At 40.6% G+C, this 66,708-nt stretch overlaps 3 protein-coding genes across 4 annotated transcripts; 1 reads left to right on the top strand and 2 right to left on the bottom strand.

Moving 5' to 3' along the window:
- Positions 1-6,470: 6,470 nt before the first annotated feature.
- rpap3 (RNA polymerase II associated protein 3) lies at positions 6,471-12,180 on the bottom strand. Of its 2 annotated transcripts, none has more exons than XM_038738754.1 (17): positions 12,023-12,180; positions 11,663-11,823; positions 11,401-11,571; positions 11,200-11,310; positions 10,991-11,118; positions 10,709-10,830; positions 10,557-10,627; positions 10,332-10,466; positions 9,979-10,106; positions 9,761-9,882; positions 9,332-9,402; positions 8,875-8,967; positions 7,740-7,939; positions 7,414-7,597; positions 7,034-7,131; positions 6,840-6,940; positions 6,471-6,720 (listed from the first exon to the last, which is right to left on the bottom strand). In XM_038738754.1, the coding sequence occupies exons 2-17, from the start codon at positions 11,813-11,815 to the stop codon at positions 6,635-6,637; spliced, it is 1,974 nt and encodes a 657-aa protein (XP_038594682.1). In that variant the 5' UTR covers positions 11,816-11,823; positions 12,023-12,180; the 3' UTR covers positions 6,471-6,634. The 2 variants fall into 2 exon arrangements, with proteins under 2 accessions (XP_038594682.1, XP_038594681.1); XM_038738753.1 differs by having other exon boundaries at positions 11,985-12,163.
- A 647-nt stretch (positions 12,181-12,827) lies between these two features.
- atp23 (ATP23 metallopeptidase and ATP synthase assembly factor homolog) lies at positions 12,828-16,750 on the top strand. Its single transcript, XM_038738755.1, has 6 exons — positions 12,828-13,248; positions 13,486-13,531; positions 14,012-14,093; positions 14,189-14,326; positions 15,909-15,992; positions 16,085-16,750. The coding sequence occupies exons 1-6, from the start codon at positions 13,101-13,103 to the stop codon at positions 16,286-16,288; spliced, it is 702 nt and encodes a 233-aa protein (XP_038594683.1). The 5' UTR covers positions 12,828-13,100; the 3' UTR covers positions 16,289-16,750.
- Positions 16,751-42,401: 25,651 nt separating this feature from the next.
- On the bottom strand, positions 42,402-64,564 carry lrig3 (leucine-rich repeats and immunoglobulin-like domains 3). Its single transcript, XM_038738630.1, has 19 exons — positions 64,094-64,564; positions 59,761-59,832; positions 59,562-59,636; positions 51,979-52,113; positions 51,739-51,882; positions 51,028-51,171; positions 50,771-50,914; positions 49,526-49,669; positions 47,189-47,269; positions 47,000-47,071; positions 46,420-46,491; positions 45,813-45,976; positions 45,116-45,451; positions 44,729-45,010; positions 44,082-44,558; positions 43,749-43,898; positions 43,515-43,655; positions 43,129-43,386; positions 42,402-43,041 (listed from the first exon to the last, which is right to left on the bottom strand). Exons 1-19 carry the CDS (start codon positions 64,288-64,290, stop codon positions 42,797-42,799), a joined length of 3,333 nt encoding a protein of 1,110 aa, XP_038594558.1. The 5' UTR covers positions 64,291-64,564; the 3' UTR covers positions 42,402-42,796.
- Between the last annotated feature and the right edge of the window lie 2,144 nt (positions 64,565-66,708).

Here is a 66,708-nt window from a genome sequence, read left to right as displayed (position 1 = left end):
AGTTAGAGGACACACCCATCATTCATATATCGTTGATATCAGTCCACTGACAAAACACTTTGTGAGAAGTACTTCACTGTGGTATGAACTCCTTTTTGCTTTGATAAAAAGAGGTACACATTTCATTCCAGGATTTAATTTACACATGCACCAGTGGCGCTTCTATTGATGGAGATATGATCTAGGTGAAGGGGTGCAGACAGCAATTGAAATGTTAATCAAATACCTTTGTTTGTTTTGTTTTTAGTTTTTTTGGTGGAAAGCTCAAGCCTTCTGTAATTGCTGAGATTACTAGTATGTATATACTATATATTGTTAAAGCACTTTGTAACTTGTTTTTGAAAAGTGCTCAAATAAAGATTATTATTATTATTATATCTAAAAGGGCAGGCGTTCATTCAATGCACAATGGACAGTCAACGGACCAACTTAGGCCTCACCTCCTGAGTGAAATTTTTGTTATTTTACTGACTAGAAACAAAATCTTTGATAGCTTCCTCATTGTGTCCCCGAAAGCAACCAAAGAAATTTAATTTATAAAACCATTACATAGGCCTATTCTTTGTCCTTCTGTCAATCAAACATCTATTTTCTTTTCCTCATATCTGACTGGTTTAATGTTTTTATAATAACATGAGACAATTTGGAAGGGATCGCTCATGGTGATGAACCTACAAAGATTTATCATTAAAAGCTTCACCTCTCTCTGCTTTATGGAGCTTTATAGTGAGTTTTGGCTCATTGTTCAGCTGTCCAGCTCACAACTTTATTGTTTTGTTTCACTCTCACGGCTGTTCTAAGAGAAAAAGTTCTATAAACCCACTATACACCTGCCCAGCACCAAACGGCAGACAGACACAGTTAGCCACTGGCTGGTCAACACATTTAGGAGCTAAAGAGTCAGATATTTCCCTCAGGAGTTTGTAGAAACCAAACATGGAACTAAAAGAGAGTGAAGAACTCACGTGAAGTTTTACACTAAAATGGTGAGAAGCGCAGCTTTGACTTACACACAGTAGAGGGATTAATAAAAGGTAAACACATTAACAGAACCACAAAGAAAACACCAAAACATATCAGATCTTGCAGAAAGCTGCAGTTGTATTCTATCAAGATGCTGTGATAAATTGAGTTTAAAATATTTACATTTGCAACCACAGGTAGATATAAAAGAAAAAAGAAGATAGAGCCACATTATCTGACCTGGGTCAACTCTGCAGGTACAAAAGAAACCACCACAAGCTGGAGAAGACAAAACCACACAACACGTCCTGTACGCACACCCACTGCAGAGAATAAACCCAGCTGATAACCAACATATTGCACTCCTTTGCCAGGAACATTGGGTCATTTGTTGTCTGTGTTTTGTGTGAGCGGTTGATCAGTGGGCACGGCCGCGTTATAAGAGTGCGGGTAGTTATTGGAGTGCGGGTAGGTTCAGACTGTCTGCAGCACCATGGTTTGTCACTCAGCCTGTCTGCTGCTGCTGCTGCTCACCTGCCTGGCAGGTAAGAGGCTGCCCCGCTGGGTCATCATCCGCTTGTCAATCAACATTTTAGCAGATTTATCAGTTAAATGTTGATTAATTACATAGACATTCTTTTTTATACTGATATGTTTTCAAGGATTTGATGTGATTTGTTTTGTTTTGCAGTGCTGTAAGAATGTGTGTTGTTACTTTATTCTCGTTTTTCATATCAAAGGTTTTTCTGCCAGTGAAACTGAGCAAGGTGAAACCATGGGGGAAATCTCATGTAAGCTCCTTATTCTGATTCTTACCAGAAGTTACTATCTTCAATTGTTTAAAAACATATGTAATAATCTTCATTTATAGGCTTTGACTTCCTCATGAGTTGGAATATTTTTTAATTGGAAATTCATTCACTCATTCATTGGAAGTCTTGTCTGTTCTGCCCCCCGCAGATGGGCCAGCCTCAGTGGCGATCACTGGGGCAGACATAGTGACAGTGGGAATCCTGTATGGTTTTGAGTGCTCGGCCTACTGCTACCCGGCTTGCCAGTACACCTGGAGCAGGGGTAATGTTACATCTCAGGGGCCTGAGCTGAGCTTGCAGCTCCTGCAGTGGGTGCCAACACAGACCCTGACCTGCACAGTGGTCAACCCTGCATCAAATCAGTCAGTCACAGTCCAAAAGACGCTGCAAGTGACGGGTATGAATGACCAAAGTGAAGTCAAATTCACGAGTTCCTTTAGCTGCACTCCCTTCAACCAAATCTATTCCCAAACTTTTCAGCTGGGCCATCAAACATACAGATCACAGGCCCACCCAGTCTGACCAGCGGTGCTGCTTCCATCTTTACCTGCTCAGCTGACTGCTACCCCTCCTGCAGCTACTCATGGACTGTTGTCCTGGAAGGAGAGGTGTTCGATACTGCGCAAGGAAACACAATTTCTGTCACTCCACCTGCTAGTACGGTCGCCTCGGAAACTCTCATCTGTCAAGCTGAGGACACCGTCTCACATCTCTACATTTCTACGACTCTTTTGGTGTATGTGGCAAGTACGTGAAAGAACCTAACCTCTAAGAATTAACAATCAGTATGTTTAACAAAAAGCAACAAAAATCGCATGTTTGAGAGAAATGTGTGTGCTTAGCCTACTGTTATGGTTTTGAATGATGGAAGTCGGGGAAATGCATTGTTTGATTGAAAGTCTTTTTCTGTGAGTGGTTTACTTGCATATTACACTGTGATATGTTCCAGTTTATAATACTTGATAGCTATAGATTACATTTGGATTGCTCACCTAAGATTAAAGTTGATTTATATAACATTTGAAGAACATTTGAAGAAAATACCAATACCAATAAATACCAATAATATAAGTCAAAAATAAACTAAATTAATAATACAGTCAAACTGTGTGCTAGCATTAATATGTGCTCTCTTAAAAAGAAGTGTTTTAAAAGATATTTTTTGATTACATTCATACTCTGGTGTAACTTTGTGAAATGACAATGATGCATTCAAACTACTTTTTCTCCAACTCCTTCCCTAGCCGTAGCTGATATTAGCATTGCTGGTGAAAGCACAGTGACTATGGGACGGCTGTCCACATTCACATGCTTGGTCGCATGCATCCCGACCTGCAGCATTACATGGCAGTACATGGGGAAGACTTTCCAGGGTGACCAAGTCAATATACCCATCTTGCATCAGGGGAATACAACATACATTGAAAATAAGCTGCATGTGACTTTTAGTAACTACCCTACTTCTAAAATTGAGCCTCTGACCTGTGTGGCCACCAACACTGAATCTCTGGCTACCATTACCGCCACTATGAACCTCACTGTCATTGGTGAGTCTGTGATATTGCTCCCACCTGATTTTTAAATAAAAAAAGATGGTATGAAAAAACAAATCACATTATGTCTTTCATGTTCATGCTCTCTGTTTTGAACGTTCTCTCTGCACAGACCCCATGTCAGTCCACCCCACCTCCCAGGCCCTACCAGTGGCAGGGATGTCTTTCTCTCTGCAGTGTGATGGCCCTCAGAACCCAGCCTCCATTACATGGCTAAAGAACAACAGCCCAATGCCAGCAAATGAAAGAGTGCATTTCTCCCCTGAAAACATCTCGATGACCTTCAATCCTCTCCTGGAGGAAGATGATGGTTTATACCAATGTGTGGTGGGAGAGGGGGGGCCCCCATCCAGTCTGTTGGCTACAATATGCAAGTAAACTGTAAGTATACTGGGGCCATCACAGTCACCTCATTAGTGAGGCAGGATAAGTGGGCACAAAAAAGAGAGGAAAGAGATTAAGAATTATTTTCTGCTTCCTCATAAACTAACATGGAAGCCATGCCTAAGGCTTGGTGTATGCTTAGAATAAAAGAAAATGAACACAAAATGTCACACTATCAGGCACATGAGCTATAATGACTCATGCATTTTATTTTAGTTAATGCAGTTATGCAAGCTAATTTTAGTTAAATGTTTATGCTAGTTGTATTTTTAAGTCTGTGGAAACTCAATTGTGTGGTTTTCTGAAGCCGATCAAGTATTTCCCTAACATTAATCCTTGTAAGAGCCACACAGGTTAAGCCTTTCATACATCCATATCTTAAGGCAATTAGACTTTTCTTTTCTTTTCTAAAAGCGATGATATTTTATTATGTTGCTAATTTGGCACTTGCATCTAGTGGCATCACCATCCATCCATCTTCTACTACGTATCTGGGTTTGGGTCACTGTTGTGGACATGTAGCTGCAGCTCTGATGATGCAATCATGAAGTCGACCACTGATCTTTGACCACAAAACCCATACAGTGGCAACTACTAACATAACAACATACAATTAAATTAAATGGATCACACAATACACTAAAATATCTGAAAGTAATTATAAAACTTTTCCCCAGGTGCAAAGGTCCATTCATCGGCATTTCATCTGAATCATATTGTAGATTTATGTGCAATCCACATGAGTAATGTTTTTTGTTTAAACTTCTATACATGTTGAATACAGATAACTTCTTACTGGCAAAATATTCTTCTGTGTTAAATTAAACAAATCAAATTGTTAAATCAATTACATTTTTATGGAACTCTGATCTGTGAGGCTCAGAACACGTCTGTGCTGCTCCGGGTGGCAAGTAGGAGAAAGACCCTACCTCTGAGCAAGAATTTACAGTCAACAGAGTTGTGACGTGGGATGATTCTTTTGGACTCCCCTGATTCCAGAAGTAAAATCTCCATTCATTTTTTCACATACACAGTGTTATGCGACACATAGTTGGAGCACTTACAGCATGAATATGATGATAGATCTCATGTGAATAAATCCTCACTACATAAGATTAAGAACTCAAGAAAACACAGTGATGGTGCCTGGTAATCACTATCAGCGGTTGAACTAAGAAATTATTCATCTTCAAATGACTGAACTGCATATTTGTCCCTGTTTAAGTTAGTTTAGAACAAAGACCGTGATTTGGCTTGTACTGGATTTGTGGCTCTTCTCTTGCAGACGGACCAAACGATGTGATCATTGCAGGACCAGAATCTCTTGAAATTGGGGTCACAGCGAGCTTCACGTGCTCAGCCGAGTGCTCTCCTTCCTGTAGCTTCTCATGGACATTGTATGGGAAGACAGTGACGGGTAGTGTGATTGACATCACTGTGAACCGCCACGTTTTAAAAGAGTCCATCAGCTGCCAGGCTGAGAACACACTCACTGGGAAGACGGTGATGGTCAATGACACGCTCAGTGTCTCAGGTAGGCTTTTGTTGAGAGGTTTGAGTGCATTAAGATGTAGTTCGCAGCTGATATCTTTTCTAACTGTAATTTATGTGCTTTTCATTGCAGATCCTCACTGGTGTGGATGTTGAAACACTGGACGAACTGTACTCAGCGCAATCTACATTCTCCAGATCTGCAACAGTGTGCAGTTGTACAGTGTGGCACAAAGTTATAGATTGGTAATCCTTTTATTAATGACACTTTTGAATGGCTATATTTGCTCAAGCATTGCTTACTCTTGACTATGAAGGACCTAAACAGGGCGTTTCCCTACCCTTTGCACAATGCATGTTGGGCCAGGTTCCAACCTCTTTGTGACCCTGAACAAGATTAGAAAAGTATAGAGAAAGGACCTATGGAGTGTGTGCTTGAGTAATACATTGTTGGGTTTTAATTACATAAGGCTAATCTAATTTTCTTTCATAATGTATTCCCATTTGTCTTGCCAAACAATATGCACTATTAATATACTTAAGAAACAATGAACAACTGTACTTTTGCTGATTACACAATGCTTATTCATCACCCAAGTGACACATCTGAGATTAAGTAATCCTGAGTTATAAACGACTCTACTTCTGTAGTTATTGACTCAACAACAGTCCACACACACACATAACAAAATACACCTTTATTTGTAGTTCAGTTTTCTAAAAACACTTGAGACTCAAACTTAGTCCCTTATCGTTCACACACACATTCTCCACAGTCAAACCGGAGCTGGTTTATCCAAAAATGTCAGATCATTTTTGGTAGATTAAAGAATGGAACATTCAAACAGGGAGAGTACAGTAGTAATTTCACACTTCCTGTTAATATAACACCCCTTCTGGTTGGCGTATAATCCCCTATACTATGTCCTCATCTGCCTCCATTTTGCAACACACCAACATGTTTATAAAATGAATTTCAACCAAGAGGTCAAGTGGTCATTGGTGTAAAGTTTCCATAAAGCTGCATAAAGTTTGAATTCAACAACCCTCAAAATAAAAATTACTTGTAAATTTATGGAAGCAGTTGAGCAGAAAATAATTAAACATTACACTGTAAAGCTGCTGATTAGCTGTTGCAGACTCTGTTTTTATCAGCTGTAACACTAAAATGCATGAAGCTCAGAATTAAAATGTACAGTTTGTAAATTTCCAACTTCCAACTTTAAATAAACAGTGTTATCAATATAGAAAGATGATGACATCAGCGTTTTGACAGGAGAAGGGCCACTACACAGCAGTCCACTTTAATGAAAGTTTATTCAGAATTAGAATAGAACTACATTGTTTAGTTGGCTTGATGTAAAACGATGAGGTGCTCTGTGTTGTAATTTAAAGTCTACAGAAGTTGCAGATTTGTCTGAAATCCCAGCATCACACACCGTACTTCTTCTGTAAGGCTGCGACAGATGATCCCTCCAGATCAGCTTGGTGAAGGAAGTCAAACACTTCTTTAAGCACTGGGGGGGGGGGGGGGAGAAAAGCAGTACAGCCATCATCAATATGACAGAATGTGCGGGTGAAATGCATTGAGCGAAAAGTATGTGTCATCTGCAATGGCACATCAAAGAGAGTCAACCTTTCTTTTCCGGAGACGACAGGAACATGACAGCCATGTCGAAGCGCCTTACACTTGCTAGACTCCTGAGGATCTCCAGTGTGATGGCCGGTGCTTCATTCCTGCACAAGACTGATGTTACTGCACAGTACAAAGCTACACATGCAACTTGGCAATGCTGATTTTTATTCCTCTGAGCATCTCTTGAAACTCACTTGATATAGAAACCATGCAGCGTCCTCAGGATCTGATTGAGAATGTCAGGTTCAAGGGAGTTGAGGAAAATGTTTCTGTACGCTTCGGGCTTGATTTGCTGCAAGACGAGAACACAAACAAGGCCAAGAAATTCCGTTAAAACAAAACACTGCGAGGTAATCTTCATATTTTGGTTGTTTTCAGCACCCCTTTTGTCCAATTCATCATACATTTTGAAAACTTCTCTGAGAAATTGAGATTTCAGATTTAAGCCGTATTTGCTGGTATTTCAAAATGAGATTCAAATGAGATCTGTTGACCTCAGACCAGGTTGATATAAATTATATAAAAAATGACAGTGTAAACAGCCAGGTTTGATATTTTCAAACACACAGCTCACCCTCAGATATCTGTAAATCACTTCAGGCTGGTTTCCGATCTTTCGGAGGTCGGCCTCCAGCTGGAAGCTGTTGGTGGGTGGAGGAGGCGGGTCTGTTACTGTCGGGGAGGGGGTGCTTGACGGTTCAGGAGGATGAGCGATTTCCCCCTGCGCAGGTTGTTTGGTCTCTCTGCTAGCTGGAACTCTGGGAAACAGAACATCTGTTTACTAAGTGGGAATCGTTCCACAACATAATGCACCATTCAGTGCTTTACAGACGTGGCGAAAATCCCCCAGAATCTAAAGAATAACCAGTATTGTGAAGAAGAAGAGGTAGTGCAACTAACTGGTCAGATGAGTGTGAAGGGACTTCTGCCATCTCCTCGATCTTGATCATCTTGGCGCTGGGTGATGTCGACAGTGGAGACGATTCATCCTCAGCCTCCCTCATCACCTCCTGGATGAAGGACTTGGACCCACCTGACTCCACCTCAAGCACCGTCACCTTTCCACTCACTTCCTCAATATCAATCCTCCTTAGAGGTTTCTGAAGAGCATTAATGTTCAGCGTCAGTCAACATGATGGCCTGGTTATTCAATAACTATTTCAAAACACAATAAGCCTGTGTTTGTCAATCTATATAGATTAAATTCTAAGTTACTACAAAAAACAAAGTTAGAAAATCCAGATGTTCAGGTTACATTGATGTCTATTCTATAATAGCTAACTATAAGCATGTTGTAGACATGGGGAGTGAACTACAGAACTAAATTAAACAAGAACTTTATCTGCCTTTCACAAGTACAAATTGTTTAATCTACAATGTGTTTCAAGTATTCAATTAATCATGTAGCCTACATAATGCTATATAACAAATTCCTAGAGCTTAAAGTAATGTCTTCAAGTTGCTTATTTTCTCTGACTGCCAAGTTCAAATTAAATTTACCATATAAGATGAAGAAAAGCTAGCACATCTTTAAATTTGTGTTCAACAAATCTTTTTTGGTAACACTTTCTATGAAAGTCATCGCTATTATTCCATTTTATATCACTAACTGTAAATGGTGACTAAAGTGTATTCATAACAAGGCAGAGTCGGTGGTTACGGAACATGGTCGGTTGATATAAACTGGTATTACTATTAGTTATAAAACATTAAATCAAAAGGTCATAATACGTTATGAACTGTGCTATAGCGCCTAATGCATAATTGTAAGTGATTATAACAACTGTTATAATGTCTTACGGACGCATTATATCATGTTATAAATATATGCATAAGTCATTATAGCGATGACCTTCATAGAAACAACAGAACAAATGAATGATTGTCAATACTGTTATAGATTAACTTTCTGTCAATCGACAGAAATTATTTTCTATCACAATTTCCTGATTCACTTTAAACAGTCTCCGTTCATGAGCTTTTCGAATTTGGAATAACGCACATTCTCCTGCTTTAACATTAACTCTAAACTCACCGTTGACCGCAGATGTGTTGGTTTGTCAAACGGCTGGACTGTTCTCCTCTGTGTGCTGTCTGCTGTTTGAAGGAGGCTGCTGGAACCCATGTCCTAACACAACACAATGACATTAAGAACAGAGAAGTGAAGTCAGCAGAAGATCAAACCTAATAAAATCTGACGTGTCCGTTAGTAATCTGTACTTCAGACTGAAATTTAAACATTTATGCTTATGTCGTTTCTCATAGACAGAGGGACTTAAAGCACATTAGAGGATAAAACTCGCCATAATGATGTTACAAACAACCAACACCAAAAAAAAAAGAGATTTAAATTGTGTTTCTGTAATGCAGAAGTGTATTTTAGCAGTAACCTAATTAAAACGGCTCTTTATATTTTATAGCACTGTTTCTTTATCATTTACTGATTCACTGGATCTAACACTGTTCACTAATAACTGGATCTGGAAACATACAATCTGGAGTTTCTGGAGCTCATTCAGGGCCTGCTTGTTCCCTGGTTCCAGTTTCAACACCTCCTGAAAATCTGTAACACACAAACACACACAGTCAATAACTGATAACAATAATCCTTGCTGATATTATTTCAGTGCACTTTTTGTCAGTTTCATTTTAAGACAACTCATGCTGAAGCTGATGTAAAAAATAAACAGAACAGAACATAACGTGGCCCTACACTGTGAACTGGCTGAAAACACCAAAAGACCAATGTTGAAACAAAAGAAAAGATGAAAATGAAATTAACTATACTGTGGCAACACAGATTTCTAGAAGAATACAGCTAGATAAGTGACTTTTTGGTCTCCATGTGTTAAAAAAACCCCAGACAAAATATAATTGTTGTTGTTGCTGCCTTTAGAGAACAGCGTTGTTCTATACAGCACCTTGTTTAGCCTCCTTCAGTTTTCCTAGGGCCACTCTGGCGGTGGCACGACGGGCGAAGGCCTTGGAGTACGTCCTGTCCAGAAAAATGGCTTTGCTGCAGTCCTCCTCTGCCTCCTTATATCTGCAGCGAACGCGGGAAAGTGTTATCGTTTTTGTCTTCTCTTATTTTTACTCTTAACTAGAAAAATGTGCCGGACAAATTAATGTTTGGGTTTACTTCTCCAGCTTGAGGTAGGCCATGGCTCTGTTGGCGGGCAGTAGGACGTTCATGCTGTCTGCCTCGATGCCACTGCTGTAGCACTCAACAGCCGCTTCATACTTCCCCTCTTTGAAATAAGCATTCCCCTGAAAGGCACATGAGTGAGTAAGTTTGCAAAATTACCACACACTATGTGAGTCTGTGAACATAATGAGGCTTAATGCCAAATGATTAATTCTTACAAAGAACGTTAAAATTGACTCCTCGTACGGACATTTGGGCGCTTCTTTAATTTACCAGCCTCTGACATGTGAGCTGATGAGTCCAGCTGGGACACTGCAGCACAAGTGGCAAACCACAGCAAAGCTTACTCTGTCTTTTTGAATAACCGCCTCCTGTCGCCTCTGCTGCTCCACCTGTCGCCTCTGCTGCTCAGGGTCCGCTGTGGGAGCCTCCTGTGGCTGTGCGGCTTCGCTCGTGACGGCCTGTGCCTGATGGCCGAGGGTCTGAAACCAGCCGGGGGAAAGGGACTAAGTAAAAGAGAACAAGACTTGAGAAGTGAGGCTTACCCCCGAAAAGGATCCTTTCACACTCACCTCTTTGATTCGTTTCACTTCATTCTGTGCTTCCACGTTCCCGGGGTCAAGCTTCAGAACCATCTCATAATCTATCCAGAAATAGATTTGTGTTGTTATCTCAGAGCACTCAAGGTTAAACAGATGATCTAATCCTTTTAACAGTTTGTCACCTTCTAGCGCAGATTCATATTTCTTCAGCACAAACCGTGCTGCTCCTCTTCGGGCGTACGCTTTGAAGTAGTTGCTGTCCAGAGCGATAGCCAAGTTGCAGTCGGACTCTGCCACAGCATACCTGCAAAGGACAAAGTCTCAGTGATTTGCAGGGGAACAAAACTTTAAAAAATTTTTTTTATCAAGAGTAAGACTGCATGCGCACGCATCTTAATGTTGGTACATGTACTGAAAAGGATTCTATAGCGCAATTCATCAGCCATATAATCTGTGCTGTTTACTTTTTGAGTCTGAAGAAGGAGGTGGCTCGGTTTGTGGGAAGCACAGGGCTGTATGGATCTGCACCCATCCCTCTGGTGTAACACTCAATGGCTTCATCGTACTTCCCAGCTTTGAAAAACGTGTTTCCCTGAAAAATAAAAGCGCAAACAGCTTTAGGAAAGCCTTCTTCTTTTTTTGTTTATGTTGCAGTATGTCTCAGAGTATTGACCTTATCTTTCTCAGCCAGTGCTTTCTCCTTATCAACTGCAGCTTCCTCGGAGTCGGACTCATTTGACTCTGCAGGACTTTCCTCCTTATCCATCTCTGCCAGAGCCTTATCCTGCGACCACAGAAGAATAAATCTTTTGTAATCTAACGTTACTCCACGATTTCAAAGATCATGTTAAGTATATTTTATAAGAAAGCACACCACGTCAAACTTGTCCCATGATCGATAGTCGTAGCCTTTAATCTTTGAGGCTTGCTTGGGCTCCTCTCCCCTTGCGTCACCGTTGCCTGCTGGCTCCTTCTTTGTCTTTTTCTTCTTCTTTTCCCTCATCTTTGTTTTGTAGTCTTTGTTGCGCACAGGCGGGAGCTTCTTCTACAACAGAGAGACAACAAGCTGCTGACACCTTAAGATCATCCAGAGCACTACCCTCTCCTGAGATGGGTGTCTACACACAGGGACACACCTGGGCCTCCTGAAGTCCTCCCGTCCTCAGCTCCTCGTCCTTCTTCTTTATGTCAGTCTCCCAGCTCTCCAGGTCCCTCATGAGGCTGTGCAGATCCTCCGCATTTTGCCGCATCTGAAGCTGTAACTCGATGGCTTTGTTTCCCCCCGACATGTGATTCCCTGTGAAACAGACATTTGTTTGGGACAAATTCTTAACATTCGTTGCTGTAGCTGTTTTCTTGAAGTCCGAGTTGCAGCCAAGAGGAAAACACGAGAATCACCCTGTCACGCTTTTGAGGCTAGCTAGCAGAAATACCAAACAATTTAAGAAAGAACGTAACTGTAAGTGACTCTGTAGCTACTTGAACCTTGCGAGTACCTGGCACTTCTTTCTCCGGCTGGTAATTACAGTTAAAGTGTAGCTGCAGTTAATTTGGCTAAAAACTGCAAACTAATTGTGCCGTTATTGGACTTTCTGTTTACGTTCGGAGCCATGACAGCCGCGTGGAGTACCAGCAGCCTTTGCGCTGCTGAGCCTGCGCAGGACGTAACCAAAGATCGTCTATGTCACAAGCGATAACGATAACTTACTCCAAAAACTTTCACTCAATTAGCAGTTTGCCCACAAACAACCGATCTAAAAGGTAAACAGGTTCCGATTTTATTCTTTCCTCTCCCCCTAAATTTATTGCTAAAACAGGAATAAAGTGTACATGGGACATAGAGAAGTATGCAGAGCAGTATACAATTTTATAAGACGCATAACAATAGCTTTGCCAGGGGTGATCTATATTAGGTAAAGATGTTAAAAGAGACCCATATGTTGACAGTTTTACGGCCTTTTGTTGTTGGATTTAAAGAAATGAAATTGATTGGACATTAGCATTTATGTGGCTTTGTAATGTCATGTGCTAACTTACAGCCAACGGGTTTTGGAATGAAGTAGGCTAATGTTAGCCCTCCCCCTTAAAAGAAGCAAACAAACAAAACAAAATATATACAAATGTGCACATGAAAGATGGCCACTGGGCCCATTTGTCTTGTCGTGTTACACATTTTTATCAAGAGAGCTGTCTATCTATCAAACTATCATCACTAGCTTGATGGGTCAGATTTGGTCTCGGTCCACAGGTCGAGGTTTGAGTTGACGACCTGCCTGCACGTTCTAAATAGACGATCTATGCCGTATACTACTCTCTAGCAAAACTGCATTGAATGTGCGCATTTTACATCGTTTTTATATTATTTTCCAGAGACTAATATTTCTTTAAGTTTTTGTATAAGAGCGATGTAAATCAAATTAGAAATACAGCTTCCCGTTTATTACCTTTGACCTATAGCTACCACGTGATCTACAAAACAGTGATGACCTCTCTTGCTTCTAACTAGCGGTAACGTTAGCTGACCGGGGGGGAACTTATGCTAACATTTCCAGATTGTAGACAACATTTAATGCAATGGATCAAACTAAACAAGAGGAGGAATATGGATACAATTTGTTCCCGGAGAGGAACACGGGGAAGTACAAGAAGGGATCAATCGGGGAGAGCCTGTTCACTTTCAACCACAAGTGTCAGGTCATGTTACAGTTCGCAATGGAAACTAGTGAGTATTCTAGCTAGCTACTCCTGTAAAGGGATTGTCATCTCAGCAGTGAAGACAGATACTTTGTCTTACTAAGATGTTTCTATTTGTGATGTAAATACCTGCGCAATGTGAACGTATTAATCTCGTAGTCAGAGTAGCAGCATTTAGCGTTAGCTAGTGTAGCTAGCAGTGGTTTCTGTCAGTGTAACATGCTAACTATACTAACAAGCTCTGACTGGTCTCTGCTTCTCTCAGGTCCGTATGCCAAACTCCTCCTCAGTGCCATGAAAAGTTCAGGATGGTGAGTGTTTATCACTGATCTTCTAACGTTACTGTTACGTTATCTCTTAGGTCCCTGCAAACAACCTGGGACTGAACTTCCTAGACAGTATTTGCTGCCACTGATATTACTACACAGTAATAAGAGGTTCCAGTATACCCATATAAACAGGCATCAAGATAAATTAATCATTAATTAATCGAATGTATTTCTAGAAGCACAGCTTTGATATTGCTTTTTGAAATGTGCATGTTAATCTTAATATCAAATTAAATGCAATGTGTCCTTTTATCGTTTGTGTTTAGAGTATCCACTACATACGTGCAACAATATTAAATTTCCTGGTTAATATTCCAGTTGCCCAAATATTTATTGGCCGTTCCTCTATGTGTGATCTGCTTCGGTGGCATTTTGTGACAACAATTTCACAGTAATTTAAATGGGAACAGACAAAAAGAAGTGGCACCAAGATGACCCCTTTACTTTCTCCTCTCAACGCAGCAAAGTGTTTAAAGAGCGACATTTCTCCTGTGAAGACTGCGACGGGACGGTCAGCGGTGGCTTTGATGCAGCTTCCTCTCAAGTAAGAAGGAGATCTCTCTCTAAAGATAAAGCAGGTTTCTGAGGGCTTGAAAGAATTTTGACTGCTCCACCTGAATGAGATTTGTTTGTCTGCAGATCGTCTTGTGTCAGAACAACATCCACCAGCAGTCCCATATGACACGAGTGGTCACACATGAGCTCATTCATTCCTTTGACCACTGCCGGGCCCACGTGGACTGGTTCAACAACTTCAGACATCTGGCTTGTTCTGAGGTGAGCCCCAATGTGCTCAGTACTGGTTGCATTTATGTGCAATGGTAACTTTGATTATTGTGTGATTTTAGTTTCATCTTGGACATTGTGTTTCTGTTGTCTATCATTACATGTAGAATAGTAAGTTAGAGCTAATACACGAGAAGCGAATGAATTTCTCATGTGGGCAAAAAGTGTACTGTTAGCGCTCTTTGACATGAAAATGCTCCCAAAGTCCGTGAAAAAAAACTCAGTTTCACATTTCCACGCTACAGTAAGCAACTTACAGTTTTAGTCGTCCTGGTACATTTCTCAGATTAGACTTAAAATTCTCTAAACTACCACATCCACACCTCCACATCATGTAGTCATTTGTGCACGTTATAAAAGGAATTTCTCATTCTTTTGAGCAAATTGCAAATGCTTTGACACATTTTGCAAGTTATTATGTACAGTTGTCTGCTGTTTCTTATCAATTGCTTATGTCATGTTGATCAGTGTATTATGTTTGTTCTCTGTTGAATAATCTTACCCTCCAAAATATCTAGGCATAAGTTTATTGCATTACAGTAAGTCATTACATACTAAATGGTTGAACACGTCATAATCTGTCAAGCATATTTTCTATACATATTTATTGGACTTTTTTTTGTAAATGTGTCCTGAATTGAACACTGTGATGTGGATGAGAATTTGTGGCTAGACAGACAGGAACGTCAGCCTAAGGATGTTTCCCGTGGTTACATTTCTAATTTTGTTGTGCTATAATACAGTCTTAGTATTACAATGATAAGCGCTGTAAACACATTACAGTACAAACAGTAAAAGCATAACTGTGAATCCTGTCCAGTCTCTTGCAATGTATAACTTTGTACTGTTGAAATTGATTTATGCCATACTGAAAGTTATGGGCTTTTGCAGGTAGTCCACTGTGTGTTGCTGTTTGTATGATCTGTTATGAGAAATGCACCTACTGTTTTATATTATATGGTAGTAAGGCAGGGATTTGTAACTAGATTCCTATTAGGCAGCATTGACTGTTGTGATTTCCAAATATTTTTCTTTCTTCTTTAAAATCTTTAAAAGGAAAAACCCCAATTGGCATCAGCTAAATAAATGTAAAATGTAAGGACTGGCGACCACTGCCTTATCTGTGGCTCTCACCCCCAAGCTCATTGGTTCTTAAGGAAGTTAATCTTTTAAAGCAGATCACAAATACTTTCTTTAAAACAGTTTCCTAAAACAGCTGTGCACTGTAGTTTTTACCAAATGTTACCTAAACAGGAGTAAATGCTGCATGTTGTTTTTTTTGGGAGGGGGACTATTTTAAGCCGCAGATTGATACACATTTGGTGCTCTAGTGAGTATTTACAGCATCACCAGTCTCATAAATGGTTTGTTAGTTTTTGATTGAGACGTGAGAAAGGGCAGAACTGCTCGGTTCCACATCGCATTTTCTTCTTCAACTACATTGTTTTGTTTGAGCTAAAAAAAACACATTTTAAAACCTTTTTTTATTAGTCAAATATCCTCATCCTGCTGACCTAAAAGTTTGGTTTCTTGATTATCCAAAGACTGTTTGGTTTTTTTGTCATTATATCAGATCCGGGCAGCTAACCTCAGTGGAGACTGCGCCTTTAGCAATGAAGCCGCCAGATTCAACTTCGGCTTGAAGCAGCATCATCAGGTACCTGCACTGGGATAAATGCAATTTTTACTGGCAGGCTTCAGGTTTGTGTCTCTAATCTAACACTTAGATAAATGTTTTTCCTTGGACAGGAGTGTGTCAGAGGCCGTGCCCTTCGCTCCATCCTGGCTGTGCGGAACATTAGCCGAAAGGAGGCGGAGAAAATAGTGGATGAAGTCTTCGACACGTGTTTCAACGACCACGCGCCATTTGGACGAATCCCCCACAGCAAGAAGGATGCCGGGTTTGCTTACAGAGATTATGAGAACAGAGATCGATATTATGCAAACCTTTAGTGTCGTCACAGTCTCATTTAACTCCGTGTGAATGGCGGTGACGCTGACAAGGGCTTGGCAGCGTCTGGGCCGTGGTCAGCATAAGAGCCTCAGCAGAATGACAGCGTGTCCAAAAGGATCATATCCCTTCAGAAGGGATTTTCAGAGAATGATTTGTCCTTGGAACAGGAAAGCAAGGAAGGAGCTACAGTTCATTTCATTTTCTACCTTTTGGACACTAATTCTGTATAGAGGGGTTGTAAGGAGTGGTTCGGGAAGTGAAGTACTAGATGAGGCCCCTGTGATGTATTGGCCATTTGTTTTTAGGTTATCTACGGGTGCTTTTAAGGAAATGCAGGGTTTCCTTTGACTGTCCTTTGTTGCCATATTGACCTCCACTAATTTCTTGTAAATAGAGTTGATTGTGCTTGAATTAAACAGAATCAACTTGTGTTTGAATAAACGTTTGATTCCTCTGAAAAAGTGAGTTATTAATTATTTGTGAGGACAAGAGGAGTTGTTACGTTCGACCTTGGCACAAGATGTTTGCGATTCTAACTTGCCAATGAAGCGGAAGTATGCGTACTGCTGATTATAACTCATTTGTGTCTAATCCCGAGAGAGGATTCTTCAAATATGTGAGACAAGTAATATGAGGAAAGTGAGAAAAGTTCCTCCACAAAAACATGGTCAACTTTGTTCACATCTGCGCCGCCACTGTAAAATGTCACCGCTGACATCTTTATTGGACATTAGCATTTAAAGAATCTCGTATCCCTCCACAGAGATTAATGAGGGAAAAAGTTATAAGGGAATTAGCCTCATAATCCCCCCTCTTCCTCCCTCTCCTCTTCTGCCTATCTCAAAGACAACATTCTCTGCATCGTAATCACAATGTCACTTGGTGTTTCTACTGTTGGAGTGTAATATGCCACTCATCTCAACATTCTCCTCTTAGAAAACGCTAAAAAACACTAGATGAGCGAGTGGGCTTGAACAACAAGGCGAGTGGGTGGGATGGGACGAGCAAAGAAGATTAGGTTAATTTTAGAAGCTTAACAGAGAAAATGATGACAACCGCTTCAAGGCAGTGGGATTAATGTGAGACAAACACAAGGAAACAAAAGAAGGGATATTTGGATTTGTGCAATGTCATACACCCAAATAGACTAAATAAAGAAATCATGCAAAACAATAGAATTACTGCTAGAATTGTACACATATCAAATGCCAGCTACTAAACACATTTGATACAATTAGACATACAGAACAAGGTTGTGAGTTTGTATTTATGCTCACTGAGTTCAGGACTGTAGCCTGGATTTTAGAAAACCGATGTCAGAAGCAAGTCATCGCAACAAATCCACACCCACGGTTAAGTCTCATATAAATATATTCAGTCAATAAACACTGAAATACAGAGCTGATAAAACAACCACCATGTTATTGATTTTACCTAAAGTATCATAACTCACTCCAGGTTGCCAAAGAGCTAACATTGCTAAGTTGCAAAAAACTACAGAGGAAACTCAAGAATAGGCCCTGACAGTTTAATTAGCTTTTTTCTTCTTCTTAACAATAATATAAAAAGGTACATTTGGGAGAAATTATCAACTTTTATAAAGTTGTTACAGCAAACTTGTTAGCAAGCAGTTGCTTATTTAAACAACCAGCAGTTCTCTGTTTTGTTCTCTACCAACTCTTGAGAAAAATGTTTTTTTGTTGTTGCTGAAATTAGCAGTAATTATTTAGCCTCAAACCTTCATCCATGACTGCAGTACCCTCTTTGTCCTTTAGGTGGCAGTTTTGGCCACTAATCCTCAACATCAGAACAAGTCCAATCCAAACTTGAAAAGAAAGTGCTGTTACTGTTTTATTGATACATATAATTGAATCCATTTCATTGAGTCCTGTTCCAGGTGAATGTTGGGCCTTTTATGAGGAGAGATAGGGTGTAGTAATCAAGTTGCCACTGCGAAGAGTGACGACTTTCATTATTCCATCTATTTAAGCAGGTTGCACCCACTGTGATCTAATTAGGATGCTCCAGCAACATTGAAATCCCTCACTAATCTGCCGTAGGACAACACATTAACCCAGAGAGCACTAATGAACTCATCTCATTAATTACAATAATGCCAGATTTAGTTGCAGCGTGGGGAGGCGATGAAGTGCGAGGACACCCACTTGCCTTTCTGAAGTTTTAAGGCGTTTGCTCTTCCTGGGGTGGAAGTGATAATGACAGACTGCTGAATTATTTAGCTATGAATTTTAAAAGTACAGAGAAACTGGTATTGCTTATTTTATCAAGAAGACTATGTATGTTTCTGCGCAATATATCTTTTCAGAAGAATGTGTGACATATGCACATTTGCTTCTCAAGGTCTTCTTTGACTTTGAAATCAACATGACTGAAAGAAAGAAGCAGAGGAGAGACCTGTCCCATCTCCAGCACTCTGGGGAAACACTTGAACAAAGAAAATATATTGAGTCCAGTCGCCTGTTCTTTAGCCTGAGGAGAACAATCATATTCAGCTGATTGAGGACAAGAGTGCATTTCTAAAGATCGCCTCCGTGAATTTGTTTTATCAGCTGACATCATATCTGAGCACAGATCCATGAGGATAAATATCCAGAACAAGGAGAAGAAAATTAAATTTAAAATATAGTTGTAATAACTTTGGATGTAGAGTGAGCTACTACCATAAGTGCTAGCAGAATTAGCAGTTTAGCCTTGCAGAAGCAGTAGGAGTTGAAGAGGCTATTAGAACTATCATTAGTTGTAGTACTACTTGACTAGTATTATTATAAATATTTTAATTAAAGGAATAGTTTGACATGTTGGGAAATACCACTCTCGTGTCTGTATGGTAAATTTAAAGCTACAGCCAGCAGCCAGTTAGCTTAGTAGACTGGAAAACAGCTAGCCTGACTGTCCAAAGGCAACAAAATCCCTCTCTATTCGTACCTCTAAAGTTCACTAACTTGAAATACTCTGCCACATAACCATAAAAGGCTGTTGTTTCAGTTTTTGCAACAATGATCTAACACCAGAGTGAGGTGCTGGACTTTGACTTTGTTACCTTTGAACCAGAGCCAGGTTAGCTGCTTCCCTTTTTCAGTCTTTATGCTAAGCTAAGCTAATTAGCTGCTGATAGTAGTTTCATATTTATCTTTCGTACATGAGAGTGGTATCGATTTTCTCATCTAACATTAGGTCAGAAAACAAAAAAGCATATGTTCCATATCCATATTCCCAAAATGTCAAACTATACTTTAATTTGTCATTACTATAAGTGCTAGACGTAGCGGTTGCCCTACCCAGTATAGTAATAATGCAAACAATGGCAGAAGAATTGATAGCAGCATTTTATATTAATATGTACATTATTAATTTGGAGTAGTAGCAGTGAGGTGTTCCTATTAGTAAAACCTTATTTACGTCAAAATATCAAATTACCAACAGTGAGTGTAGAAATATTAAACAATACCCCATTTACGTATATGATAAAGCATGAATTTTCCTATTCATGATTTACTATTTAAATCCATAGATGACCAGTGAATCTATTACTGCTGACAGCACCTACTCAACACACGTGGTACTTTGGGATGTAATATAATTCATCCCAAAGTCAACAGGCAACACTGACAGTGGAAAAAGTGAAAATCATTATAATTCACAGCACAAATCCTCTGGAGGCGAACTGTCTAACCTGACAATTAACTTCCTCAGCAGGGAAGCACTGTTTGAGACAGCAGTGGGGGTGCGCGTGTATATCAATTAATTATGTGTGCATATGTGTGCAAGTTGAGGATTAATTAAGGATGTGTTTAAAGTTGGCAGAGATCATCATTGCATTACTATAATCTTATGCAATTTGAGCACAACTTTTTGGCACGTCTCTCTCAAAGCAAGGACATCTATAACCTAAATTAATGGTTGGTTGACCCAAATCACACACACACACACACAAATCTCACTTCCCACTGGATAATCCACAGACCTCATTGTTAACACTTGTCCTTCAAACTATTTTTTTTACCAAAGAAGTAGTTCCTATGAAAATTGTTAACAGCATGTTCCGTGGATTGTCTTGAAAAACAGGAACACTGCTTCTCGACAGATATGCGGTTGAATGCTTTTGAATGAAAGGTCACCTCCATTGTGCTGAGGTTGAGGCAGTGACCTCACAGGTGGATTTTTCAAACCCTGGACAATTAAAACTATCGGCATTACTTGACACATTTAGAGCTAAGTGAGCTAAGTCATAATAATGATTATAATAATGCATTAATATATAATACTTACATTTGCTCCGACAGCCTGTATGACAGCATTTATGATATTACCAGTGCCACATGGTCATGGAGGAGATTTCTCCTTTGCTTATATAGAGGCAGGAGAAACCCTGCAGCACAAATGTGATGGGATAATTAGCAGATCATAACATTTTACCATGGCAGAGTATAGCGAGAAAATCTAAATGCAGTTAGTGTACAGGTTTCTAAGGTCTACCGCTAACCCTTTAAAGGGAGGAACAAAAATACTCTATATGAATTTCTGATAAAGTCTGGCCTATTTCAAGATTATTGTTTACAACATTGTGGTGATCTGTAGAAAAAATAAAAATCACGAGATTTCATGTTTTGTTTTTTTGGTGGTGAGGTGGTTAAGTGGCCTTTTCCCATGTTGTCTCAACAACAACAATCAGTTGAGGGATTTGTGGCACACTGAATGACATTTATTAGGAATAAAAGGACTGGAGATTATATCAGGAAATCCCCCTGAAACACACACACATATGCACATAGAAGATTATCTTGATACTACAAAACATCCTGTATTAGAGTTAAGTACAGGTTTTGCTGGACAGTCAAACAGCATTAACACAGAAGTATAAATAAAAACTCTGAAACACATGTAGAGCAATCAGGTACCATGAAAGTGAATATTCTGTACTAAAATTATGTCATTAGATTACCTAGCACAGCCATTATATTTGTTGTCAAATGTTTTCCTGCTCCTCTCCATTATTTTTGAAAATGTATACAACATGTCATTTTCCAGCACAGATGAGAGCGGTTCAAGTAAATTAGCATTGGCAGACGGTTAACATTCACTGCAGAAATGTAGATGACTTCCACAGCAGTAATTAACACATGCTGACATTTGAATCTTCATTTTGCTAATGATATGCATGGTATTAATTAGGCCTAAGTCATTAACATAACAACCAATGGACAATGTCCTGTGGTAAGAGCAGGGCTGGTTTTCTTTTTATTAACTCTCCTTAAAGCCAAGGGCTCATTAATAAATCCTCACAGCCAGCTCTGCTAACCTTGACAAGTATTGTGAGTCATAGTAATTTAGTAAACTCTGTAGACTGAATTGAAATCTCAGGAATGTGTCAAGAAAGTACGGACACAACTGAAAAAGAAAAGGGAATTGTAACATATTGAAACAAATAAAAGGAAACAAATGAATAAGATAAAAAATGATAAAATAAAAAAAGAGGTGCCGCAAACATTTGGAAATGACAAAACTCAACAGAATAGAGACCAACCAGAATAAAATGAAAATGGAGAGAAGAACACAACACAGAATTAATGGGTTTGGGTAATTATTAATCCAGTATTGACATATGTTTAGGGGTGAATTTGTTGCTGACGAACCTTGGCTTCTCTCAGTCTAGTAGAAAACCGCTGGTTATTAGCAGTTAGCGCTGGCACACACAGTACAAGATGAAAATGTTGTTCTCCTAGTATACTGAAGATAAAGGAACTTACATATTTTCCCAGGTTGACAGATTCAACTTGCTTAAACAACACAACAGTATAACGTTTATATGGCAAATGCACTATTGTCTTTTTAAGTCCAATATGCTATCTTTTTAGCTTGTTCTGGTGTCCATTAACTGCTGATTGAAACATTTGCCTCTAGCTGCTAAATGTTTGACTTCTGATAACCAGCTAGTCGCTAACTTTCTCTGTTTCTGTTTGGTGCTAGAGTGAGTCAAAACAACAAAAGCTATTTAAGTTACAATTCTGATTAGAAGTTGACTAAACAATGATTGTGGTTAATGGCGATTTTCTGATGCTGGGGGAAAATGAAAAATTCATGTTATTGATACTCCAAGAGGTCAGAGAAGTGGTCTAGGGACAGGGCTAGAGTCCAGCAGCACTGTGAAGACTACTAAGACCGAAATCTCACCTGCCTTTGTCATTCAAAACTCCAAGGACATCGGAGGATCACTTCGTTCTCCTATTTGCCCCATTTGTGTGATATGGCCGGCCTTCTCAGAGCCGAGCCGGTGGCCGGTGGGACCTCCAATTCATTGAAGGGAGGAGCAGGAGATTGCCTGAAGGATCGACTCCCCTCTCTGGTGAGCCAATTTAGTTCGACCTCTCATATCGTCTCCTGCGTTGCGAGCCCAGATAACTGTCCTCCAATCTGGCGGCTTTGTCACGGTTGAGCTCTGGCAGCGGCGCAGCAGCTGAACCTGAACATCCACAACTGGAGGGATTACTATGTCTTCACTGAGGACCTGAGTGAGAGGAGGATTGATGCCTTTTTTTTGCTGATATTTGCCTGTCTCTGAAATAGTAGATAAGAACTGAGACAGCAGGAGTGGGATGGGGAGAAGAGATAGGCCTACTGTCCTGTAACTGGAAGGTCAATGGTTTGATCCCTTGAACTTCCAGGATGTCCTTGAGCAACATGGATGTGAAGAGTTGGCTACAATTTCACTTAGATTTTATTTTCTTTGGTCAAAGTCAATGTGGTAATATTTACTTAGGTATATTTTTGTTTTTTCAGGTTATCAAGCAGACCAGGGGTTATAAACAAAGGTCACATGACTCAAAAGCACTTGGTTAATCGGACAGGTTGGAGATTTTACCATATTTGATCTTTGTTCTATGCAAGTGTTAGGGTCCTGAGAAAAGCAAGAACATTAACAAACTAATGTCACTGTGTTGCCATTGATCATCAAAGCAGCTTGTTTAATCTATACGAGAACACATCTTGAACCCTTGCAGCATTCTGTCTAATTATAATTTCCCTGGGTTAACCTGCGCCTGCTGCACCTCAGCATGGGGTTCATTATTCAGAAGGGTGAGGATTGTTCTGACCCCGGTATCTTCACCGCACATCACACTCATTAGTCACCGTCGGGTAAGGCAAAATCAGCCCACTATCTAGCTTTTAACATCGCACACGGCTCTATTGATCAGCTACTGGCCCAGGCGCTGAGTGCCTGAGCCAGCGGGCAATTAAATAGTAAACACAAACAGAACATAACTTGAACACACAATCTGATTATCTCACATCCTCAAGTAGGACAAACACATTGATCTTCAAGTAAACTTCGGGGACTTGAATAAGGAGAGGAATCAAAGTCAAGTGAGTTGTTTGCGTAGACGACAAAAGCAGCCTAGCTTAATAGATATTTTGTTATTAGAGTTACAACACGTGATACATCAGACAGAAATACTGGTCTTTAATTGAATATTCAACATCAACCACTCATGTCTTGATACAAAGACATTTCACTGCAACAGCACAATAGGAATCTGTAAAACCTGCAATCATTTTCTATCTATAATTTAGTTGAAGGATTTTTTGTGAATTCAAATTAATTATTATAATGTAAAACTATGCAAATGCCAAAATCAATAGATACTGGTTATCCTAGCATTGTTTTGTTAAGTACAGTTACAGTTGTCTGCAGAGTCCTGCATGCTTATATTGTGGTTACATGGTAAAAAAGAAAAAACCAACAACTTGTACAGTTTCATAATATCCAGACACATTTCTTAAAAAGAGAGTAAATTTTTTTCAAATAAATGTGGTGCCTAAAGAAGGCAGGACCCTTTAAACAAAGTTGATGATGAACTATATAACACAGTGTTCCTTTAAGTCAGTTTCCCCATCCAACTTTCACCAAAGTTGAAGGTTACAAATAGCGACAGGTTGCAAAAGCCTCTACATTGCAAAATGTTAGGCCTGTCCATGAGAGCTACTGCGTTTACCTGCCTTGCTCAATGGCAGCACAGCTATGGCTGATGAGAAAGGGGAGGACAATTTGATTTCCCCCGTAAACGATACAGTCGTCTAAAACTTCCAGACTTTCATCAATTACAGTGATGCATCAAAGTATTTTTTTATTCAGTCTAATGAGTTAATTGAAGACAATTTAATTAAATTAAATATGACAACCTTAGAAAATGCTTCGTGGCATGCCAAAAAATATAGACTGTGGCAAAATGCACTTTGGCATGTTAGAGCAGTGTCTGTCACAGCAGATTGTTTATATGTAAAGTGGCCTGGTTTAAAAATCCCTGCACGGGTGCTTTACATGTAAGAAGCTTCTATTCTCTGAATCCAAACTGGAAGTGTACATGGAACCACTAGAGGTCACTCTGATGCTGCTTCCTGTTCCACACAAGAAGCCTTCTGGGTAAAACTTCACTTTACACAGGCCTTAATCTAATTTATCAACCTGTAAATTAACCTTTGGAACTGACAACAGTATCACAATTCAAATACAAATTAAATCCCGTATTTACATATTTGTGCATGTGTAACTGAGTGAATCCACACCCATTATGGCGGAGATGTGACAGTACAGTAGAATGAACAATGTGTTTTCTTTTTAAATCCTCCATGAAGTTGAACAAACTGCAAACATTTAAGACTGGACCTGAAGTCGAAACAAAACACAACATTTGTCTCTAAAAAGTAATTATTTTAATGTGAGTTTAAGTGACTCATCTCACAGTTCGTTAGTTAAGAAAACACTCTGATTGGTTTTGCCCCACAGGCCATGGTGACCTTCTTCACGTTGTCTCCACCAGCAATAAATCTTAGTCTGCGTGATTCAAGACTTTGTTGCTAATAAACGTGTGCACAGACCATAGAGCTGAGTTTGAGGCACAGCTCACTTTTATCTGTAGCCCGGTCTCCCAATCCCCCTGATCCTGTCACTCCACCCCCACCCTCAGAAAGGCAGGAAAAAACCCCCCACACATCTCCAGAAACCACTTCTGATGGAAAACTCAGCTGTTTGCAAGTTTGCTCGCTGAGAGAGCATGGAAACGGCTTGTAAGGCATGCTCTGACAGTACTGTAGGCCTCCTGGCAGACTAACACAAGGGCACAGAGCTGTGGTTTCACATGGTTCAACATGCTGCATGAGTCACTGACCAGAAACATACAGCATGGTGAGGCTCAGTGACTTACATTGTGGTGGGCGAGGGCCAAAGATAATAAGCCAGGGGCTGCATAATAACATATGAGAATCATGCCCAGCAAAAGACAAAATGCATGCAAAATGCAATACCACGAAAAGCACTGTTAAATGTTATATGGGATGTAAACCCAGATATTGAAAGTTAAAGTGACAGTTCATGAAAGTTTTTCCATTTGGTGCTCTAAATAAGTCACACAGGAAGCAATGCGTTCTAAATTTTCTGGTCTGCTTGAAAAAAAAATAACTCAGAGGCACTTTTATTTTGCCGTAGTAGCCAGTTACAGGTCATGTGAAGCCCATTGAATCAAAAAGATATTTTCTCTTATAACGTCTTTACAAACACTCCCAAAAATGCTCTATGTTTTATTACAATTTGAGCCATTAGTTCCAATAAACAAAAAAAAGTTGCTATTCTCAATATCTTTTCTATTGCTATTCTAACAATGGATGAAATTATTGCATAATGTAAAAGGGGTCATTTATAGTGGCAAACCCACAGAGAATTAATGCTCGACTAAGTTCCCCCAGAGACGTTTTATAGAGGAGCCACAACACTCAATCACATCCTCAATAAAACTCTCTAATAGACAAAGATGGCGGTTATCCCGCAAGAAAGTCAATCGTCTGCTTTTAACAGCCAAAGCAGGAAAAATATTTCAGCCAATCATGTGGTTCCACGGATGTAAGGGCCTGTTTTACTTCGACTGTGCAGTAGTAGTGATGCATGCGCATTAGAAGTATAACCAGTAGGGAAAAACGCTTTTTATTTAATTTTATTAGATTTTACTGCTGATTCTATTCATGTAGTTTTTATGTCCCAGTGACCAGTGAAAGTGCAGTTCTGGCTCTCTCCCCATTCATTCAGATAGGAGCCTGCTCTTGTTAGTCTGAAATAGCTGCCCGGAGGCGTTACCAAGATGGCGGCCAAGTGGCATGACTTGCCTATAAGGTCTTTGGTTCCCCTCAGCTCTATGGAGAGTGTGACATTGACTTTATAAAGTGATGTCAGTGTTTTGTTAACAGGTTGTCATGCTGCCCCCAAGTGGCCAAAAAACAAACAAACAAATAATGCTGGTTTCAAAAAGTTTTGAAGAGCTGTATCAGTAAACAAAATGTATGCCATTCATGTGTTCGGGGAGGAGCAGGAAGTCAGTAGGCCCAGCCGCTCTCTAATGCTCTAACTCTAATGCTCATGCTTTAGACTGAAAAACTTTTTTGGGTTGTTAGTCTGGTGAGCAACTTTCATGAGCTAAAAGAGCTGGAAGGATGCAAGCCAGATGCTGATCTGGCCTTCTAACAGTTTGACTAGTGAGTAATAACTTAATTTGTGATCATAAGTAATGTAATCATAACACATGAACATGTACAGCTGTCTTTTATTTATGCCATGGGTGCCAAAATGCAAAAAAGCCCAAATATTACACAAGATTGCTTTAAGGATCCTAAGAGACATCACAGTACTGCCCCCACTGTTTGATTGACAGGTCATTTCTGGGAAGTGTAGTGCAGAAACGCAACAGCTTACAGTTGTTGAAAACCATTTCGTTGTGCTCAAGTCTGAGAATGCAGAACTTCTCCCCTAAAGCCCCCAGCCTCCTTTGTCATCAAAACTAACAAAATTAGATTTTTGTGTTTTTATTTGTGGACTGTGGTGTTTTCATATGATGTCAGGGCCCATTTTTCAAATTCACTGTAGTGAAGAGAATTATTACAATGTCCTCATGTGAGGGTGTTTTCTCATTTCATAAAAACAATGAGAACTGGTGGCTGTCGTCCCTTTTCTCTGAAAATTATAGTTTTTAATATACCACTTTTCCTCTTTCAGGCATTTAGCTCTAAGCTATTCTGTGGGTGTCAGAACGATCACTGCAGCCATGGTGAGGTGATTAAAATCAGGTGTTACTGTATGATTGATGCAGTGTGCACCACATATGTGCTGCTTTCACACTGGTAATTACAGCACTTTCAAAAGATGTGGAATTCGCCTTTTGATGTATGTACGCCTGCAAGGACTTTAAAGAACTCAACCAAGGACCATCTGGGACTGAAAAGAAAGTCGCTGATGGGTGAAAAAAAAAGAGGAAAAGGCATTTCTGTCACACTAATGTCTGAAAATGAAATGCAGCATGCAGCAAGTTCTTTGGAGAGCCCAAGTGTTTCAGAATCAAGACCTTGGATGAGGCTGTCCACTCTGTCGTCCTAGGTTATCGGCCATGTACCTGGAACATTTTCTTAATATTAGGCTCCTTATTGGCTCAACGTCTAAATAGGCAACTGTTAGCTAAAAATGTACCACATCAACTTCATAATTATACAACTTTATAGTATGAATTTTTTATCTCACCCGTTTGGTTAATGTTTTGGTTTGGTATGAGTAAACCTTTAAAGGGGCCATGTGTAGTTTTCAACGGCCTCTAGCAGTGAGGTTTCAAATTGCAACCACTACCAATCCAGATGTGTGCTTGTGCCAATAACTATTAGTGCATCTTTCACCGGAGAGGCTCAGCAATGTCAGCATAGCTAAATATATTTAAAGAAAACTGAGCTATACTGAAAATTATATGAGATTGTTGCTACATTTTAGTATAACAGTTAAATCGTAGTAAGTAACATTGCTTTACTGAATGGGTCTCTTTCCAAAGAACCTACATTTTGGGATTATAATTTCTTGCAGGCTAAAATCAACACTTCAACATAGGATAGTAATATGGATCACGTTAGCTGGTATGTGGGAAGCTTTACAACTGTAGCTAACTTGACCCAACTAAAACTAAAATCACAATATGTTTCACATGATTTGCAGTAATGTTAGCTGTCCTGTCCAACAGGATGAAAGCCAACTCTGGGTCAGTTTTGACCCGTGTTTGCACCCAACGTCGATCTGACTCTCCTGCCTGATGGCACATTAAACTTTTTTGTTGTTTTTTATCCTTAGGTAGAGTTTGTGTTGTGCTGGGAGCCAGTCGTTTTTTGGTATTAGCGAACTCCATTTTGTTAGCTGCGGTGTTGATATTGAGTACAGAATTGGTAGGCAAGAGGCTTCGAAGTGCACATGAATGTCTGACCCAATTTCTTCAAGTAGAAACAGCATTGAGGCTGTTACAGGCAACTGAGAAAGCTGGCAAATGGATCTTTTTTATGTGAGGTTACAGCCTGTTCACCAATAAAAAAAGTGATCCACTTCATTTTGTTATGTTTCCCTTAACTGTATGACCAGGCTTTCATACATATCACAGAAATTCTTTTTCATGCAGACCCATAGAAAGTTCATTTGTAAATGCATTTTTAAAATTTCTATTAACAAAGTGACAACCTTATATTTCCAGTAGCTTGTGGTTGATGGTGTCAGTACCTTAGAATCAATATATTCTTCTTTCCACACCCATCAATTTAGATATTAATCAGGGAATTGTACAGTGACAAATCCGGGGCACAGAGACCAGGTTGTCCAGCAACAGTAGCATAAACTTGACCAAAATAATATGCCAGACAAGACGGGTGGAATTCTGAGTAAGGAGGCGTGACAATAACTTTCTTTTACTTGCTCTACTGATGTGTGTAGTATGGCTGTCATAATTTTCTCCTCCTACTCCTGAAACTGCTAAAAGCTACACGTCCCGGCATGTTCTCTAGGGGAAGGTGGTTGAAAGGCATTCTGGGAAATGTAGGAACACTAACCAAAGTGGAAGCAGACAAGGCATCTTGAGGACAATAACATGACAACACCTTATCAGAAACATGATGGATGTTTCTTTCTACTGTTCCAGCAAAACAATGAACTGTTTTTTCTTTCCATTATTCCACAAATTAGGTTTGTTCAATGAGCTATCATTTGCTCATAGATTAAATCAAGAAATACAGCCTTACTTCTTACCAAACATTAAAAATCCTCTCACATCAGGGAACTAATTTGCATCAGTCCTGCGAGGTCATGAAGTAGCTTAGGAATCCCAGACTTAATGCAACATCTGGCTGGTTTTAAGAGTCATGGACAGTTTGCCGCAGGTGGTGGTGGGCGGAGTTCATATGGGTTATATGGACCGTGGAAGTTTAAAAGGGTCAATACATGCGGATACGACACAACTCTGGCTCATGTGGAGAGCTGGAAAAGGGGGAAAATGGCAGAAGATCTTTAGACACATCCTACGCAGATATATTATCAGACCTTTACTGTAGAAGAGGAAGCTTAACAGTGCGACAACCAGTTTCAAGGGATGGTACAATTTTGTTTTTTGTGCTTGAAAATGTGGCTTTGTTGATCATACAATAGTTTGGTGAGTAAAATAGCCACAACAGTTGGACTGAGAGAGGGAAAAGTCCTGTTTGAGGCCTGGATGGTAGAAATGATTATGCTCCCCCCGCTATCGTGGAAAGCAAAGCTCGGCAGCAATTTGTCCACCTGCACCTCTGAACAGCAGGCTTGGTAACAATTACTGGCCCAGGAAAGAAAACATTACAGAGTCATTACAATAATGATAGTCATTCAGGCCAGGATAGACGTAGCCTCTGCAGGCCTTCTCTCCTCCTTCTCTTTCTATTCCTCTTTTCCTTTCCCTCCTATACCTTGACTTTCACTCTGTCTTTTAACACAAATGTCTAATTTTGCCCTCCGTTAGCTCCTTTAAAATCATCATTCCTTTCACTTTGAGTGTCTATTTTATACTCAGAAACCATACACACATATCAGATTACGTTTTTCATTAATGCTTTGCTGTGATTGGAGTTTACAGCCCCATAAATCACATTTATTGCCCTGGAGACAAACTGGACAGGAATATCATAGGAGTATTATAGGGTTATAAGGCTCGACAGCTTAAAAACTTGAAAATTAAGCCATTCCATCAAAACATCTGCCTATTTTCAGCCAACAAGAGCATGTGAATGTCTGTCCCCTGTTCTGACCAAGGGAGGTGGGACCATAGACAAAAGTGGAGGGGTCCAGCTGGAGCCCCCGCCTGCCAGGCAGCACTTCTAACAGCCTTATTTATGTTTCAGAAACTGAACTGACAGTGCCAAGACGTTATTCAAGACGCTGATGGAGTTGCCACAACGGCTGCTGCCATCCAGTCTGGAAAACATTTGAAAATTTGTTATGAAAAGAGTGCAAAGATGCCCGTCCTCGTGCTGGGGGAAAGATGGCTCCGTTTTCCATCTGGAGCTCGCTGAGTCAGTGTGGGAGGACGTGTGTACATTTTCAGCACAACAAAGCAGATGATAAAATAGCTTATGAAAAAAGACAAATGGCTGCACTCATTCTTCTGGGTGGGCCCGCAAGCATATGACATATTAAGCCTGTGAGAGATTATTTTTGTATTTCTCAGCAGTTTTTCAGTGGAGTTAGACTGATATATGAGGCCAGTCATAATGTTCTGCTTTGATATGAAGATTCTCTCTGTCTGAGTTTTGTATTATTTGTGCAGTTATTTAAGCCGTTTTCAGTCAAGTGAACTAAAAAAGTGTAATGAATCCCAGAACTGTTCTGTCTGAACACATGGTAAGGACAACCTGCTTATGCATTTTCTGTTAATCTGAGAATGGCTGGGAAATGATTCAAAATTCATCATTTAACATTGCTGAATATCTTCTATTATGCATGGACCTACAAGATGAGGCCTTTGATGAGTCAGTGGGTCGAGTCCAGAGATTTAGTTTAAGGCTTTACCACATGACAAGAATGCATCTCTCAACTGTGCTTCAAACCAACGATATCAGTATCGCTTTCAAAAGCTCTTTTCAGTCAAACATTTTTTGATGGCTGTGGAGTTTCAAAGAGAATCAGCCAAAGACAAACTATCCATCAACACTCCACGCAGACTTTCTGGACAGATCTGTGCGTTGATCAGGCTCAGACAGTGCCGGTCTGAGGGGAAAGTGGGAAACCCCCACCCCCCCACCCCCTTTTTTTGCTGAACTGCTCCTATGCCGCCGACTGATGTCGTAATTTCTCACTGAAACCTTAACCAAACAATAAATATTCGACAGCTCAGTTGTTCTAAAAAGCAGCGCTGTTTGCACAACACTGCCTGCCAGAACACGCTTGCAGGGTTCACTGTGTGAAGGTTTTGGGTGTGCAACTGCGCCTTTTTACTTTCATACATGACCATTTTCATTTGTCTCTTTACTTTGTTGGAGTTTAAATCCCCTGAATCCTGGATCCACATGAGGAAAAAGTACAAAACATCAAGCCAAGACTGAATTCATGGCATGTGGAGGGTCTGGCCACGTTGTACTCATTAATGACTGGCACACATGAAGAAAGTATGAGTTAATTGCTGTGACATTCCAGCCAACATATAAACTGCAGCAGAGTTTTCTTCCCAGAGAACTTATTTAAAATCCAATTGAGATGTAGGCCAATAACAAGTAAGATGAAATTTTTGTTTGGAAGTGTTACTTCACTTAGTGAGACTCAATGTAGCACAGCAGGTTTCACAAACACCGTTTGGCAGCTCAGTAAATAGTGGAGAGGTTAACTTATGCAAACACTCACACCCTGTTATCAGATTAGGCCCCTACAAAGAACTCTCAGCATTACCAAAGGGGCCAGACATATCTTCTTTTTATAGAAAGAGGCTAGATTAGCCCCCCCCCCCCCCCACACAAGTTCTCATCGCGTTCTTAGCTTTCATTTGTTTGAGCTGTTGACAGCAGGCTTGGCCTGAAATTAAAAACCTTTGGTGTTTGTTTGCTCGTTGTCAGCACAAAGCTTTTCCCATCAAGGCTTTTCCCATCATTCCCAGGGACAGTACCGCACTGCTCCCGCCATTTTGAAACTGCATTTGTTTGTTTTTTAAAAAATCATAGCTTCTTTACCCCCATGAGATACATTTTCACTTTCAGTGTTAAAATAATGCATCAGGCCTTTTAATAAAAAAACAGATAATGTACTTTACAACTGCAGTAGGCTAAGGCAACAATTGAATATATACAATGCAAAACTCTCCGTGCCTCTCTCTGCTGCTCATGTCATTCAGAGCCTCACTAAGACCACCGGTCCCGCTCACTGCAACAAGTCTTCTCAAAGACGTCCCTTCAGAGCTCAGTGTGGAGCTGGGACGTGTTCACACACAGTGTTGCGTACTATATGCTGTTGTTTGCAAAGGAGGGTTTTTTTTATGCTAGCGGTTGTTTCTCAGCCATTGTGTTTGCAAAACTCCTGAAGCCGCATCAAGAAGATACTGAGTTTAACTGTGCCCCCTACTCCCCCACCGGCTGTGCAGTGTGTGCTGTGTTAGAATCTCCTCCTGACTCTGATTGTTTTCGTTCAGATGCGCTGGATTCTTGCAAATGCCATTAGGAGCATGAGGAGGAGCCAGAGGAACCTGATTTTTTCACAGATTAGCTGTCTCATGTACAACTGTCAGGAAGTAGTGACAGTTTCAGCAAATAAGCCAAAACAGTTATTTTTAAGATGAGTGTCCTCCCATATTTGGTGTGTCTTGGCCCATAGCCAATCATCAGTCTCCACCTGGGTCAAACACACTGACACCAAGTGTGTTTGACCCAGGTGGAGCCTGACGATTGAGTCCAAAAGCTTTATTTAAACTAGTTTTAAAATTTGTCTGTACACATCCGGCAGCTGTGAAAGGTAAATTTTTAAATAGGCTACGCTCACCACAATTTATTCCTTTTCATACTTTTCATTTATATTTGTGAACTGATATATTCTAGTGTTGTAAATGTTGCCAGTGACATTTACACTCAGTTTCTCTATTTGCTATCACTGTTTGCTTCTCCTGTTTCCCCCAAAAAGGATCAATACAGGTTTGTGCAATCTTTTGAATGCAGCTTTCACCATCTGCTGCCAGAAGTGTTTAATGCCTATCAGTAAAAGTTACTTTTTAGGGTCAACCTAGGAGGAAAAACACTTAAAGTGAGACTATGTAACTTTTTAAGAAAGAAATAACATATTCTTCTTCAAAATGAAAAGTTGAATTAACAAGCACCAAAATGCACCCATACTTAGTTCATTAGCTATCTGGCAAACCCACCATTCAATTGGATGTTTCCTGTAGCCAATACAGCCTAGTAACACCAAATGGCATTTAAATAACTCATTCACACCATTTAGTCTATTCTGATTTATACTGTGCAGCACCAATGTCATAGAGGAAATAAAGCCAGGTGACGTAGTATAAAGAGCGACAAAGTCCACATAGGGAAGAGGTTGTGGCGGATGGATGGGTCAAACAAACACAAGACTTGAATCCAGAAGACCGCTGCACATGGCCTGTGTGAAACACCTGATCTCATCCTTTCCTGCACGTCTAAAACTTAAGGAATGCGGCATCTGTGACAGCATTAAATTACATGGGAAAAATACATAGACATGACACGCAAATGTCGGGAGCTATTTATACACCAATCGTTTTACGGCCAAAATGTTCACCAGTCAAAAGGAGGTTTCCTGTAGCGACCATGACAAGCAATCAGTGAACAGCAACAGTGAACAAATGGATTGGGCAGGTTTTGGACATGTTGAGACAAAACACTATGCATTTGGGAAAATAAATAAATATGTGTGAAATTAGAAAAAAAAAACTTTATTTGTGGTTGTGGAGCTTAATTTCTCTGGCTTCCTGTCTGCTTCCATGTGATGTGTTTTCACTTGTGTTTTGATAATTTATCTATCTGCCCTGATCTGCCTTTATTTAGATCCTCTCTGACAGGGCTTTCTAGACATTGTCAAGGGGATCAAACAGGCTCAAACAAATTGAAAAGATAATTGCAGGTTGCCAGCAACTGCAGCCACCATGTCACAGCTCTCTTTGCATACAGGGAAGGAATGCAACGAGGCTGGAGCTTCAGATAGTGTCGACAGGATGAGCGGAAACCACCTGGAGTTTAAACTAAAGTTGCAACGTCACCTTTCCTCATTTTTCTCCTCTTGTGGCTCATAAAGAAAATCCCCGGGGGTCAACACGCCACCAGCCTGGATTCATCCAGGCCGAGTGTTTGACTTGTGCTAAACACAGACAACAATTACCTCCTTATTGGCAATTTGTTTGGGATTATTTCTGAAGTATTTGAAACTGGGACCACATTTTTTAAAAATGTTGAAAATTTCTGAATGTCACTGTTGGGCTGTAAAAACAAACAAACAGGTATTGGTCATCAAATCACTCATGTACACTCAGGGCAAAGTCCAGTTGATTAGACAACAACAAAGATTATTAAAGCTGCACTAATACTTTTTTATACTAACAATGGGTCAGATGACTATGTGTAATATGAAAAAGTGCTGCTCATAGTGATGAACCCACAGAAAATTATCACCCAACTAAGCAGTTCCTTTCAGCTCTACAGAGCAGTTTAGCGTCTTAGCTAGCCGGGCTCTTTCCACAGGTTAGAAAATCACTAATGTCACCAATACCATGTTATATCTTGTTTGTTTAATTTGCACGCAAACAAACATTTTAAAAGGTCAACATTTGTTAATTGGTAAGCTGTAGAGGTGCTTTTTTCAAATTTGGACAGAGCCAAGCTAGCTGCTTCCCCTGGGTTCATCTCATGGCTGTAGCTTCATACCTAAAGATTGTTTCAAAAATCTAAATTTTTCCATCAAACTTTGTCATCCATCCCTAAAATCAACCTTTATGGGCTGATAAAATGAGCAGAAGAAGGAAAATGGACTTCAACTGTTCAATTCAATCTAACCTAATTGGCTTTTGCCTCTCTTAGTATCAGTGTAAAACTTTGTTGAAGTAGCAGGATTGGGGTAAAGATTTGAGCTTTGAAAGTGCCTACAGACAGCATCTTTTTTCCAATGGCTCAGAGACTGTGATTCACAGCCAGGCCTCCGTCTCAGCCATTATGGTTGTGTCTTTTACAGGCATGGGGTGTCGGTTACTGCCGTCCACAGACACCCAGGCAGCCTGACTGATTTAGTTCTTTAGATTTGTGTGGAATTAGTCACAGTGGAGGGCTGGCTGGGACAGACAGTTTAAGACATTGTTGGGAAAGAGAAAGCCTGGAGTGGGCGGGCTCTCTTGCCTTCTGCTTTTACAACCCCTCAGGTTTCCACCTGTGCTGACATGGCTGAGACTTTACAATAGTCCTGAAAGAGTTACAAGCAGCCTGGTAGAAATTCCAGGCTTTTTTTCTTTCTCTTTTACCCCTTTTCTTTTTTTCTCTTTTACTGGAAGGGTGGGGTGGGGGCCAAACTTATTGTGGAACATTTGTCAGGCAGCCAGTTGCAGAGTCAGGGCCAACCAGTGATTTATGGCAACATCTGCAAGATGCAAAGCCCTTGTATATGCTTTTAATCATACAAAGAGCCCTGGCTGGATTGGAGATGGTCTGATGGGGTCTGATGGTGTTTTATGGAGTTCGTGCTAGGATTCACACTGATGGCAGCTCGTGTGAACATATTATATGACCGTGGGATTTCTGCAGCTCAGTGTTTCCAAGCTGAAGTTGGCTTCAGCTGGTGTTTGCACCAAGCGAATGCTGTTTCTCGTATTCGACATGGTCAAAAGATTCTCACCAAGCTTGAAGATAATCTGCGAATGATCGAAATGTTTTGTCACATACGAGGAAAGCCCAAACCATCAGACAGGAAAAGCGAAAACCATCCGTGAAAGCAATACAACACAAATCTTGTTGGATTTGTCTGTCAACAGTTGGGAAGTCAGACCCAAAGTTAGTGTGACCTCACATACCGAACGCTGGGTCTTCTTCATTTTTAAATCTGGATGTTAGTACGGACAAAGCATATCTAATGTTGAAACGAGCTCAGTGGTCATAAAAGACAGACACCATTCCACCAGCAGATTTCCTGAGCTTCATAACAGGGGAATAATAATTTGTGTGAGCTGCCTTTAGCTATTTAATATAATAAACATCTGTCTGCATGTCACCACATCTGGCAATAATGAAGGCAAATTAGCTACAAAATTCAGATTGTCTGGCAATGAGATAAGACTGTGGCATGCTAAATTCATTTTCTTGGCTCAGTCTCTAGGGTGGGTAGAGCAGAGATAGCCTGAGGAGCTGACCCCAGATCAGTGTCTGAGTGCTAACATGAACACTCTGGGGTCAGAAAATGGAGATCAGACACTGATCTGAGACCAGGGGGTAGCGGACTCCATTAGTCGTCTGCCAGTCACTGGTGGTCTGGAGGAATCGTCAGCTTCCTGTCTCATTTCTCTGGAGGCAGAATCAAAGGGGGGAAATTATTCTGCAATCTGGCCGGTGTTTTCTTTTCCCGCCGGCTGGAAATGTGAAGGTTGTCGCGGGCTGCAGAGTCTGAAGGAGACTCCTGGATCCCCAGCGTCTTTTAAAAGTGGAAACCTTCTACGCCTCAGTCGCTTGTTAGGCCACAAATTGTTTTTTGGTTGCAGCAATTTCAGAGACTTTCCTTAAGGAGTAAATAAACCATTCTGAGGGGAACTACATCCACCCGCTTAATTGTAACATGCATAGTTTAGTGAAGTGTAAAACCTTGCCTATGAGGAGGGGATCATGTATTGTTGAGAAGAGGGTTTGAATCCACCAGACCAGCTGCCAAACTCTAAAAGGGGAAAAAACCTTCTTCCCACAGCTGCCATTAAGTGACCTTGAACAAGACAGTTCAAGGAAAAATCCCCCTCAGATCCTTGCATGGTTAACAATCACCAATCTGGGGGTTTCAACACAATCCAGGAGGTCATTTTGTAATAAAATATTACTTTATCTGTTTTTGCTAAACGGCCTGCTTCTACTTTTTGAATTGAATTGAAGTGAAATCTTTATTTCCAACATGCAAGAGAAAGTATAAAAAATAAAACAATGTTTAAAAAAAAACAAAATTTGAGAGATTTCTTTCATAATGTCTATTGTCTACTGACATCCTGTAAAACATGTGTGATCTTTACATGGCTATAGGAAGAATAGTGTAATAGTGAATTTTTAGTTGATAAAGAGCGAGAGTTACAGCCTAAACTCAAAAATCAACCTGTCTTCCAGAAGCACAACATTCTGGTCTGTATTCTTCTACTCTCTGTGGGTGTATTGGTCTCGCTGCCTCTTGTAACAATATTTTTCTTTAATTCTGTCACACTAATATTCCAACATCACATAGTTTTTTAAAATGCTTAAAGCTGCTTTGACAAATATTATTATATTATATTCATATTGTCATTTTCGACTTCAGCATTCAGCAAAAATGCTCTAAAAACTCACTGTACACTTCTTGCTCGGGACCAAACAGTGGAAAGGATCAGTTAGCAGCTAGCTTTTTGGAGATAATGGAGCCTTTAGCAGCTAAAGAAACAGATCTCTTCCTAAGGAGATGATCGAGACCAAAATAGAGCAAAAGAGTGAATATGGAGTATTTCTGTATATCTCCCAATTGTTGCAACAAAAATTAAAAAATTTTATGAGTTTAAAAATCATGTCCCCTAGTATTATAACCATTAAGTCATGGTTCTGTTACTCAGACTGTACTTCTATGGTCTTATTTTACCTTTATATACTAACTCATTCAATACAAGCCGGTACATATGTTGATAAATTCTGGTGTTTTTATCTGTATTTATTTAATGCCATGCACTGTCCATTATAGCCCCCCTTGCACCTTGGTGCCCCTAATGAAGCCGCAACTCTCCGTCATTAACACAATGTTCCCGCACATTGTGTTAATGACAGTAAAGTGAAATTGAATTGAAGCAATACACCCCCACCAACACAGCCCCTTGTGTTGTTTTAATGCCATGCCATGTCCTCCAGGAACAAGGAAAATACACCAAACTAAATGCACTGTGAACTGCAAAGTACATGACGAAAAGGTGTTTCAAGTACTTCAGGTTGGCTTTTCACTTAAACACCCCCATTTGCTCTAGTGGAGTTGCTGTGAGACCACAACTACTAAAGGTTGCGCTTTCTGTTCTGGTCTGACATCTGTTTATACACATCTTAGATGCATCATAAGCTCATCATACATCATTTTGCCCACACAAAGGTTTGAAAATTTACTTCCAAAAAATACAACTTGTCAGTCTTATAAATATCACCACAATGCACTCAAAAAGAAGTCCCCTGAGCTTTTCATTAATCTCTCCCAGGCCTCACTTAACCATCCTGGAAAACCATGTTTGTTAGAAATGGTTTCTGCTCTAACCTGACATGACTTTGGACTGAGATAAGGTTATTAGACAAAAGTGGACTGGTCCTTGAATGTTGCCTCAGAAGCAGAAGCAGCAGCAGCTGTTTCCCAGGTGTTTGGATGTGTGTGGCTCCACCATCTTGTCTTAATTGCAGCCTCCCCAAAGAACTGGCAAGACTTCCAACAAACCCCCTCATTCCTTTACAATGGGGTAAAGGCTTAGAAACCAGTGCACCGTAGCCAACAGCCAGGTGTACTTAAACATTAGTCAGCTAGAAGGATGGGAGCAAAATAACAAATCCTATGAAAGCAAATCTCATCATCAGCATTTCCATACACAAGCTGAGGGAGAGTGGGAATCCAAACACAGACCTTAAGGGTGCATATGATTATAACAAAAAGAAGTCCATTTTATTACTTTTCACGCTGCCAGATTAAACGCGAGACTGAAACGACTGCCCTTGAATAGGGGATCTAACTAAATCCCCTCCGAAACTGCTGGCACCACCATCGTGAATCTGCCATTTCGTAAACACTACTCTACATTGGCAGGCACGCTTTCCAAGTGCAAGTTTCAACAGTTAGCCTGTTGCACAAGCACACCTTTTTCCCTCATGTTGAAGAGAAGAGGCCTGAAACAACAAACCGCCAGGAGAGAAGGACTGGGGGGGGGAGGGAGGAAGAGGGGATGAGTCATCCAGCAAACAGAGGGAGTCTAGTTTGGGCTAAGCTATAATGTGCCTTTTCTAACAGCAATTTGTGGGTTAAACATAAATTACATTAATTATACACAAATTATTTTAAGTAGTATTTAATTATGAGCATCATTATTAATAGAATCATTATTAATGATAGTGGTTGCAGCAATAACATTGGTAATAGCGATGAATCATAATTGGCTGCAGTAATAATAGCAGTAGTATTTATAGTTTAGTATAGTTGTAGCATGAGTATTAGTTGGACTAGTAGTATTGTTTGTTGCAATGGAGCACAATAGTGGCAATAGTTAAGGATACGTTCTGATTACTTCAAGTCGGTTTTAAATACTCACGTTAATGGCTGCTGTAATCATTCCTGCAGTCAATACTGGCTCTGATACTGGCACTAATGAGACTGCATTGGGAGAGAAAGGGCACAAAATCTACAGTCCTTGTTCTGAGCAAAGATGCATTATAAAGTTGCCGAAGCTATTATGAGACTTTAGAAGTCTGAGTTTGCCACGTCAAGTTTTTATCTTCAAAAGTTAGTTTTTTGGGTAGAAAACAACACAAACTCCACATAAGAATACAAAGCAACAATAAAGTTTAATGTGCGCAACCCTTCAGGCAAAATAAGAATAAGATCGACATCGGGTGAAAACACGGTCAAGATCAGAAAAGCTTGAGTGACAGAGAAACCTCTACTTTGCTTTGGAACTGACAAAACTAACCCAGAGTTGGCTTTTATCATATTGGACAGGTAAACTAACCAAAGCTGATATTGTGTTGTTGGTTCAAGGTGTAAAATACTAATTGTATGGCTTTCCCCATTACTTCAAATGTAGAGCGATTTTTTATTTTTTTTTCCTATAGTGATGCAAGGCAGGGCAGTCAGCCATTGTTAGCACAGATCTGCCATTGTTTCCTTCGTAACGGTCAATTTAGATTTATAGTTGTTATACCAATACTCAGGTAAACAGCTTCTCCACTCGTCTGTGACACTGTAACTTACATGACCCACATAATATACAATAATTCAGTCAGGACAACTTTCATCAAAGACTGATATTGCGGCATTGTAGTTATGTTTGGCGGTATGGCTCTGTTGTGGGATCTCCCTGCCCTTCCACGTGCCTATGTGGAAAAGCCATAAGGTAGGGAGAGCACCTCCCTGCCCATCCATGTGCATACATGGAAAGCATGGGGCTAAAACTGGGGCTAAAAACCGTACTGTTCATTATCAGCCTACAACCTCTGCTGCTCTGTGTCGCCTCTTGCACACGACACAAATGCGGGCTCACATGCACAAACAGTGGCAAGCACAGAGATAGGCCGTGGACACGTTTAAGTGAAGCTAATTCTAAGCTTCTTGAGTTGACGACAGCTACCTTTGTTACTGTAGTGTGTGCAACAAAACCTCAAGAGTAAAAGATAACTTTGTCGACACAACTGTTAAACAAGCATAACATGTAGAAAGGGTTATTCATCTGTCTACGTCTCTCGTCCTCTATGTTATTAAAAACACACTGCGCTAACACTAGCTTGGCAAAGCTAGATGTACAACAAGCTAAATGAAAGCTGTCTGTAGTCTAACTGTTAAGCTTAGATTGCCATAGCTTTAATCTGCACATTGTTACCTGCAGTGAATCACACAGACACAGAGGGAAGGACAGGAGCTAGCTGCCTCAATTGCGTTTGTGTGGTTCTATCCGCGCACAGCGACATGACGCCTAGAGCCCGACAATGCGCCAGCGCATGTTAGCATGTTTGATTCTATTCAGCCAAATTAATTTCCTGATATGCTTCCTATAATGAGATACACCCCATCGGACAACTTATTGGATCGATAATTATCGTGCATCCCTCTCAGGTACGGCCTGAAAAGTGGAGCTGGGGTGGCGGTGGCTTATGACCTTATTGCATAGGAAGCTGCGAGGGCAGGCAGGTAGGCAATGCAGGAATGCTAAGAGTGGAATCAGCTGAGCTGTCAGCTGATGTGCTGCTTTATATGGCTGCTATCAGCTGATATGCTGGAATGAGCTGAGCTCGACTTCGTTGCCTGCCTGAACTAATGCTATGCTTGATTGCACATAACGGTGCAGGACAACAACACAGTGGAAGACGCATTCAATACAGTAATGTAACTTACTGCGGTATTTAAAGTGTAGCAATAATCTCATTTATATTATTGGTTATATTATTGTTATTGGTAGTTATAGTCTAGCTCACTAACCATTTGTGTTATCATCCAATACATTTAGCTGTGCTGACATTGCTGAGCCTCGCTGGTGAACGATACAGTCACTGGCAGTCGAGCTAACGTCTGTAACGTCACGCAGTGTCAAGCTGATAATATATTACTGCAGTGTTGCAGTGGGACTTTACAGCATGTTGTGTGAAGCTGTCTCTCGATATGTTGGTCTCTGTGTCGGATTATGCCCGCTCATGAGTTCGAGCACACGCACGAGGACATATCTGGTTTCAATCTAAAAACCGCACTGCTAGCGGCCTGTGAAAACTACATATGGCCTCTTTAATACTGAATCAGTACTGGTTGCAGAAATATATGAATTAGTAGTAACAGCAGTAGGGGAAATAGAAGCAGTACATTGGATCAGTTAGCTTGTATCCTTATAAGTAAATAGTCTACAACGGTTCACCTCTAGCTGAGGCTCTTCGCAACACTCTACCTCTCCAAGACCAAAAGACACTGAATAAAGTTAATACCATTGTCGGGATATCATTACCTATATTTCCCCGGCATTTATTTATATAACGCAAGATCAAAGTTTGTAAAATTTGCAGAATAATAAAAAATCATCAATAACTACAACATGACCCCGCTTAAACTCGATACACTATTATTTGTAGTTATTTCCCAGCACTCCATGGAACCAGATTGTGATACCAAACAGTTAATCATCCTCCCTGTGTCTGTCTCTCTCTTGGTGGGGGGGCTGACTGATGATAGACCTGAGGCGTCCTTGGCGGTCTGTGGTTCTGCTCTAAAAGGCCAGTGCTCAACACCCACCACGTCCTCTGAATCTCTAAAACATCTCCTGCCCAATAAAGACAGTAACATCACTGAAGACTCTGCAGTGAATGTAGCAGTACACATTAAGGTGTTTTTTATTGTTTACATATGTGCAAAACACTGCTTCATTCAAAGCTGGAATAACTGAATAGACAGGGCTGCAAAATACTCATACACATAAAGTAAGCAAAAATAATGGAATCTGTTTATATACAATTTACATAATATAATAAACTTTATATAAAAATGTATATAATCATCTATATTATTTAACTGAAGCTGTGTCCTTAAAGAACAGCTGTTCATATGCTCCTTTTTACTTTTCTCTAGGTACATCATATTGTCTTTTACATTCACTCGTTGCACATTTGAGGAGTCCTTTATTGCAAAAGTGTCCAGTGAGGTAGAAATGTTCAAATATTTTTGGTCATCCTCTTCATGAAAAACAAGAGTCACTCAGCTAAGTGCTCGTTCTGTGCTGTGGGATGGGATCAGTCCTGTTGCTGTCAAATGGCTGATTATACAGACTGTTGCTCTGCTCTGACGCCGAGTCCTCCGTGAGACCGCTCTCCTCCTGGTAAGAATAGGCGTCCGGAGCTACGTAAGGATTCTCGTGCAGAGTTATTCCATTATGCGTCACTGACGGTGGGCCGATGCCTGTGTACAGGTCCTTATGAGGCCTCCAGGGAGCTTTCCCAAATGTTCCTGGGCGAGAAAGGTGAGAGATGAAGTCAGAACAACATCCAGATAAAATCTGTAGAAGTTCGGAAAAGTGGCTAGTTTAAGACCTACCCATGAAGGTGTTGCAGGGGGAAAGGCACTCATGAGGTTTCCCGTAGTCGTTGGTTTCTCCCTCCTCCATAGATGGTCGGCGGTCACTCAGGTGAAAGGGGTGGCCGTGATAGAGACTGGCATTGGGGAGCTGCATAAGGACAGTGGAGGAGCAGACATCAAAATGCTCAGACAGGAAGTAGTCCCTCCTCTTAGAGGGATTAGTTAGGCTGTCACTGTAGGAGTCAATGCAGATGGGCCTTTGGTCAATGGAACAACCTGAAGGGTAAAACAATGGAAATTATTAGTTCCTCTGGACAGTGAGAAATACCAGATGTATTGTGCTGGATCAACAACAGTCTTGTAGTCTGATAATGATCAAGAGAACATTTTCAATTTGCACAGACCTGTTAAGACTTCTGATGAGTCAGTGGAGTAGATGTTGTCTTGACAAAGCAGTGAACTGACTGGACCTTGATAATGGCAGAGCAGAGGATCAATAGCTGCCTCCATGTCTGCTTCACTTCCTGTATCCAGCTGACAAAGACCTGTGTGGGCGAAGGACCAGTATAATGTAAGAGAAACATGATGATGCAGGCGGATTCAATTTTAGGACAAAGAAGTAAGGACAGGTGTTTTACCGTTCATATCTTTAGGCTGCAGGTAAAAGCCGCTATGGATATACTGATGGCTGCTGCCACTCTCTGATGGGATGTAGCCGTCCTGTCGGTCAGCGAGTGTGCCCTGGGAGGACAGGTAGCTGGGGATGTCAGCAGGCAGGTTGGTCTCATCTGGAGCACAAGGACATTAAGTGAAATTATACACTTTCATTTTTAAACAATTGCCATTAAATGTGGAAAGAAGAAGAAATCCACAGACTTGGAAGATCAGCGACTTGTATGGTTCAGGAAACCCTTTGCTTGTCAGTAAAATAATGGCAAAACTCCAACTACGAAAAACCATCATGAACCAACCTGTGTTGGTGACGCTGCAGTCCTCATTGCGTCGCCGGGTGTGGTAGATGATGACAACCCAAACCAGTGATGTGCCCACCACGCAGCATACCACAGCTATTATGACGATTCCCACAGTGGTCCACCCATCATCGTCTGATCCTGCCCCGCCCACAATGCCGACTACCACGCCACCCTGCACTCCAGAGTCGCAGTTGGGATTTGGGATGACTGCCAGCCGAACATTGCCCCTCTCTGTGCCCAGAGCGTTGGACATTTCGCAAGTGTACTTCCCCACGTCAGCCTCGGCAGCGTCAACAATTATGAGGAGCTGGTTGGCAGCTGCGAAGAAGTGGCGCTCAGTCACTACCAGTGGGCTGTCGTCTTTGGTCCAGTTCAACCTTGGGGGAGGGCTGCCGCCCGCTATGCACTGGAGGACAGCGGTTTCACCTTTCGCCACAGTCCGATCCATGAGGGGCCGCAAGAAGGAGGGCGTTTCTGTAAGACAATAGCAATAGACTAGGTTAGTGTGACAAGGAACCAGGAATATTCCAGTGATTCATCAATGTATGTTTATCTATCCTTCATTCAAGCCTTTGAACTTAAAATGGAAGCTCTAAACGTAGAGTTCCTTGTGACTTTCTTCTCCCAATAGTGCCATTTCTCACCTAGGACAGTTAGTGTAGCATTTGCAGAAATAGCTCCAGCTGTGTTCTGAGCTGTGCAGCTATAAATGCCGATGTCCTCGGTCTTGACGTCAACTATAAAAAAAACATCGTCCTCTGGCATGACGTGCATTCGGCGTTCACGGGCGGCAGGAAAGTCTGTGCCTCCGTCTTTTTGCCAGGCAATCTGGGGGGAAGGGTGACCCACTGCGGCACATTCCAGCCTTGCTGTTGCTCCAGCACGGATACTAATGTCCATTGGCATCTTGGTGAAGGAAGGGAGCACTGGGAATGAGAAACAGACGTTAAATCTGGATCATTTAAGGCAAGTTATGGAAATGTAGATTGAGACACATGCCAAACAATTGGTTTCTCCTATCCAAAACTTACTGTTGACAGTGAGCCTGGCCTTAGTAGAGTAGGATGATCCAAAGTGGTTGGAGATGACACACTGGTACTTTCCCTCGCTGGAGAACTCTACTTTGCGTAGCTGCAGGGTGGTTGTATACTCTGTCACCTCCGTCTCACCTCCTGTGCCTCCCTGCACCCGCAGGTGGGCCTGGTTGTGGATCTCCGCATCGTTCAGGACCTCGTTGTCTTTCTTCCAGGCGAAGGTCATAGGCGAGTCGCTGGAGCTGGCTGCCGAGCAGACAAACGTCACGTTGGAGCCCTTGAGAGCTGACTGGGTCTCCGGTTGCACAGTGATTTGAGGCTTTGGGAAGTCATCTGGTAAAAAAACAAGAATTTAAAACTGCTGTCAGGTCTGGAATTTGGCTATTCAGCAATGTTTGGTAAATTTTTTGGCATTTTTTTAGCAGATGAGGCTCTAAAAGGAGAAAAAACTGAACTGAAATATATCCTCAATAGTTCTCTCTGACAGTAACCAGGAAGGCTGAAAACTTCACTTAGTAAATTTCCATAACAGTCCCTTCATGAGACTCATCAGCATGTCCATGAGTCTGGGAGGAAAATAACTGAACAATCTGGGTCAGTTCATAAATGGAAAACCTGCCATGGATAAATGGCTGTTTTTAATGTATTACACTATGTGTGTAAAGGTGTTGCACCAAGTGAATGCATCACTCACCACACACAAACTCCTCCTGGCTGACGGCGAACACGCTCCTGCCCTTCAGCATCTGCGGGTGGGCGCAGCTGGCGTTGACGCAGGGCAGGAAGGTTTGTTCTGCCACCCATAGAGGAAGCCACTTCAGCTGGCAGTCGCACAACAGGCTAGAGGTGTTCAGACGTCTGAAAACACCAGAAAAAAGTTCAGTCCCTATGAAATCATATCGTTTTAAATGGGTGGTTTCTTGGTGATTTGGTCTTGCATAGTTGGTGAAACAATATTCACATGTGAATAACATTTGAAGCACAACACAGGTAATTTGTATACAATACACATGACTTGGGAATTCTTAACAGACTACTTTTATACAGTGTGGGAAATGTGTCTAACATACAATCCATTAAGTCGCAATAAAAAATAAAAAAATCCCTTGCATGGCTTTTTACTGGAAACTATTCCTTAGTGGAAGGAGACAAAGGGAGCTGCGAACCTGTTATTAACATTGAAGTAAGCACTGTTTGGTGCTGACTCTCCCAGCAAGCCATAATGAGTTTCACCTGGTGTTCTGTCCCACATCAACACTGAAAAACTAACTAAAGCTGTCCTTAAACATGATCCTACTTACAGCTCCTGAAGGTTCTTCATCTGAGAGAAAGCGTTCGCTTGGACAGACATGATAGCATTATTACTCAAATCTCTGTAGAGGAGAGAAAAAGGAAATTAGGACCGGTATGATCCTCACAGAAAGATGGCATATTTTTCTGCCAACATCAGCCGTATAGAGTGAAGGCTACAAAAACTTCAATCGAGAGAAGAAAAAGGTCTGGGCTCCAGAACAATAAAACTCTGGGCAGCAGTTTGCTGTGTTAATCAAGAGAGGCCCAACTCTGGGCTGCTTTGAGCTCTGGCAACGGCTGGGAAAAAACTCTAATTAGAATCAAATGCAGCTGTTGTACACTTACACACACACATTCACACAAACACAGTTCCCTTCACTTGCTTTGGTGATCGATATAGTCTGGCACACATGTAAAGATACTAATGGCAGAGTTTTTTCTTGATTCCACATCAAAGCGGAGGAATGGGAGAAGACAGTTTGGGTGTACTGCTCTAACAAACAGCCTCTGTGTCTCAGTGTGATTCACCCTGCTTAGTTTACAGCTTGGACTTTTGGAAACAATCAGTGAAACACAAGGCCGACTCACAGGTGCTGCAGCGCGTCCAGGCCAGAGAAAGACTTCTTGGTCACGGAGCGGATTCGATTCCCCTGCAGAAATCTGAGAAAACGACAAAAGTTTGAGCAGTTTCAAACCTCACTGCCCTTATTTTGTTCACGTTCCATTAAGTCACGCAGTCCAGGGTGAAACATCGTGTTACACGGATTATGAACTCACAGTTTTTTCAGTTTGTCCAAAGCAGAGAAAGGTCCATTCATGTCTTCTATGGTCCAGGAGATTTCATTATTTTGGAGATCCCTTTCCGAAGAAACAAAGACAGACCACATTGTAAAAAATCCACACCCAGAAAACAACTGCACTTGCGATGTTAATAAAACTTTATGCGGCTTTACATTTTGTGTGAGGGGGAAAATGTTTAAGACTTTAAAATTATGTTCAAAGTGGCTCCCATGTGTTACAGGAAGTTCCTTCCTGACATTTGTGGTACTCAGCAATGGCTTTTCTGTGTTGTATAGAAAAATAAGTTTTACAAGGAACTGCTGCATTTTAAACTTCATTTGAGGGGATAAATATAGTCTGCATGCAATTCACAGATGCATGACTTATCCTCAAAGGAAGTGTTATATCCTATATCCTCCATTAAATACATCATGAATCTGTAATATTTAACACATTCTATGAATTTTATCTATCTATTCTATTTCTTCTTTTGTGAAAAAGAGTTTAATTTTGAACCTTTTGGGAAACACCCTACTTTTGGTGAACAGCTATTTTCCAGCTCATCACTCAGAATCTAACTTGTCTGTTAGCTGCATTGTATTTAGGAGCTGGCTGCACCAGCAGATCAAAAGTTCAAACCTAGCCTAGCTATAAAGTAATTTTTACAAAGTGGGGATTTACAGCTCACTACCTCCAGGCAGACTACTACTTACGCAGCAATAAGTTGTTATTAAATATCTACACCCAGTAACTTAGTATTTTTTGGGAAATAAAATCTACAAATGAAATATTAAACAGCATTTTGATCAAGTGTCAGGCCAGATGTGTCGACCGTATTCCATCACCTTCTTCACACTGTAGTTTAAATGTGTCTACTAGCAAGCTAATGTAGTTTTGTTTTAGTTAGCTACTTAATGGTTGCATCTGACAGATAGTATGTGTAAATATTTTATAAAAATATAACATGTAAAAATAATCTTTTTTTCTCTGTGTAAAAACTACTTTGTGTGGTGCAAACTGTTTTTATTTAGTGCTGTGTAAATCTCTACTTAGTTAATACCTACATTATAACTAGGCCAAATTTAAACTTAAGAACAGCTGGTGCTGGTTCCTAGTCTACTTCCCACTACTGTGGGTTCAGAAATTGGTTTCTGCTTTTTCTTCAATGTATTTCTGTATGAGCTTCCAACGTCAGGGCAAAATAATGGCTCTACAGAGAAAACCCTTGCTCTTAGATTTTGAGGGAAGCACATCCAAAACCTGACACATTTTCTGCTATCAAACTCAAAGTGTAATCGCGGAAAAAATACACAGCATTAGAGCATGATCACCACTAAAAGCCAAGACTTTCCCTGATAAATTGCCTCCTTTGATCCCTCAGCTGCTCTAATGCTTTCAAACAGTTATTTTTGTCCTCGGCATGCCTGGTTATGGCTGATTGAGATTGAGGAAGGGTGTGTGTAGCCCTGAAGCAATCCATGTCCACCTAGCTGCACACCTGCCCTACGGTGACCTCAGAACCTCAGCTCACATTTGGTTCCAGTTACAAAATCCCAACCAGGGGAAATGTTACGGAGCCTCTCTGTGGGAAAGGGGGGATGGGTGGATGTATGTGTGTGTTTGGGGTGGGGGGGGGTTTGGTGAAGGAACGAGAGAGGTGGGGGGGTTGTTGAGGTCGGGGTTGTGCCTTTCGGAGGTTTTTTTATGTGTGTGGAGAGACCTCAACACAGTAATCTATTTCACATCCCCAAAACAAATCAGGCAGGCTATTTCCACTCAGGCAGAGAATTGATGGTGGAGGTGGGTTTAAAAGGCTGGGAGGGGCAATAGAGCAGCATATGAAGTATTTCCTGTTTTTAGGGACTTGTATGGACATTTAATGTTAATGTTATCGTTTCTTTTTTTGAAACAGTCAATCACACAAAGTACTATCTACTCAAAGTAATAATCTAACATTTTCGAAATCGCGCTTATTCTCTTTTTATTTGCCAAAACTTAGATGAGAAGATCAATTACCCATCTCATGTCTATCCATTAAGTATGGAGCTTGAGTTGGGAGATGTCAGGCTTAGCTTAGCACAAAAACTGGAAGCAGAGGGAACAGCTAGATGTGGCAAACGTACCTGCACCTCTAAAGCTCTCTAATTAACATGGAATATCTTATTTGGTTAATCTGTACAAAGAGAGAGGAGTAAAAACAACAATGTTGTGGTTGAACAGGGAGTTCCTTCCTGAAGTATATTTGACTATATATTGATTAGACAACTCTGATTAGATTAAAAATTGGAAAGTTTTGCATAGTGTTTTATATGAAACTTTTGCATTTAAACTCACAGCATCTGCAGGTTGGACAGGCCACGAAAAGCTCCATCTGCAATAAAGCTCACACGGTTGTTTCCGATGTGGAGCTCGTCCAGCAGGCTGAGGCCTACGAAGCTGGATTCCTCCAGTCTGGACAGATGATTGGATGGGAGGTTGCTGTGGGACAGACAACAAAAGCAATAACATGAGAATAGTACCCAAGATGTCTGGAGAGCAGTAAAAAAAATCTTTTGATAAATCATTAATCATCACTGTAGTTCATTAGATGTTTGTTATACATTATTTAATTTGTGTTGAACCTCTTCTAGAACCACTTAACACAACACATTTGTCCCTATATTGCCCTTTTGAAAAAATACCTTAAAAACATTTTAATACATTTTAAGTCTCACTTTCCATTTATTTTATTTGAAGGTTACGATGTCCAGTGTTATTTACACATTGGGTTGTTTTTGCATGATATATATATGTATATAAAAAGACATGATTTATGTAGTCATTTCATCAGAACTTTTATTTTGTATGATCAAATTTTGCAACGTAACAGAAACTGGAAACCAATAATTCCGAGAAGCCAGTTTTTAAGTAAACTCAGATGAGAACAAATCAGATAACTGGGCATGTTCCCATCCGACAGGCGGCTTGTTTACTGTCAGGTTTATATGATAAGAGTGAAAGAAACAGTGGGGAAAGAACAACAACCTATTTCTTAAAAACACTCCAGACAGTGCAAACACTGAACTGACCGCTGCTGTAAACAACAGCCACTACAAAGGAAATTCAATCTGCTTCCAGGATTGTGTGTTGATAGGTGGGAAATCGCCCAAGTTTGTGGGTAATGCAGTATTTCACAAGGAAAGGAACTGCAACTATTAATGGGATTTCCAATCTGATAAATTAGTGGGACTTCCGGAGGACGATGTTTTGGCTCAAGTCACAGCACAAGAGAGGAGAAGCAGAGGGGTGTGTAATATGTTGGCAGTGCTTTAATGTTGGCACTGACTGGTAGAGCAAAAGAGACGGTGCTTTGTCTGTGTTTGTGTGTGTGTGTGCGCGTGCATGTGTCTGTGTGTACGTGGGGACTGGCGACAGGAGGAACTGGAGTGTGAGGAAGGGCAGGCGGGAGTGCCAGAGAGGAGGAGAGGGCGACACAGCGAAGTGTTGGGAGTTCAGAGTGTGAATGGAAAGTGAGGAGGGAATAACGAGAGAGGGGGGTGGGAGTTAAAAAGAAGGGAAGAAAAAAAATGGTGGACTCACAGCTCACTGAGTTTCTGGCAGAACTCCCAGGCGTCAGGTCGGATCCTGCTGATGGAGTTGTGGCCGAGGTGGAGCTGCTGCAGAGTCAGCAGGCCGTACAGCCAGCCCTTACTCACCTCCGTCAGGTTGTTGTAGTCCAGCTGCCTGCAGGCCCACACACACACACACACACACACACACACAATGAGACTTTATGTCACATTGAAGTCATGACGGAAGAGCGGAAATTGACGCACAACGCTTTTAACTTTGCTTACAGGACTTCCATGTTGCTGAGGCCCCAGAAGGCTCCATCCATCAGACGGTTGAGGCCATTTCTCTGCATCTTCAATGAGCGAAGAGCATGCAGACCGTGGAACGTCAGGCCCTCCACCCTGCGAACCCGGTTCCTGCTCAGCTCCCTAAACACACACACACACACACACACACACCAACTGTACAGTAAGAGTCAGAGCAAAAGCAAGGAAAATGCACATGGCAGGAAATTACTTTTCGGACTGATGCTACCAATAATTGGTCTATTATTATAAATGTATTGCAATTCATCATTTTTTAATGTTTCCCCAGAACTGTGTGGATTTCAGCTTGGAAAAACCTCAGAAACAGCATTAAGACCACATGTTGTAACTCTCAAATTCACCTTGGTCACCATAATGAAGGTGGGTGAGATTAACCTGCCGATATAAATTCTGCCAATATATCAACAAATTAGATCTTCAATTATATACTGGCATACAGGTATGGTGGTCAGCTGTCAGCCAATCAGAGGAGGCAGTGCCACGGGAGCGAGAGGCCAAGGACATTCTGCACATTTTCTTTCATATTTTCCAAAATATTGTATGTCCTCAACTTTACAAGTGATCAGCCTCCAAACTAACTAATTGATATAAGACACATCATGAATCACCATGATTTGACATCCTTATTGTGATATTTCTCAAACAAAGCAACAAAAAAATTAAGCTTACAGATGCTGGAGGTTGGGCAGCTGGAAGATCTTGGCTGGGATGGTGGAGAGGCGGTTGCGGTTGAGCCGAAGAACCTGCAGACTGCTAGACAGGTTGGTGAAGCAGCCCGTCTCCAGTGACGAGATACGGTTATTGTTGAGGAACCTGAGAATGAAAGTTTTAACAACAAGGTTTCTTAAAATGTAAAAATGAAGCACTATATGCAGCCACAGAAACGTGGGGTCAGTTCGTGACACTCACAGGTTCTTCAGAGGCAAAGCGGGGAAGGAGCTGGCCTTTATATCCACAATGTTGTTGTTGCTGAGGTCGAGCATTTCCAGTGCGAGGAAGGGCCTGAGCTGCTCCACAGAGATCCTGGTGATCCTGTTGTTTGCTCTGAAAACACAAGACACCACAGCTCCAATAAATGACAAAAATACTGTGTATTTGACTAGTGGCGCACACCAGTTTCATGTTTCCAGATATACAAACGGCCACGTCCCTCAATTAGTCTGTGGTATTAAAAAATGACAAACTCTCACGCTTGTAAGCTAAAGCTTACCACCCAATGTGAAACGTTTTGCTGATGGTGCATGCATATTTCAAGGATTCCAACAAATAGCTCAGTCTTAGCAATATTGCATCTCTCCACACAAGGTCCAAACAACCTTTTGGTTTATTGATGTGTTATTTCGTTTATAAGGTAATTACCAACAAGGTATTTAAAAAAGTAACCTGCCAATTACTTGGCTGATGAATACCATTCCCTCAGTGAAAGCATGCCTCGGCAGAGGCCAGCAATTTCCTGAGCTGCACGCCTCCTAAATTGCAGTGCAGGGACTGCTTAGTTATAAACAGAGCCTGTACAGTGCCCTCTTTGTGTATGAGACTCGGCAGTAGAGAGAGAGTGAGGGGGGGGGGCAGGAATTCCCTCCAATGCACCAGACTACAGGCCTCGTTTTCAGTATTCATTGCGATGGTTACAAGCCTCTCTCCAGCTACACCTTACTGACCAGAGAGCTGTTAGTTTTTCTGTTTCATTTTTCCAGCAGCCCTCAAAAAACAAAGTTTTTATAATGTAGGTTTAATTTGGGATGTGGTGTCATTAACATTTAATTGTTGGAATCTGCCAATCAGTTGACCCACAGCACAGACTGCTTCATGGGAGAAGTCGATTAATCGTTAAATTGTTAGCTTTTGAGTTTTATTCTGTGAAAATATGATCAATAGCCTGGGTTTTTATTTGCTAAAATCACTGAATTGACCCTACCTATATTTGGGACAGGCATCCATATGGGACAGGCCTTTAATTCCTCTTGCTGAAACTGAAACTACTATGAAAACAGTTGATTTATTTCAAACAGTATAAATATTACATATATATAATATGCTATATCAAATACACTAATTTGTTTGATCTACCTCCAACAGACAGCTTATGCACTTTTATTTTGTAGGCAGCAATGTAATGAATACAAACCCAACAACATGGTGCAGGATGAGAGAAGTGTGGCAAAGTACAGACAGATGGACTTCACATGACAGGATTCACAACTTGGAATAATTTTTTTGAAAAGCTGATTTGATTCTTTTGATCGGTAGACCCTTACAGGCTAAAGGAATATAAATAATCAAGGAACTGACACATTCGGACTAAAGTGCTTCAAAAGGTAACGGGAGTCTTTTTCCTCTTGTGCTATGCCGGTCTTACACCGGTAAATCTATAGCCTATAAATTAGACTTTGGCTTGTTGTTTCCATTAAATGAACTGAACGATTGTACGATTGAATGATTGTATTGTATTGTAAGTTTAAACATTAATATTTGTATGTACGATCTAATTAGCTTAGAAGTAGCTAAAGCGGGTGACCCTGCGGGGTTTAAGAGGTTTTATACATCCAAAGAACTTCTATAACAACCAGACCAGGTGTTTAATGGAGACCTGCGTTTATTTGTCAAAATATGTTCCCACACCAGGCCAGTAAAGGAGATAGGCGGTTATTTGGGACTCAGCTATTAATTGTGAAAAAAGTTTTACGGTATCTGTTGACTGAACAGAAGAAGTGATTTGAAGACATCAGCTTGGCTTTTAGAGGAAAACAGACATTTTTCTCAATTTCTGACATTTTATGGACCAAAAAATGAATAGACAATTCAAGAAAAGTGCAGGCAAATTAACTGAATGTATGAATGAAAATACTCGTTAGCTGCAGCTCTAGCCACTAATGCTGTGAAAATGTCACCAGCACATTGAGTGAAGTGAAAGAAAAAAGCTGATTTTGACACTCTGGAGGCAAATGGGGTATTATGACCTGTCTATTCACACCCAGCAAGGCCTTTGCTCTCCCTGTCTTATCTTGATCTCCCATTTTAAACCCATTCTTTCCACCTCAGGCAGAAAGGCAGCATGACACCACACTGCTGTGAAAGTGAGATGCCTGACCTATTCAAAACACTGTGTAGTAACACAGAACTCTGACCCATGTTTCCATTAACCATTTGCAGAAGCCACAACAAGCAGCAAACTGACACAAACAAGACATTTTATGATACACTGAAACTGCTGAAAGAATTTAAATCAAATAAAATTAATGCTGGATTAAATTGATATTTTGTTAAATGGAGTTTGGTGCATGAACACAGACCAGCTAGCATGCCTGTGCACAATGGAAACTCCAAAGCCAATGTGAAACTTTCTTCACATCATCCTGAAAACACACCACATCTTACACTTGTATATTCTTTTTGTGCTGCAGGTCCTTTTCTATCACCCCTTCCTCTGACATACCCTCCTACTGACATCAGACAGTCTGACTCTGTAGAGGTCTTTAAATTCAAATTTAAAAACTCATCTTTATATGGTGGAAAGGAGGCTGCACTGATTGTAAAGCCAATTTGTGATTTATGATAGTGGGCTTTCTCAATAAAATTTACTTGACTTCCTAAAACTTAGAACAAATACTCAAAAATCGAAAGAAAGTTTTGGGTGTGCAGTAACTACAAAGCCACACTAAAATACAGATCACTGTCTACAATAAAAACGGCACAGGCAGCCCTTTTGTTTGGAGATTTGCAGAGGGCTTTCTACGCACCACAGCCCCCAGGTCCCAAACAAAAGTGGCGCACACCACCTGTGTCTCAGTTTTCATGTTCCTCTGACTGGTTGCTGAGAGAAGGAAGGCCGCCTAGAGAGAAAGAACCAGTCTTTCCAGTTTCTCCCAAGGGGAAAGTAGAGCCAAGGAGAGGGGCTGGTGCACACTTCCTGCCTCAGCACGGGGAGACAGACCCTGAAGTTTGACTGCTGGAGGGTAACAGATCTCTGGCCAACTAATTATTCCATAATCCTATCAGCCCTCTCAGACTCATTGTAATTATTCTGCAGTAACACATGTCTTCTGTATTGCATCTTTAAACGTTAGGTCAACAATAAACTCTGCATGGGCAGACAACTGCACAAACTTGGGCTAACATACAGCAAACCTTACTGTTCTTTCCGTGCACTATCACACAATGAGCACTGCTCCAACCGCTCCAAACACACCGAGCATTGTACACTTTAATTACACACACACACACACACACACTTCAAATTTGTTCATCCACTTTGCTATCAGATAACATGATTATAGAGCCATTATAACTGTTGTTGCAGGGCTTTGCTGATGTTAGTGGAAGTCAATAGAAGGCCAACTATGTGTCAACAACAGCCTGGGGCATCTTAAGCATTGATGATGTACTCATTATACTGTGGCAAATGGCAGATAGATGCTTCTGTGCTGCTGTAACAGAACCAAAGGAAGTGTTTCCTCTGCATATAAAGTCAGAAATTACACTTTTTTTTTATTACTCTTTTAAAAAATGCTTGTTACCGAACTCTTTATCTGCTTTCCAAAGCTTCTAAGAACTTGAATTAATAAAATATGAGTGTTATATGTGTAGGTAAAGCCTTTTTTATTACAGGCTTGTCATACCAACATGGTGTGGGTTTCACACAGGCACATACCTGCCAGTGCTTTTGACAAAACTCCATAGTATTTTTGGCCTGTAATGCCATCAAACTGACCACATTTACCCACAGTAAAAACATTTTGGAAAAAAAATTCAAAGATCTTTGGTGAAGTTGTTGTTTGTTGTTGATTTTTCCTTTGTGCAAAGCTTTGTCCACAGAGCAGTAACTAATTTTTTAATGAGAGAAAGTTGCTTTTTCTTAAACCGTCTCACTCCTGGTGTGTGTGTGCATTTGTGTGGTGGTGCATTTGTGTTATTTCCTATTGGAAAAAGAACAGAGTTTTGAGAAGCCATCTGATGACTCCCTCTCTCTGCAGTGGCGCCTGTAATGAAAACCAGGGCTACGTTTGCTGTTGAGACGCCATATTAAACTTTGCACATATCGCACTCAAATGGCTGATCATCTTAACACATCGGCTCCCAGTCAGAGTGGAGCGAAGCAGGGATCATATTAACATTAACTGAAGGACCTTTACATAAAATGACAGAAGAGCTGTAAAATTTCTGATTATAGTTACCTAATATAGTTACCTTAATAATGTCAAATTATGAGTGTTATTTAAGTTTATAAATGCATTTCAAACTTCTTTTCTTGGTTGCTAAGCTCACTTTACTGTGGAGTTTCTACACTGCAGTTCCCAAAGATTGCCTTTCAATTAAATGTGTGGACGTGATGAAAGTTTCCGTTGGTGGCACTCTCTTTAGTATCAGCTAATGCAGCCATTCCTTCTCATGCTTACTACTCGGCTCTTCTACAAAGAACAAGTAAAAAGATTAACTGATCAACAGTTTATGTCATTATTAAGAAAAAAAAATGCTGTGGGTAATGCAGTATTTGTCAAATGTTTTCAGAGACAAAACAATAAAGTCATTCATCAAAAATAATCAATGGATTGACACTTTTCATTAGTTGCAGTCCTAGTTGAATCCCTACCGCACATATATTTGTTATGAAAATGTCACGGTTTATTGCTATAATCACTACTGTTTTGGTTGGAAATTCTGATGTTCAACCAGGTTCCTATTTCCGTTGACATATCAAGAGGTTCACCTCCTAATATACCTTATCAGATCTGGAATCTCCAGGTCATTTGTTGAACCCCCTGAAACCAGGCAGAGGGATTTAGCCGTGGTGGGGTTTACCCCCTCCATAAATTCCTGGGAAATTGTTCAATTAATTAAGATGATCACGACTCAATTACTACCAGCTGCAGGGTTATTGCCGTTTGTTTTTACTCGGAGCTGCGAGGTCAAAGGAGTCGGCGAGAGCTGCCGCTATGTCTGACTGGCTGTTTGAATAAGTGGTATTCGATACCCCAAGGCCTTTTTTCTTTACTACCTTCTCAGCTCAGAAAAACTGAAGGAGGGAGAGAAATTCAGGAAAATCACACTGCACCACCTAATCTGAAGAAGGAGGGCAGCAGCCAACACAGGCAGCATGAGAGCAAGTGTGAATTTCACATTCTTCTTCTTCGTGTGCTCAGTTTCGTCACATTGCTTTTGACTAATTTGAAATGAATTATGCTTTGACTTTACTAGCTGAACAGCTTAAAGGATTCCCAATGTGGTGTATTTTTTGGTTCGACAGATTTGGGAGTTGAGGGCAATACTAATGTTTTAAAACCATAGCAGCTAATAACCATAGTACTGTATATTTAAATTAGCTCGTTAATGCAAAAGGGAACACTGTTCACTTTGTTCGTTTAAGGACATAAAATGCTTTACAGAAAGTGCAATGTTTTTAATGTAATCAATGTAAAACTGCTTTTGTTTCATTTACTGTGGCATTTACTGCTTTGAAAGTCTTTATCTGGAGTGTGTTAATGTAGCACAAATGACCTTTTTGACATCAGTGTGGAGCCACAGGACTAACTTGTCACTCATGTCTTATATTATTAAATGACCATGACATTAGCAGTTGTAGGGAGATAGCACAGTATACTGTGGCTTACTAGCTTGTCGCTAATAGCTAGAATAGATAATTAAAGCTCAGGAAGGTCAGGTAAGTAGCTAATGTAAATTAGCATTAGTATGAAGCAAACCATTAGGATTCCTAACATCTACCTCTTGTACTTTGTGTCTTTTTCACAAAGCATTACTGTTAACTAGTCAAAAAGATTCGGTGAAATAATGTTTGTAAAATTTAAACTCTTGAGGGAGTTTGCACATGAACATCAAGTACTGTTAATTAGCATTGGCTATGAAAAGGTGGTGATGGCGCAAGACGCCTGCCTTTGGTGTGAGAGACCCGGGTTCAATCACTTAACCCCTAGTTGCTCCAGAGGCGTGAAAACAAACCCCCTCCGATTCTCATCAGATACAACAAACGTGGCATTTCTCTGATAAATGTTCGTAAAACTTCAACTCTCAAGGGAGTTTGTAGACACCTTCAGTGTTATATTATGTTCTTAATTTAAGATGTCTAATTTTAAGATAATAAGTGTAACTCTGTAAAAGTTCTCTGTTCAGAAAAAGATCAAATGCTGTAGTGTGTTAAGGCAGAGTTAACATGGACGACACGACTTCAGGTTAATAAAACTGAACAACGTCCTCAAATCCAATAAAGAAATTATGGTTTGGAGAAAATCTGGATTTTTAAAAAGTGAATCTCTGCAGCAACTCTGCACTTTAATCTACAGTTGCTCAAGGGTACTTGGACAGCACATACAATTTGTGGCAGATGAACCTGTGACCTCTTTCCAACTATTAAGAGATCAATGCAGCCATTCACACCAGACGTTATTTGTATGTACAACACATAATGAAAAGAGAATGCTTTTTTTCTTGGGTCAGGATAACAAATCCATTTATCTTCAAATCCAAATCAGAGTTACCATGTTAAGTGAAACATCTAAGGTGTGAAGACAAACAAACAAAAAAACATCTAACACCTATGTTTCTCTGCTGAAACCTACAGCTGGAGGCGACACTCCTGCACTAAAAGTGCAAACAAATTGTCAATGGCTGACGGCTGCACGCCGAGAGTCGTGTTGGGGCTTGATGAGGAATACGCCTAATCAAGCCGGGAGACAAATACATTCTTCCACAATAACTTCATGTCGTTTGGTTTTGGAGAGTCATACCACAGAAAGCAAATAAAATTGTTGAGGTTTCAAACACTAATATCTGGTGTTCTTCTGAAAGCACGTATTGCACAACAATATTCCAAAGGATTCTCTGGTTAAAGTCTGAACTGGATGAAATATGACAAGTAAGCTGCTCTTTCATTGAATTCATTATCAGGAGAATGAACTCACTCTCACAGTGTCAGCCAAGTGCTTTAAGACACCACTGGCTATGTTTCTGCTGCATATATACACAAAAAGTGGGATTAATTGACTCCTTAAAGGCGACTGACCAAGACATTGTTACATTTTGAGAACACTGCCTTGGTTCCAGATTAACCACCCTTAATTTCGCGTCCAATAAAGGCCCACACAGAAACATGTATTCCACCCACTAAAGCTTAAACATCAAAATCACCAAATTTGGATTTTTTCATATGGCAGATCTTCTCTTTCCAGCGTCACGTCTCTAGGTTAAAATACACCAACAGCAGCAACAGCTACCAGACAAAACATTTCCATTTCTGTTGATGCCATTTGTCTCAGACCATGTGACCCGTCTGGGGCCGGGTGCCATGTCTCTGACTGCCCGGTCTGGGAACCGGCTCAGCCAAAAGGGTTTCTCTCTAGAGGGAAGGAAGGGGGAGGAACCACTTCCTAGCTCACTACTTTAACCAGCAATGACAACTCTGGCGGAGGATTACCCTCCAGACCAGGCTGAAGTGAGAGTCTGGAGATGTGTTCAACACTTTATGGGAAAGTTTTACTTACAGAATGAGTGTTGTGATGTTGGAAGCACAAGGGCCCATATCAGGTATTGCCTCCAGTTCATTGTGGTTCAGCTTTCTGTGCAAATTAAGAAAAAGAAACACTTAAAAGACTAATTGGTCACATGCAGGACAGTGATGGAGGCTGTTTGGAATATCCCGTGTTTACTCTAGAAAGTGCTGAGAACCCAAGGCATACTTACATTTCTCTTAGATGTTGTAGTTTGGAAAACAAAGCGCTGTCAAGCACCTGCAATTTGTTATGGCTCAAGTCCCTGTAAAGGAAAAATAGCAAAAATTATGGGAAAAGTATACACCATGGGCTGTGTTTCTCAGCTGCTGCACTCCTCCATTTGGGTCTGCATTACAAACATAATTACATACAAATTCTGCGCGTTATTGTGCGTCAACACTGTGAACAGAGGAAATGGATCAAAGGAAAGTCACTGTAATTAAACTGAGATGCAAAACTGATGGTGATTAAATGAAACAGAATGGTCAGAAAAATAAGCAAGAATAAGATTTGTTGCTGACATACTGTCACAAACCGGCGATGTCATGAAAAAAACAAAATACAGTTTCAGATATCAACTGAATCTGTGCAAGTAACATCTGTAAGCAACAGACAATGTTCCAAAACAAACTCTTTCCCATTCAAGAACCCCCAAAAAGGCCTTGAGCTGGCTTTTCATCCCTTCCTTATTAACACAGAAGAGAATGTCCATGCCAAAACAGGCTCACTTCATATCCAGGCCTCTGCTGAGATGCAGAGCCAAAACAGACAAGCTGATAAGTTATTGAGGGGTGAGATTCTTTTTTTGTGCTGAAAGGAGGCCGAAACCTTGCGAGGGAGGTCGATAAAATGCTGGAGTTGAGGTTTCAGGTCTGGCCGTGGCTTGAGTCCAGGCCTCTTTTCCGGTGTCTTGACTTGTATTAAGCACATTCCTGTTAAGACTTTAATATTTACAAGCCTTCAAACCAAATATTTTCATTGATGGTTGGTTTATTTTCTGTCTAGCACTTCATACATCTATTGTCTATCTAGTGTGTGCAGGACCTCAGACCTTTAGCAACATGTTTCTTGATTAGGGTTGATTAAGGTTTAAATCTGAACTCCTTTAGAAATTTGCACACTTTTGGAAACTTCAATGTCTGTACATTTAAAACATAAGTTGCTTATTGCCTATTGTAGTCATGAGTAGTGCTCTTTTAGCTCTGGTCTATGTCTTGATTTTGTCTGAACCCCCTTTGGATCTGGGTCTTACTCAAATTCTACTGAGCCTGGTCTTGGACCCAAATGAAGCAGTCTTGGCTGCAGCTCACAGGGGGTTAGACTCTTGTTTTTGCTGCCTGTTTTGAAAATGAGCCTGAAAACCAGCTCAAGGAGTCTGGCAAACGGAGCTTTGTGCACCATAAAGTGGTGGAGTTATTGACGCTGCTGCGCACGATCAACGTTGTGGTGCCAGACACTTTTTTACACCCCCTTCCCCCTCCTCTTCCCCCTCCTTACCTCCCTCATCTGGAATCCATCAAGGAGCTCTGGGAGGAGGGGAAGAACCTATCAACTGGTAATGTATTCACAATGCCGGGAAAAGTGAGAGGGACGCCTTTCATACATCTGAAACACCCCTGTCGAATTTTCTGGGGCCATTTTTGTTCTTTGGTGGAAAGTTTCATGAACTACTCAACCAGAGTTTTACTTGCTTTGCTAAAGCTAACCCCCCCCCGTCATGCTTTTCTTTCTTTTTGTGTTATTGTTGTTGCAGTTTCAGCGTTGGGGGCCATATGGGAAAGGTGTCCTATCATACTCCCAAGATAAACCATAAGTAGCTCTGACACTTCCACTTCCCTAACAAAGCAGTCTCTGAGCGGAGCAAGATAACACACAGTGCTGCGCACAGGCTTCAGCCTGTATCTGCGGTCTGGTGGAAATTCACAGCACAACATTCTTATCAAAGACTGGAAAGTGAATAAATGAGCCGCTCTTTACATTACATGAGCTGTCAGTAACATTTTAGATCACAGTAATGGGACGCAGCAGCAGATTTTAAATTAAATTCCATAAAAGTTTATAGGAGGCAGAAATAAATCTCATTTTCATTAATAACCATTACATTTGTTATTTTGGAAGGTCAGTAGGCTATATACTGTAGCTTCCTAGCTTAGATGTACTATAGCTGATTAGTTTATTAGCTGGACTAACAACAGTCAGGTAGGTCGTTAAAGAAGATTAGCATTGGCTGAGATGTTATCTGCTTCCTGTTGTACTTCATTTCTTTTTCACCGGCGGTTGGTGTTACCTGGCCATATAAACGTGGTTCTTGGACAAAAACCATCAAATTCTTCGGAAAAATATTTGTAAAACTAAATTTTTTGAGTTGTTCCTATATATCTCAAGTTTTTGTTCTAAAATAAGTGTCTGTGTTTCATGTCATTCTGTGACTCATGGAGTTCTCTAATAAAAAACTAAATATTTTGCCCTTAATGTATACTTTGTTTCACGACACAGAGCACTAGTATTCCTAATTTCTTGAATTCCTAGCTAGTTTAAACTTGAGGAAAATAGGTAAGTAGCTATCGTACCAGTAAATTAGCATTAGCTATGACACAAACCCAAAGGATATTATCATCTTCTATCTCTTCCAAACTTCCTGTTTTTTTGCACTGAGCAGTAGTGGTACCTGGCCAAATAAATCTAGTTCCTTAGCTCCTGAATATTAACTAGAATCTAAGGCAGTTAAAATGGCCAGATAAGTAGCTAACAAAAATTAGCATTGGCTGTGATGCAAATCAGTGGAATTGGTAATGTTATCTACCTCCTCTTGTACTTCTTGCCTCATTGTTCATTGGTGTTACTTGGCCAAATAAATGCTGTTCTTTGACTCCAAAAACAATGAAATTCCTCTGATATGTTTGTAAAACTCTAAAGGGAGTCTGTATATATGTTCATAGAGAAATGAGTGTGAATCAAAGTTCTCAGTGTATTAAAATTTGAATTGGTAGTTTGCCCTTAATGCACATATTGTTGTCAAGTTGAAACAGTTGCGCCTCACTCCTAAAGCTTAACAAGTAAAAAGAAATTAAATCTGTGGCCTATCCCCCCTCCCCAACAACCTCAAATCAAATGGCTTAATCCTACTTCTTCATGCTCTTCTCTTCTTCTCCTTCCCCCTTCTCTTTCTGTGCGTTTGTTTCAAACTAATCCTACACGCTCCTCCTTAATCAGTACCATCGCTGGCTCTGGAGTTGCTAATTCAGCAGAAATAATGGGGTGCTGGAAAACAAAGGGTCGGGCAGTTTAAGGGGTTTAAGATGTGCTGGAGAGCCACTCGTAAATTAGCATGCCAGAGTGAAAAGAATTTTTCCCCCCATGTGGAACTTCTTTTTTTTTTTTTTATTTTCTTTGGAAGGCCGGCCTTGGTTATGAGGCTCAGGCTGGGTCTGTTTTCTCTGGCAACATCAAGTTTCCAGAGCAGCACTTTTTAGGAAGAGAAAAACTCAATCCAACAGCAGGGCAACAGCTTCGACCAGGCAGTGAATCAAGTGCCATAGCCTAACACACAGGATAATAAAAATCAAGTACTGCAGCTTAACGCAGGGCAATAAAAATCCAGTAAGAATAATTATCTGTAAAGTAAAACACACTGAGAAACATGCCATTAAGGTTGTGTTTGGTATTTCAGCTCTAACAGGCTTCAGGCCGAGCTCAGCCTTGTCTCAACTTATGGAGCCAGTAGACAAACAGAAGGGTAATGGAGATATTACTTTAGGAAACTGTCCAACGTTGCACACAGACAGCATCTGATTTATGCTTTCATGGTTCTGAAGGCCCCGTGGTCTGTGAAGCTGAAATCTGATGAGTGAACCAGCACTGAAAATGGGAGACCTGATAGGAGACTGGGGTCTACCCACTACTAATGGTGTTATTACAATTTAAACTGCTAGTAGGCAACTAGCACCATTACTACAATACAACTATGACAAGCCAGAAAGCTTGATTTTAAAGCACTAACGTTACCTGCAAGCACTGAGAGATTGGTTCATAATTATTTACATTTAATTAAGAGGTTTGGAAAGACTGACAATAGCACATTGATGTGTAAACACACTGAGAGTCTGCTTGTGCTTCCCTGTTGGTCTCAATTGAAGCCTGACATGCCTAAGGACTAATACAATAAATTCAACCTATTCAGACACATGAATAGATTAATGACTAGAACAGGCAAGATTTCCAGTCATTTGAGATACTCCTGAGGTGAAGCTTCTTGCGAGTCTGTAGCTTCAGATGAGGCAGAAGTCAAATCAAAGTCAATCAAGTGATTTTCTTCTGCAATACCAGATAAATACGTAGCCTACAACCCACTCCGTTTTCACTACGAGAGGAATGTGGACCATCACATCGGTGCCGAAGGAAAACAGTAAACCAAAGCTATTTATTGCTTTAGTGCACAAGAGGGGAAATATATTAAAATAATAAGTGAAAACTAAAACAATTGAAAGTAATCAGGTGCACAAAAGGTCTTTAACTGGACTCACAGTTGAACTGTCCATTCCGGGATTGTGTCTGGAATTTGGCCCCTTTTCAGCCGACTGCAGTCCAAAAGTTCCCCAGAACACGCGCAGGGAGGGGGACACGTCCTTGTGTTTGCACCAGATCCACGCTGTAGCCTCAAAACTAGCAGAAAAACCACGGCAAACCTTGCAAGACTGCGAGGCTGCGTAGAGGAACACATTTTTTCTGGCCACACAAGAGAACACCCCTCTTCAATTTTGTCTACGGATGAAGCGCAACCAATCCAAAAAGTGAGAAATCACCAAACAAATATCCCAAATCAGGTGCTTTTTTATCAACACAGTCGATCCTTATATCCAATCCAGTGTTGTTCTGAGGACCGCAGAGGTGGAATATAAAAGACACGCGTTCTTCTGAAACTGGCCCATTCCTGTGGAGAAACTTTTCTGCCGTGCGCCTCGCTGCTGTTGTTGGGGCAACTTGTGCTGTGCAGGATCCCCACAGCGCAGCGTGAGCACACAGCAGAGGTATGCTGGGGGAGGGACCACAGGGGGTGCCTGGGACATGTAGTCCATGCTGCTGCCTCTGAATTCTAGTTGTTTGCGCTGGTCTGGGCAACGTAGGTTAAAAACATCTGCCTTTTGAAATCGTATCATCTTATTACTAGAGAATCTTATATTTATTTAGTCCCAGTGTGTGTTGTGTTTATCTATTTTACTTTCAGTGACAACTCGGCAATGCAATCCAACAGAGCATCTGCAACACCTGCAGAGCACAAATATCCATTCAAGTACAACAAGTATTCAGAATCAGCTCCACCAGTTTCAATGTTAGCCTACTGCTTACATTTTACAGTAATACACCAATATTATCTACTGGCCAGGGCACTCTTGGAAAAGAGATTTTTAATCTCAATGAGCCTTTCCTAGTTAAATAAAGGTTTAACAAACACACAAAATGTTATTTTATACCTCTTTCATTCATTTAAATTATAATATCCTTAATATAAAATACTACAAACATTGGGAATGTAGGACATTTACTTACAATTAGGGCTGCAGTTAACAATTATTGCATGACCAATTAATCTGCAGATTATTTTCTCAGTTGATTGCTTAGTCTTTACAAAGTGAAAAATTCACTTTATGTTTATGTTCCCAGAGTTCAAATTGACATACTTTATTTGCATGTTTATGTGTAAAGCCCAAAGATATTTAGTCTGTTATTTAAGAGACTGAAGAAAACTAACAATGTACATATTTAGGAGATGTAACCAGTGCATATCATTTTGAAAAAAAATAAAACTAAATTGAGCGATTAATCAATTGCCTAAATAGCTGCCTAAATAGCTGCCGATTAATTTTTGTTCAATCCACTTATTCGACAAATCATTTCAGCTCTACTTACAATAGAGTATTTTCCATCACCGGCCTTATTTGTCTGTATCGGTTGTTGTTACAGACAAAAGAATCCACTACCTAGTGCATTGGTTGATTAATACAACATTTGTATATATAATGTATATCTGTTGGAAACTGACAAGAACCTGAGACAAATTTTGTTATACAGAAAGTTTCTGAAAATAGTTTTATTTTTATTTTTATTTTTAGTACATTTCATAACAGAATAATTGAACAACAGTTGAAGTGATCTTTTCATCATACCAGGAATCAGTGTGCACATAATTCATGCAAAGTGATAATTAGACAGAAGGCCAAATATCACCTTGTTGCAGGACACAAAACAACCTCATTCACCTTGAAGGTAAAGTCACAAACGGATTTTTTAATTGACATTCTACACTTGAAAGCTGACTGATATTTTCTCATTTGCAATTTAAACGGTGTGTGCTCTTTTTTCATTTCCACATTAAAAAGCCCTTCATGGGATATTTATACCTGGGCAGATGTGTCAGGTACCCCTCAGGCAACAGTTTCCTGTTGACCAAGGTCATACTTTCACTGTCCACTGGTGTATACACACACACACACACACACACACACACACACACACACACACACACACACACATATATATATATATAGCAGCCATAGTAGCAATAGAAGAAAGACTAAAAACCTGCTCCAAACAGTGTGTGTGCGAGAGAGAGCTAAATCAGACACACAGAAACTCTCCTACTTAGTATCATTACAGCTAAAGGTATTTGCTAATGCAACAAACGGAGAACCATTGTTGTTTGTATAAAGTAACTTAATTATCACATTATTAATTACTTAAATATTATTTATTGTTTATATATGAATTTGTGCTCTGGCAACATTGCAACCTAAACAACCTAAACATTCATAGCAATGAGAGAGAAATGGAGAGAGAGAGAAATCACTCATCTCATGGAAACAAGTTTGTGCCACTACATATCAAAGTTTCCTCCTCACTAGAGGAAGAGCTGTCCAGGCTGGACCCTGATCCTTCTCACAAGAGGTGTTACAGTAACTACCACATTTGAAAATAAACTCAGTGACGCATGTCTTTATTCCCCTGCAGCAAAGTCGGAGACATCAGCCCAAGGATCTGTACGTAAAGTCACCAGCGTCACTTACTGATCCTTCAGAAATGCTTGAGAAAATGTAGCGTGTGTGGAAGCTACCGCGTTACTTCGTTACTGAAAAGCTATTTG

Source organism: Micropterus salmoides, unplaced genomic scaffold (genome assembly GCF_014851395.1).
Source record: "Micropterus salmoides isolate LMB-PRFRI ecotype aquatic unplaced genomic scaffold, ASM1485139v1 Ms_hic_scaffold_23, whole genome shotgun sequence".
NCBI lineage: Eukaryota > Metazoa > Chordata > Actinopteri > Centrarchiformes > Centrarchidae > Micropterus > Micropterus salmoides.
Note: the sequence above shows the minus strand (reverse complement) of the source record. Positions and strands in the feature narration are given on the sequence as shown.

Excerpts from the sequence above, each read along its gene's own strand:
- rpap3 (XM_038738754.1), bottom strand. The coding sequence starts at position 11,815 with ATGTCGGGGGGAAACAAAGCCATCGAGTTACAGCTTCAGATGCGGCAA. Across the intron at positions 11,119-11,199 it reads CACTGGCTGAGAAAGATAAG|GGAAACACGTTTTTCAAAGC; the intron begins GTCAATACTCTG and ends TTTATTTTTCAG. Across the intron at positions 8,968-9,331 it reads AGCTCCAGAAACTCCAGATT|GACATGGGTTCCAGCAGCCT; the intron begins GTATGTTTCCAG and ends GTGTTGTGTTAG.
- atp23 (XM_038738755.1), top strand. The coding sequence starts at position 13,101 with ATGGATCAAACTAAACAAGAGGAGGAATATGGATACAATTTGTTCCCG. Across the intron at positions 13,249-13,485 it reads ACAGTTCGCAATGGAAACTA|GTCCGTATGCCAAACTCCTC; the intron begins GTGAGTATTCTA and ends TGCTTCTCTCAG. Across the intron at positions 14,327-15,908 it reads GACATCTGGCTTGTTCTGAG|ATCCGGGCAGCTAACCTCAG; the intron begins GTGAGCCCCAAT and ends TCATTATATCAG.
- lrig3 (XM_038738630.1), bottom strand. The coding sequence starts at position 64,290 with ATGTGTTCCTCTACGCAGCCTCGCAGTCTTGCAAGGTTTGCCGTGGTT. Across the intron at positions 46,492-46,999 it reads CTGGACGCGCTGCAGCACCT|AGATTTGAGTAATAATGCTA; the intron begins GTGAGTCGGCCT and ends TCTCCTCTACAG. Across the intron at positions 45,977-46,419 it reads ATGAAGAACCTTCAGGAGCT|ACGTCTGAACACCTCTAGCC; the intron begins GTAAGTAGGATC and ends TGGTGTTTTCAG.